This window comes from Argentina anserina, chromosome 5 (genome assembly GCF_933775445.1).
Source record: "Argentina anserina chromosome 5, drPotAnse1.1, whole genome shotgun sequence".
Taxonomy (NCBI): Eukaryota; Viridiplantae; Streptophyta; class Magnoliopsida; order Rosales; family Rosaceae; genus Argentina; species Argentina anserina.
In genome coordinates this window covers 17,242,177-17,314,265 of record NC_065876.1, presented here as the reverse complement: position 1 = coordinate 17,314,265, position 72,089 = coordinate 17,242,177, and the positions used below count along the sequence as shown (strand labels likewise).

At 38.0% G+C, this 72,089-nt stretch overlaps 4 protein-coding genes across 6 annotated transcripts; all 4 read left to right on the top strand.

Moving 5' to 3' along the window:
• Positions 1-15,530: 15,530 nt before the first annotated feature.
• Positions 15,531-19,925, top strand: LOC126794335 (uncharacterized). The gene is made up of 9 exons (XM_050521018.1): positions 15,531-15,676; positions 15,886-15,976; positions 16,096-16,156; positions 16,968-17,045; positions 17,462-17,535; positions 18,013-18,126; positions 18,224-18,331; positions 19,439-19,477; positions 19,588-19,925. Exons 1-9 carry the CDS (start codon positions 15,603-15,605, stop codon positions 19,672-19,674), a joined length of 726 nt encoding a protein of 241 aa, XP_050376975.1. The 5' UTR covers positions 15,531-15,602; the 3' UTR covers positions 19,675-19,925.
• Positions 19,926-20,883: 958 nt separating this feature from the next.
• On the top strand, positions 20,884-24,735 carry LOC126794381 (uncharacterized). 3 transcript variants are annotated; one of them, XR_007672142.1, is made up of 9 exons: positions 20,884-20,967; positions 21,346-21,464; positions 21,574-21,739; positions 21,827-21,885; positions 21,970-22,088; positions 22,740-22,980; positions 23,295-23,394; positions 24,034-24,513; positions 24,605-24,735. XR_007672142.1 is itself a non-coding variant. In XM_050521088.1 (8 exons), the coding sequence occupies exons 2-8, from the start codon at positions 21,405-21,407 to the stop codon at positions 24,111-24,113; spliced, it is 825 nt and encodes a 274-aa protein (XP_050377045.1). In that variant the 5' UTR covers positions 20,884-20,967; positions 21,346-21,404; the 3' UTR covers positions 24,114-24,691. The 3 variants fall into 3 exon arrangements, 2 of the variants coding, with proteins under 2 accessions (XP_050377045.1, XP_050377046.1); XM_050521088.1 differs by having other exon boundaries at positions 24,034-24,691; XM_050521089.1 differs by lacking the exon at positions 20,884-20,967 and adding an exon at positions 21,036-21,252 and having other exon boundaries at positions 24,034-24,691.
• A 466-nt stretch (positions 24,736-25,201) lies between these two features.
• On the top strand, positions 25,202-27,701 carry LOC126794544 (uncharacterized RNA-binding protein C1827.05c). Its single transcript, XM_050521293.1, has 9 exons — positions 25,202-25,280; positions 25,367-25,530; positions 25,619-25,730; positions 25,842-25,897; positions 26,358-26,405; positions 26,500-26,597; positions 26,932-27,001; positions 27,098-27,208; positions 27,323-27,701. The coding sequence occupies exons 2-9, from the start codon at positions 25,390-25,392 to the stop codon at positions 27,371-27,373; spliced, it is 687 nt and encodes a 228-aa protein (XP_050377250.1). The 5' UTR covers positions 25,202-25,280; positions 25,367-25,389; the 3' UTR covers positions 27,374-27,701.
• A 26,919-nt stretch (positions 27,702-54,620) lies between these two features.
• On the top strand, positions 54,621-55,070 carry LOC126795633 (uncharacterized). The gene has a single exon (XM_050522437.1). The coding sequence runs from the start codon at positions 54,621-54,623 to the stop codon at positions 55,068-55,070; it is 450 nt and encodes a 149-aa protein (XP_050378394.1).
• The last annotated feature ends 17,019 nt before the right edge of the window (positions 55,071-72,089 follow it).

The following is a 72,089-nucleotide window of genomic DNA, read 5'->3' as shown; positions in this document are numbered from 1 at the left end:
GTTCCTAACGAAGACAAGGTGAAGATGGTTGCAATCAAACTAACAAAACATGTCTCTGCGTGGTGGAAAACATTGAAGCTTCGGCGCGAACGCTTGGGAAAGTCAAAGATTAAGTCCTGGGAAAAGATGAAAAAGGCAATGAAGGAGAAATTCTTACCAGACAATTATGTACAAGATTCCTTTATGAAGTTACGTGGCTTGAGGCAATGTCTTCGATCTGTTGATGAATTTACTGAAGAGTTTGACCTCTTGAGTATGAGATGTGCTGTGATTGAAACAGAAGAGCAGACGATTACACGGTACCTTGCAGAGTTGAGGAAAGAAATCATGATGTTCTGGTGTTGCATCAATTTTGGTCCTCTAATGATGTGTACAAGTTGGCAATCCAGATAGAGAAACAACAAAAGCCTCGAAATAAGCGTGTTGGGGGTGAAGATTATGAGCAAAGAAAATTTGGGGATGCGAAGATGATAACAAATGCGGAGCATGGAAAACTTGTGGAAGTACAGAAAAATCTGCCTTAAGAGAGTCGTACTTTGAAATATGGAGATAGGAAGAATGTCAAGTGTTTTAGGTGCTCGGGACAAGGACATATTGCGTCCGAATGTCCTAATCGGAGAATCGTCAGTTTAGTAGAGGAATTGGGTGAGTCAAGCGATCGAATAGATGGACCACCTGTGTATGACGACTATAAAGAAGAAGTTGATGAAGAAATCACATGGAGTGACCGTGGCGACTCATTGGTAATCCGAAGGGTGATGAATACTGTAAAGGTGGAGGAGGATCCCAATTGGTTGAGGCACAACATCTTTTCATATGAAATGCACAGCTAATAGAAAGGTATGTCATGTTATTATTGATGGAGGGAGTTGTGAGAATACAGTGTCTGAGGAGATGGTCGATAAACTTAGTTTGAAGACAGAATGAAAGCCAGAATCATATAAGCTCTCATGGTTCAAGAAGCGGAATGATGTGATTGTTAACCAGCGATGCTTGGTGACGTTCTCTATTGGTATCAAATACAAAGATGCACAGTGGTGTGACGTTGCTCCGATGGATGCATGTCATTTGTTGTTGGGACGTCCTTGGCAGTTTGATGGTAGAGCAATACATGATGGATACAAAAATACTTAGAGTTTTGTCAAAGATGATGTGAAGGTAATCTTGGGGCCGTCTAAGTCTGAGAGCAGTCCAAAGCCAACCAAAAGGGAGAATAACAGTTTTTTGTCTATGGATAAATTCCTTGGAGAATCTGAAGACAATGGTGGCGAGTTATACTGACTCATTGTGAAAGACACATGTCCAGATCATCTCAATATTCCTACGAAGTTAACGCCCATTCTACAAGAATTTAGTGATGTCATTCCAAATGAGTTGCCTGCAGGGTTACCACCAATGAGGAATATCCAACACTGTATTGGCCTTGTCACGGGGTCTAGCCTACCTAATAGGCCTCCCTACCGTATGAGTCCGCAAGAATATGAGGAGCTCAACAGACAAGTGACATAATTTCTAGAAAAAGGGGTTATCTGGCAGAGCATGAGTCCGTGCGCGGTTCCAGCATTACTCACACCTAAGAAAGATGTGACATGGCGTATGTGTGTCGACAGAAGATCCATCAACAAAATTACAGTGAAGTATAGATTTCCCATTCCTTGCTTGGATGACATGCTAGATCATTTATCCGGGGCAAAGATATTCTCGAAAATTGATTTGAGGAGTGGCTATAATCAAATAGGGATGCGTCCTGGTGATGAGTGGAAAACAACATTCAAGACTCATTGTAATATCCCGAATTTTCGGGTTCGAATTGTATGAATTCTTGGAAATTATTAAACTTGAAAAATTTAATAAATCGCATTTTTTTTGCTTCACGGTGATTTCAAAACGAAACGAAACCGTTTTCGGAATTTATATTCCTTCGACTTATATTCCTTCGCTCGTTTCCGAAAACTTCCTTCATGAAAGTTGTAGAGCTCATCGATACGATTTCGTGAACTCGTCTAATCGGACGTCGTATGTCAAAGTTATTAGCGACGGAAGTTAGTTTCTGATTTTGGAAAAAGTATAAAAGGAATTTTTTGGAAACAAGGGTTTCCAAAAAGATAAACCCCATTCTCTCCTCCTCTCATCCCACAGCCATCCCTCTCTCTCTCCCCGACCCTTTTCCCTCTCAAATTGCCTCCGGTGATCTCCATGACTCCGGCCTCCGTGGCCCTCACCGCCTGCCTCAAAGGTACCGCACGGCTCTAGTTGCCACCCTCGGACGCATCACGTCACCGCTCGCCGCAACGAAGCTCAATCACTAACTGGAAGCTCCTGCGCTTCGCTGCAGTCCAAGCTCCGCCTCCGGCGACGCAAGCACTCGGCGATCATCCCACTCCACTGGTCGTCACTCTCTAACGCCTTTTGCGATTGATTTGGGACTCGAATCAAACCGCATCGCATCCTCCCCAAAAATCGACCCCGTCAGCATCTCGAGCTCCTCTGACGACTCTCGGCAGTTCTAGGGCTCCACATAGGTACGGAAAAGCTTTAAATTGAATGATATGAGTGATTGTGTGAAGTTTGGGAAGATTTGTGGAGATTTTGTGGAGAATCGGAGGAGGAGGGAGAGTGCGTACCGCGTACACCGACGCGTGAACAGTGATTTCCGAACAGTATATTTTTGTAAAAAATAATTTTTGTACATTAAAAATGTAACAGTAATTTCTGTACGGTTAATTGTAAAAGTGATTTCTAAGGAGTAAATGTAAAAGTAAATTACGTACAGTAATTGTAAAAGTAATTTTCAGAAATAGTAAATCAGTGATTAGTCTTTACTGGAATAGTAATACGTAAACAGTACGTACATGAACAATAATACGTTAAACATTACGTACATGAACAGTAATACGTAAATAATACGTACATGAACAGTGATATGTGAACCTTGTTAAGTGAACAGTAATTATGTAAACACCGTAAACTGCTGAGCAGGTAACAGTAGTACTGATTCGGCATTTGAGATTTTACGTAACGTTTCTAATCACTTCTTATCCAATCTAGGTGATCGACTAAACAAGTGAAGGAATTGATTTCGGTATTGTGGATATTACGCTCAGGAAAGTAAGGTGAGTAAATCTCACTATGACGAGTCTACCATTGGCGGTGATTCGTAATTACGCTATATTTAAAAGACCAAACTATGATATATATATATATATATATATTGTATAGTGGGTTGTGTATGTGTATAAATGGTAAATACGATACATATATATGAGTTTTTATACCACATACGGTCATATTCATATTTCCAAATGAGTTTATTTATAGCACCAATATTTATTTTATTTAAACATGAATTGCTTGACTTTTTGTATAACAACATGTGAGGAATGTATTGTACGTGGTTTTAACTTGAGTTATGTTAAACCGTTTTTATGTCTTTGGACGTGTTGGCATGTCGGAACCTAGCCTTGGCCAGGCGACAGTTACGATTCAGTTAGACCTCTAGTTTGTCTGCCGGTGTACTACATGAGGGGTAACAGATGGTTTACCTGCTTATGAGTATCCATATTTTTGTGATATTGGCTAACATATGGGTTGCCCAATGTCTGACGGCGTATTGCATGAGAGGTAACAGATGAGTACTTGGGTCTCATGAGTACCCGTATTATAAATGTATTTGGGTAAACAGATAGGTTGCCCGATTCCTCATGAGCACTTATATTTTCAGATATTATTGGACAACCAGATAGGCCGTCTTGTGACTCATGAGTACATTTATAATTAAATGTTTTCAGTATGTTTCTCTTGTATTACTATGCATGTTATACTGTTGTTTTACTCATACGAGCTGCAAAGCTTACCGAGTTTGTGTTTACAATCCTGGTGCACCTATTCGATGGTGTAGATGATAGTTCTGCAGATGTGGATTAGCAGAATTAGAGAGCTACTCTGAAGATTTCAAGTTTCTTTAGTTCTATTTTGTGGTGAGGATTGAGAGGATTTTACATTCCCATTTGATATAATGCTTGAATTATAAATTGGTTTTGTAATAATCGAATCGACTGAGATGTACTATGAACTCAGTTACGATACGCTGTGACTATAAGATGATTTCGATTTATTGAGATTGTTTTCGAGTTTTTCATGACTTCGATTTTTGAGTTTAACACTTGGAAATTTCGAGGTCGTGACACTCGTGATGGTTTATTTGAATGGATGGTTATGCCGTTTGGTTTGACAAATGCCCCAAACACATTTATGCGCTTGATGAATCAGGTATTTCGAACATATATTGGAAATTTGTTGTGGTGTATTTTGACGATATTCTTGTCTATAGCCCGGATGCATCTCAACATGTTGATCACTTGAAGAAGATTTTTGAAGTACGCAGGGAACAAAAGCTTTATGCCAATGTGAAGAAGTGTGTGTTCCTTACTTAAAGTTTAATATTTTTGGGCTATGTTATTTTCTGCTGATGGTATTAAAGTAGACAGCAAAAAGGTTAAAGCTATCCTCGAGTGGCCTACACCGCAGTCTATACATGATATTCGGAGTTTTCATGGGTTAGCCTCATTCTATCGTAGATTTATTAGAAATTCCAGTTCTATTGTCGCACCTATGATGGATTGTCTGAAGAGTAACATATTTAACTGGACTGAGGCAACAGAGAGGAGCTTCCAAGCTATCAAACAAGCCATCATTGACGCACATGTGTTGGTATTGTCGGATTTTCAGAAAGTATTTGAGGTTGATTGTGATGCTTTAAAGATTGGTGTTGGGGCAGTTCTATACCAAGAAGGAAAGCCGGTAGCATTCTTCAGCGAAAATCTCAATGAGACAAGGCAAAGGTACTCAACCTATGATATTGAATTTTATGCAATTATGCAAGCTCTTCGGCAGTGGAGACAATATTTGATCTATAAAGAGTTTATCATGTACTCTGACCATGAAGCATTGAAATTTATCAATGGTCAACACAAGGTGAATCGAAGGCATGCACAATGGGTAGAAGAACTCCAAGAGTATGACTTTGTGATCCGGCATAAATCTGGGGTTCAAAATAAAGTGGCAGATGCCTTGAGTTTCAAGTGCTTGGGTTTGAGCAATTAAAAGAGCTATATAAGGATGATTCTGATTTTGGGAGTACGTGGGAAGAATGTGTGGCATCAAAACCCACATCTGATTTTCATATGAAAGATGGATACTTGTTCAAGGGAAGTCGGCTCTGCATCCCTAACTGCTATATGCCTCTTTTGATCATCGAAGAGCAACAAGGTGGTGGTTTGGGAGGCCATTTTGGGCGTGAAAAAACACTAGCACTAGTTAATGACAAATTCTATTGGCCAAAGCTATCTAAAGAAATGTTGAGGTATGTGCAACGCTGCAGAACTTGTCATGTAGCTAAAAGTCGTAGCCAAAACACAGGACTCTACACACCCTTGCCTGAACCTCAAGCTCCCTGGATCGACGTGAGTATGGATTTCATTCTAGGCTTACCAAGAACAAAGCAAGGATATGATTCCATTTTGGTAGTGGTGGATCGTTTCTCAAAGACGGTTCATTTTCTACCTTGCAAGAAGATCATGGATGCTAGTCATATTGCTCATATTTATTTGCGAGAGATTGTAAGATTGCATGGCATCCCTAGCACCATTACTTCGGACATATATACTAAATTTTTCAGACATTTTTGGCGCAGCTTATGGCGGAAATTGGGTACAAAGCTACAGTTTAGTACCACTCACCACACCCAAACTGACGGACAAACATAGGTGGTGCACAAAAGCTTGGGAAACTTGTTGAGAGCCTTGGTAGGTAGTAAGAAAACAGGTTGGAGTGAGTCATTACCACAAGCAGATATAAAACAGTGAAGGCTATGCCTAAAGCGGATAATATCGTATTACGACGGAGCTGGTTCCGGGATGTGACAAAAACTCCTTCCCCTCTGTGGGTTTCTGTCACAGTTGAGTCCTAGGGCTCCGGGTGACCAGGAAATCAAGCCTTGTAGTCTTGGCTCAAGTCCCTTCAAGTTAGGGAGGTTGTTGTGAGCTGCATCACGAGCTTGCAGCAGCAGCATTTGGGAATGACACACAACTGCATCTCTGGCAGTTTTCAGCCAACTGGACAGTCACTAAGGTGAGAGGTCCTTTCCACAATCAATTAGTTAGTTAGACTTGTAGATTTTGGGATTCCTTTTGTTGAGATGTGGGTAGAAGTGTGGTGTGGCTGAGTTAGAGTTAGTTTGATGATGTTTTGGTGGCTGTGTTTTTAGTGGATGTGTAGGTAAAAATGTGAGTGTTTGGGATTTTGAGTGGTGAAGGGTGGTTAGTTTTAGTAAGGTCGGCGGCAAGGTTGGGGAGTGTTTGCGTTTAGAGTTTCAATTTGGTGTACTACGGGTCGTGAGGTTTCGCTTTGTTAAGATTGGTGAGTTAGGCTGAGTGGGTGGCCTTAGTAAATTAGGAGCTTCTCTTTTTGGTTATTTCGGAAAGGTTGAGATAGGAGGAAGTACCTAACTCTTTGGTTCATAAAAGGGTTGTTGGGTTGTCTTGGGTTACTTTCCTTACTAAGTAATTTTTGTTGTCACTTAGGTGTTTGAGGTGGAGACGAGTTTTCATACTCGGTGAACTAGAAGTTTGAGCAAGTTTAGAGATGAGTAAACTTCACGTTTGGTCTAGTTACCCTTGGTGGTAATTAGACGTGTGAACTTACATTATGTATATTTTTACTTGTTGTGTGATTGAAATATAAATGTGTATATACTTGGTGATTTATATACGTATATCTAAATGGTAATAGGATATGCATATATTTATCACTAAGTATATAAAGCTATTATGTTGTGAAATATATTGTGTTTTCAGTTGGTTTATATTGAATTGTGGAGGATGAGACCTATGGGGAATAAAATGTACCTCTCGGTAAACTGGAGGATTTTGGATAGAATATGTGTATAGTCAAAGTGTTTATATGTTGTTTGGCTGGGAGGGAAAAAATGTACCTTCCGGTATGATTGTTGCGTGTATGGCTTTGTGGGTTGTGGTGTTGTCTTTGTGGCGGCCCTTTTAAGGCTAAAGACTTTGTATGAGTTGTTTTTCCTTAGTGGTGGCCAGTTTGGCGAAAGAAAATGAATACATATGATTTAGCCTTAGCGGCGGCCCAAGTAGCAAAATGTATTTTAATGTTCTGTCTTTGTGGCGGCCTTAGTGGCATAAGCATATGTCATAACCACTCCTTGGCCGGTTGTGGGGATGATCATCTAGAGCTCTAGTATTACTGCCAATCTTCTGGGTGCGACTTGAGGGTCGCATTAACCCAGAATGTTTTACATGTGTTACGATGTGATTGTCAGTTGTGATTATGCATGTGTTCCGATATGTGCGTTGTTGTGGCATTAGTTGCGTGTTTGACGTTGTTAGTGTTGTGATGAATGTTGTTTTATACATATTTCTGAGTTTAGAAATATGTTACATTATCCTTAAGTATTTCTTTTAGTTTACTCATACCAGTTTTGTTGCTGACCAGGTTTGTATTTACAATCTTGGTGTATCATTATTGGTGCAGGGGATAATACTGCAGGTACTGTGAGACAATATAGGTGGATAGTTTTCCGTAGCGTGACAGCAGAGCGCTATTATTGCTTCTATCCATTTTAGTCTGATTTTGGTTAGGACTTGTGAGAGTGATTAATGTACAACTTACATTCGTGTAATTACGTTTTGTTACAGTTTGTAATCCAAGTATTTTGTTAAACTTAGTAATGATATTAAGCTGGTGTACCGTAATTTTATTTATTGAAATTATATCAGAGTGTTAGCATCCATAAATTTGAAATTTTAGTGTTATGAATTTAGAGATGTTACAAAACTCTTTTCCCCTTTCTTCCCTCTTCTTCAATTCTTTTAGAATATTTCTTCAATTATCTCACAAAGACATATGCAAGAAGTACTATGGACACTTACCTTCTTCCCTTACTTCGAAACAAGAATACAAATCTTTCTGAAGATTCTAATCAAAGTCTCTTTTCATCTTTTGAAAGAAAATATGAAACTTTGTTCAACATGGAATACTTCTATGAAGAGAATATATATATATATATAATCAAGTGATTAAAGAAAATATAAAACAAGAATGTAAAATTTATGAGATAAAGTTAAATTCAACTAAATTTTAGCTTACTTTTGAAATTCAAATTGGTGCTAGAGTTGACTTTTAATCCGTAGCTCATTTCAGAAAATTTCCTTCACAATAGTTATGGAGTTTTTGATTACGAGTTCGTGGATATGTGACACGATTTAATCGGAAGTCGTATGAGGGGGTTATGGGTAACGGAAGTGAGTTTCCAATATTGGAAGACATTATAAGGGGAAAGAGAGAGAAATAGAAACTCAATTCAAAAATATCATTTCATCACTATTAGTAATTTCTCTCTCCTCTCCCGATATTTCCCTCTCCCCGACACTGTTCATCTCCTCAATTTTCAGAAATTTTCCCAACTGATTTCTCAACCATTCGGCCACCATAGGCTGTGTCACCGGTCTCTTTCTCTTCATCGCTTCATTCTCTGTTGTTTGAGCCAAGAATCATGACGAGAGGAGGGTTGTACGTGACGTTGCCATTGCTGCAAGGTCACTATTCCGCTGCCACCTGGGATTTCGTCACCGGCGAGTTCCAAGCATGGAGACAACTTCAGTAGACTTTCCTCACGCCTTTGGTCACGGTTCCAGTAGCTTGGAGATAGTTTGAGCTTAAAACCTCAAATTCCTTATATCTGCTACAGTGACAAAAAAGTCATTGTTCACTCCGATTGTTCTCCAGCTGCTCCGACGATCTCGTGAGTAAAACCTCCATCCCTCCACTTGAATTTTTAATTTAGAAGTGTTGGGGCAGTGAATATGGTTCGGGACAGTTGGGTGTGTGGTTGCGACGTTTGGTTTTGGTGTTTTGAAGGGAGAGTTGAGGTGGTGGTGGATAGTTGTGGCAGTGCCACTGTGTTTGGGGTGGATTGGAGAGTAACTTAGTTGATTTTGTTAGTTCTTGTTGTTAGTGTGTGTTAGATGTGAGGGAGAGAAAGTTGTTGTTTGTTTAAGATTAAAGTGAGGGTTGGTGTTGGAGATTGGCCGGTTAGAAGTGTTTTGAGTGTCCTTAGTGTTTTTGTGTTTGTTTGTGGTTTGTTTTGGTTCCTTTTTAATAAGTGGAGCTTTGTTCAACTTAGGGGTTTGAGTTGGAAACAAGTTTTCGACTTGTTGAGTTATAAGTGGAAGCAAGCATTAAGGTGACTAAACCTCACGTATATGCTAGTTACATTTGGCGGTAACTTGATATATTTTATTATAATGTCATCAGTTATATTAATGTAAGATCGTTATGTACTCATATATATATATATATATATTTGGTGATTTAAATATGCATATCTAAATGGTAATGGGATATGCACATATTTATCATTGACTATATATTGTCCTTATTCATGTTAGTATGTGATTAGAATATTTGTAATATATTGTTACATTTTAATTGTGAAAGATAATGTGTATAATTTTGTTGGTTTATAAACTTTGGAAGATGGGACCGAGGGGAATAAAATGTATCTCTCGGTAAATTGGAGGTTGCGGATGAAATAACTGTATAGTTGAAGTGTATATATATCTTGTTTGGCCAGAAGGGAAGAAAATGTACCTTCCAGCATTATTGTGATTATTGATATTTGTGTTGAAGCCGGGAGGGAATAAAATGTACCTTCTGGTATGATTGTTGTTGCTTGGCCTTGTGTGATCTTGTTTTTCCTTTATGGCGGCTTTTTGGCAAAAGACTTTGTGTGCGTTGTTCTGCCTTTGTAGCGGCCAGATTGGTGAAAGAAAAATAATATATATTTTTTTGCCTTAGTGGCGGCCCAAGTGGCAAAATAGATTTAAATGTTCTGCCTTTGTGGCGTAGGCAGTGTCGGGACCACACCTTGCCCGAATGTGGGAACGATTAGCAATAGCTCTAGTCTTATTGCCAATCTTTTGGGTGAGATTTGAAGGTCGCATTAACCCAGAAATATTCTGCATGTGTTGTGATATTTTTGTGAGTGTATTGTGTTTGCATTGATTGCATTGTTATTGTGATTATGCATGTGTTGTGAGATATTGTGATAGTGGTGACATTAGTTGCGTGGTTGATGTTGGATTGAGTATTTATTTAAGTTTACTCATACCAACTGTTAAGCTGACCAGGTTTGTGTTTATAATCCTAGTGTACCATTATTGGTATATGGGGTAGCACTACAGGTATTTTTGCAGTAGTAGAGGTGGAATTCGTGAGCAGCGTAACAGTAGAGTGTTGTTTTTGCTTCTGTTCATTTTTTTATTTTGGTGAGGACTTGTGAGAGTTGACTATTGTACAACTTACACTCGTCAAATTACGTTTTGTTATAGTTTGTAATCTAAGTGTTTTGTTAAACTTGGAAAAGCTACTGTAACGTAATTTCATTTATTGAAGTTATATCAGAGTGTTAGCATCCACAAATTCGAAATTTTATTGTTTTGAATTTAGGGATGTTATATGATGGCTGGATGATATTCCGTTGATGTAACATAATTTCATTTATTGAAGTTATATCATAGTGTTAGTATCCATAAATTCGAAATTTTATTGTGAATTTAAGGATGTTACATGACGGTTGAATGAGGCTTACATGTTCCCAACCACATAATATTACTGGACGAGGGTGTGCGATCAAATCCATAAAAGGAATTTCTGACGGCACTGGTCAAAGGGTTTGAGTTTAGTAAAAACACGCATTTTTCTGTTGACTTGTGAATTTAACGGTCAAACGATATCTAAAATTGACGAATTTTTGACTGGATTTCATAATAAATATAAATGTCACATCAGTTGATACCGATCGACCATATTCGTTACTTAGATTGTCGATCACCGAAGTGGCCACAAATATAATATAACCTTTATACTACATTTGAGTTACACTTATACCATTAACACCACAAGATGTGATCGTTACATATACTTTGCATATGGGAGAAAATTTATCAAATTTTGGGCTTGTTTGACCGTCGGTTTATCTGGTCAACAGTAAACGTTATTAACATGCCTTATGGGTAGACCTATTACCGAGGGCGGACGGCCGAATAAGGCTTATATGTTCACAACCACGTAATATTACGGACTAGGGTGTGGGGTCGAATCCAAAAAATGAATTTCAGACAGCTCCGGTCAAAGGATAACTGACATTCTTCCGAGATGTTGAATATAAAGTTTAATATTTTTTATATTAAATTACACGTTTCCACGAGCGCGAGAGTATTCGCATAAGTATTTTTCGACGCTAAGTTGCTATGTTTGTATTGTATGTATTTTCAAAGTTGTTGTGTTTAAAATTGTTTTACAGTGTTGTTTTCAGAAATTTCTTTTTTTGCATTTTAAAATCTTGGCCGTCCAACTTTCATCTTGCATCTGGACCGTCGGCCCTTTTTCTTTTTAAAAGACCAACCCCCAGGCCATTTGGCCCAGGCCCGAGTAGAGAGAGAGAGAGAGAGTAGAAAATTCTTGAAATGTTGGGATGCCTTTTTGGTGTTGGGGTCTAAATCTAACGGAACCAAGTGCGGTGTAGGGCTGGGCATATGTCGGTTCGGGTCGGTTTTAGGTTCAAACCGAGGTCGAAACCGATTTAAATGGTTTCTCATTTATTCAATCCATAACCATTATCCAAAAGCCTTAACCGAAATATTTGGGGAAACCGAAAACAACTGAAAACAATTTCAGACCGGTTCGGTTTTGGTTAACAAATGGGCTTTCAGAAACGTATAGCCCAATGATGTATAACATGTATATTTTTGAAATTTAGCCTTGTATATGTTACCTTACTTAGTTAACATTTCAACATTCCAACAGAATCATAACAATACATGAATACCATAATACATTAAGTCCATAACAAATAAACAATTCAACATAACTAACAGTTCAAGTGTCCAACACAACAATTTAGAAATTAAGTTACAAACCATAAATCTATAATCATTGTGAAGTACTTAAGTTACAAACCAACAATTAAAGAAGCAAATGAAACATAAGTAGCAGTTCAAGTTTAACAAGAAAACCATATGTACATCACTTCTTACCTAGTCTACTTCAAACCTTCACTCCCAACCAATCAATGCACACAAGATGATGATGTGCTACCATCAGTTCCTAGTCCCAAAAAAAGTACACAAGCATTAGAAACTGATATTTTAGAGTGTATGGTGTAATATTAAGTTTTGGCACATAAGTTAAGAGAAATGTACCTATTTCAAGTTTCTCAAGCTCCGCATAAAGAGCAAACTCAGAGTCTGTGGGCTCCTTGTAAAGAGATGAATCACTATTAGCTCAGAGCCAATCACTACAACAGACAAGACATTCAACCATTCTTGGAGTTAGACTTGCTCTAAATGGATCTATCACCCTTTTCCCAAGAGAGAATGCAGATTCTGATGCCACTGTGGGGATAGGAACATCATACACATCCCTTGCAATCTGAGATAATATGGGATATCTAGGTGCATTCTCTTTCCACCATGCCAAAATATCAAATTTGGCATTTGTAGGATCCTTAGAAGCTTCCAAGAGGTACTTATCCACCTCTGATTTTATCTCCACCACATGTTGCTCTTTCCTTAACTTCAAGAATGCATTAATATTTGAAGCATGACTTATCTTACTCCAGGTTTGTATTATCAACTGCACTGTCCATCTGAGGCATTATGGCTTCAATTAAAGCTTGAGCAGCTTCTGGATCATCATCAACATACTCCAAGTACATCTTCCCAAAGATAAGCTTCACTTGTTCAACCATCAACTTTACTCTTGTCTTGTCCTTTTGTAGCTTTGGGAAGAAATACTCCAAATACAACTCCTTGTATCTTGGATCCATCAGAATAGCAATTATGCATATCTTGTTCATGTCTTTTAGCTACCCCCAGTATTTATCATACTTCTCCTTCATTGTTATCCCAATGCTCTTCATGAGAGGGTCATCACTGTTGATGCACTTCTCTAACTCCCCAATAATGGTGCACATCCACTGAACAAGCTGATTTGCAGTCACCACCTTGCTCCCACTGAACTGAATTGTTGCATCGTAAAATATCTTTAAAAATTTCACAAGTCTATGTGCCTTGTCCCAGTCAACAGAAGTAGGAGGCCCAATCCTTCAAAGAAAGAACATGTAACAACCATTAACTAACATACATATAATTTGCATAAACCAACATATAAGTGAAAATCAAACAGAAAAATAGTAAAGAGAAATAGTTACAGTGCTTTTTCTTCCCACCAACTTTCTCACTGAAACAACTATCAAATTGTTCATCTTCATCCTTCATCCTTGCAAAAGCCTTCTTATATTTCCAACCAACATCAAACATGAAGAAAGTGGAGTTCCACCTAGTGCATACATCCAAAAGGATAATTCCACCCTTATGGTCACATTTCTCTTGTGCAGCACACTTCCTAAATCTCTCAAGCCTTGAGGGAGAATATCTAATATACTTCACACAATTTCTAATTGCTTCAATTGAGTCACCTAGCTCTTCCAGGCCATCCTTAACAATAAGGTTAAGAATATAGCAGTAACACTTCATATGCAAAAATGATATATTCAATACAAGTTCATTCCAATTTTCTATCTTCTCCCTCATATAATCAAGTGCAACTTGATTTGAGCTAGCATTATCCACAACAACTGTAAAAACCTTCTCTATTCCCCATCCTATCAAACATGTCTCAACAAGCTGCCCTATAGTCTTATCCTTATGATTAGGGATGACAACAAAGTTAATAATACGCTTATACAACTTCCAATCATCATCAGCAAAGTGTGCAGTTAAAACTATATAGTTGATATTTTGGATTGAAGTCCAAATGTATGTGGTTAAACTAACTCTTTGACCATAGGCAACTAAAAAATTCTTCATCCTTGTTTTTTCACTTTGATACAAGTCCCAAATGTCTTTAGTTACTTGCCTACGGGAAGATGGAGTAAACTGTGGCTGCAATGATTTTATAAGATCCATAAACCCTTTTTTCTCCACAAAGCTAAAAGGAAGCTCATCCTAATAACCATCCTAGCTAAACACAGCCTAGTAACTTCAGGATCATACACATACGATTTCAAACCTTGCCCATTTTCAGGAGTATCAAAAGAGAGATACCTCTATTTCTTATTGGCAACATACAGAAGACACTTGGTGCACATGAGCATGTGATACCTCATGGTTGAAGTCCCATTCCCCTTTGAGTGCACAAGGTAAGTAGTAGGGCAGTACTTACACTTGGCCACCGACTTCTCCATCCTCGAGCCATCAGGATTGGTTAACTTGACAACATGATCCCAAACAACACTTGCATTCTTCCTCTTCTTTGTTTCAGTCCCTTGTCCTTGCGTCTCAGTACTAGCAGTGGCTTGTGCTTGGGTTGCTGAAGGTTGAGCAGCAGCAGGTGGAGGAAGAAGCCGAGGCACTTGGGTTGATGAAGGTGTGCTTGATGGTGTCCCAGTTCCAGGTGTGCTGCTCCCACAAGGAGTAGAATCAAATCCCTCAGAGTTGCTATCTATCCTACAAATGAGAATTAAACAGAAGCAATGTAGTGAGAAGAAATAAAAAGAGATCATAATATCATTATCATATCTATTATCATAAACAAGAGCATGTAATAAGTAAATAGATGCAGATGTTGCAGTGCTGCATTAACAAATAGAGACAAAACTTGAGAATTAGTATAGGCGTATAGCTGAACCAACTAGTATGCAATCTAGATTACCATATTGAACTGATGAAAGCATTATTAGACTCCATCATATAGTTTGAAATAAAGAAGCAATTATGATACAAACATCGAATTTTCATAGTTTGGGCACAAGCAGATGAATTCGTCAACACTATAACAGTTGGAATCAAATTTGAATCAAAACTATATATATAAACTGAGAACGCATAATTTATTAACCCAGAAGCAAACCCAAAATTCAATCAATTCATAAAACCCTATTCGAAACAAAACTATATAAACTCATAAGCAAAGCTCTTGGGATCTAACAGAAGCAAACCCAGAATTCATAAACTTTAACATAAAAATTCCCAAATCCAAACTAATACTCTCAACTTAAAGAGAACTAGTGAGAGAAATAGAATCAGAGATGAAGAATGATACCCTTAGGAAGTGGAATGGAGGCGGAGTAGAGGCAGAGTTTTTGGAAAGAGATTGAGTGGAGGCGGAGTTGGTCTCGCACAATGAGATGACTGAGATCGAGCGGCCGAGTTAGATTAAGAGATTGAGAATGAGTTAATGAAACCCCAATATTAAAATTATACTTTTTTTAGTAATTAAAAAAATTCGGTTATTCGGTTTTTTTAGTTGGGCTGAAGTCCAAAACCATTTTCAAACCTGTTATATTCGGTTTTGGTGCAATTTTAATAACTTTCCAGTCTGTTTAATACAATTCGGTTAACCGGCTCACTTTTTCGGTCCGATTCGGCCCGTTTATCCATTTCAAATCGGTTAATGCCTAGTCCTAGTGCGGTGTGGGGGTGGGTTGGGAGAAGAAATTGAAACACGCTGCCTCCTCCATGGACGACGATTTGCTTCTCAAGAGCTTCTACGCCGAAGTCAGCGAAGTCGAGAGGGACAACCAAGTCCTCAGGTCTCTCTCTCTCTCTCTCTCTCTCGTGTATTTCTATATCTATGTCCTACTGTTATTATTCAACCGGAAACTAGCTAGGGTTAAGGTTATCTTCATTTGTTTTGAATTGAATCGTGAGCAATATGATCCCCCGCGAATTGGAACTGTGGAATCAGTTTTCATTCGAATTTGATAATATGTACCGGATTGTCTCTGTGAACAATATGCAGGATCCTCAACTGCTTCAAGTTAAATCCTTTCGAGTATCTCAACTTACCGTTTGATGCAACCGAAGATGATGTTAAAAAACAGTATCGAAAGGTAAGTTTATAATATGTTGACAGTTGACACTAGCTGTGGCCGTTTATTTTTTATTTTTTTATTTTGCTTGCTTATGATCCAGTCATTTATTGAGGTATTTTTATGTGAATTGTTTGCAGTTGTCTTTGATGGTTCATCCTGATAAGTGCAAGCATCCGCAAGCTAAGGAGGCTTTTGGAGGTGCTAATTTCTGCTTCCATACTCTTTGTACTCGATTTAATACATCTGTTACGTTGCTTATTTTATTTCAGTTTTGTTTATAAGCCTATGTTTGAGATATGGCAGTTAATTTCTATTAAAATAAATGAAGTCCTTTGGTTTTAAGACACAGATAGCAGACTAGCTTATGCTTGCATCACTTTAATCCAGTAGTGGGAGGGTAATGGAGTGAGTGAAAAATTAACTGTCCCTAGTAAGTGTAGATAATTTGATTTTGATTTCAAGGCTCGTTATCAATCTCCGACTTTCCAGCAGGCAAAGGTAAGTGGGGTGGTGTGGTGTGGGGGATGGGGGTGTTTCTTGAGGCAATAAAAGGTAGTGGACTTACGTGATGGCATATTAGTTATTACTAATGTAATACCATCACATTAATCTTGTTTTGAGGACACATTTTGAATGAGATGGGAAACCTGTTATGATTTGATGCTTGATACTATCTGAAGGTATTGTAAGTTTATGCTGTATTGTAGAACTGAAAGCAGGGGTAACCTGTTTAATGAATCAGAATTTGAGTCTTGAAATCCATAGTACAGATGTTGATAATCAGCCTGTCAATTTTGGCCTCAAGCTGAGATCTAAGCTGAGTTTTGTATTCTGTGCTTTTGTACTTTGTATTCTTGAAGCAATAAAGTTGATATTTGGCTGTTTGAGCGTTGTTCATAGAGACTAAAATCAATTAAAATTCTCATCAATACATTTAGGATATATTAATGCCCATTTGTTTTTATTAATGTATGCTTTTATTAACATAGAACTGTCCATTTATTTTCAGCATTGGCGAAAGCCCACCAACTTTTACTCGATCAACAAGAAAGGGACTATATCATTAGCCAAGTCTCTGCGGCCAAAGGTCAGAAATTTTACTTTTATGTTCACCTTGGTGTCTGGAATTTTCTGTGTATAATGGACTCTTCATTCATATGAACACAAAAAATAATGGGCTTAACAATCGATTGATGTATTCGCTAATTGTTTGTCACTCATCTGGCCATCATCTATATACATGGACATTTTTACATGTTTTCATGAAAACTTGGTGTGCATAGAAGCATTGTGTTGTCCCAATATACTTTATTTGTCTTGTTTTTGTTTGTCGTTAAATTTCTACCTTGTGTATCTTCTTTTGGTCATAGAGCTCCAGTATCCTCTCTACAAAAAAAAAAGTTATTTTTCCTTATTATGTTATTTTTTAAAATTTCCTTGGTGGAGTGATTGCATTATTGATGGAGTTGAAAGGATTCTCATTGTTCTTAATATGGGATGCAGATGAACTCAGGGCAAAAAGGAAGAAGCAGTTGAAGAAAGATACAGCTTCTAAAATAAAGTCATTAGTCGATGAGGTACTTTCTGTTCCAATATATCTTCGATAATTGCATATGATGGTGTGTGTGTTTGTTCATCATCTTGACCAATCTGGAAGCGTGATTATGGACCTTACACTTGTTATCAGTATCCCAGATTTGGGATTTAAAGAATTAGTTATTACCAGAAAAAAAGGACAGAATTATACCCAGATGCTAATGGTGAAAGAAATCCATCCACACAAGACTTGCAGTATAAAGGATATGGTTAACCCTTTACTGGGCTGAGCTAATAATCCCTAACCTTTTGTGTTTGCTCCAAACTAAAACGGTAGACTTGTGAGTGTGCTTAGGTTATGCCGTTATGGTATCTTGTAAATGTATTAATTTTACATTACTTTTCTTCCCGTCTAATGGAAGTAACACCGGTCCCTAGTCATGCGATTTAATTTTATTGGGCTTTTCAATATCCTACTCAATATAATTGTAAACATTATGCTTTGATATATGATTCAGGGAAAATATGAGCAACAGTATGAGCAGTCAGAAGAGTTTCAGCAAGAACTAAAAAAGAAGGTTCGAGAAATATTAACAGAACAAGAATGGCGGAGGAGAAAAATGCAAATGAGGGTATGCTAGAAACTTGATTTTTTTTCTTTGCTTGAACCATTATTGCTGAAGGTTTAAGGTTTCATGGTAGTTTCCTTTGTCTTTTATTGCCTTGTAGATATCAGAAGAGGAAGGAAGATTGAAAAAAGATGAAGAAGAAGCCAAAGAGATGTGGAAAAGAAAACGAGATCATGAGGCAGCATGGGAAGATACAAGAGAAAACAGGGTATGTTTCTGTTCTTTTCTATTTTCTGTACGAATATGTGTGACATGGGCATCAGTTTGCTGTGAGGTAATTATAGTTGGTTCCCTAAAGGAGGATTTTGCGTGTTCTTTTATATGCCTAGAAGGATTATAGACACTGGCCAAAGCCCAATATGTTGGATGCCCTTGATTTATTTCACAGATTATACTACTTAGATCACAGAGTCAATGATTGATGTCAGTGTTAGTCCTAGATTAATCTAATCATAAGGTCTTGGAACTGAATTTTGTGTAGAGAGGTACATGATCTTCCTGCTTAAGGTAACTGGGAAACTGGTTCAATTGCTTGTATTGTACTTTTGAAAGTGTAAAAGAATGATGAGTTAAGTTACTGATGAGAAACGGGAATATAAGCAGTAATATACACAGTTACATGTATAAAATATTATAGATACGTGACCAGAAGAAGCACTAAAGGGGGCTATGTCAATCACATACATTGTTTGTCTCCTAGCAGACGTGTTATTCTAATTACTCTCCATCTTGCTGGGCACTTAGGGAGTTCAAACCACCTCACATTGTAGAAACTATTCTATGCCACAACCTACTATATGTCTTACATAATATATAGAATTTACATAGTTCAATTCAATGCTGCAAAACAACCTTCCTATTTATTTTTTATTTATTTTTGTAATTAGAATTTCTTATTTCCCGTTGTGTACGAGTAGTATGAATACATGGAGATATGTTGTGCATTTATGCTTTTTCAAAAGTCCATGCTATACCCTTGAGCCTAAGAAATGCAGAAATTCTTTCTTCTGAAACCTTAAAAGGTATTAATTGGATACAGTTTGTTATCATTCCCAACATCATATGTCCAATGTGAAAGATGCCTAAATGTTGACTTAACATTACTGTATAAACACTAATAGGAAAATTCTATTAACAGAGAAATTATAGTAGGTCCTGAATTTTATTTGTAGTTGGAATGCCTATCTGAGTTGTTAACCCTACAAGTTCCTATGCTTAGAGAGCAGATGATAGGTGTGTGGATCTCATATAGTAGTTTGTTCCTACCAATCTAACTCCTTCTTGGGACTTGCGTTTGATCCCTTCTATTGATCAGGTTTCAAGCTGGAGAGATTTTAAAAAGGGTGGAAAGAAGGTGAGTTGCAGTTTTACTTGGGTTTCATTAATTGCAAAATAAAGAATTGATAGTTTGAGTTGAAACAAAATAATAAAAGCGTTTATGTACTAACATCTGTGTGCATTCAGGCCAAGAAAGGAGAACTTCGTCCTCCCAAACTAAAAACTGAAGATCCTAACAAGTCTTATGTCCAAAGGCCCGTGAAACGCGGCTGACTGGTCTGCTTTTCATCTGGTAGGGTCTTGGTAGGTTGTCGTCGATGATTACCCAAGCTTTCTGGGGATCAGAAAGTTGGAGGATGTGTATGATTATGCGTCTTTGACTTGTTTGGAAACAGGATTTTCATTGTATCAAATCCGATGTATGATTAGTTTCATACTACCAAAGTTATTTAAATCTTTGTAACTAATTCTGGCCCTTGATTACATAAAAAAAAACATTATGAATGATTGATGCTATTAATTTATTTAGAACCTGTCATGTCGTACAGGATTATTACTAGATAAGAGAGTAAGGAGCAAACTGTTGCTATGAAAGTATGAATGGATTTAATGGATAGATTATGGATATCACCACCTACAAGTAGGCAGCTAACTGCTAGCAAATGTAAGATACTGAAAAGGGTAATATGCTTGTTCATTCATGCCAACACAGTAATGATAACAAAGCTTACGAAAAGCACGAACCACCAGAGATAGAGATGCTTTACAATCGGATATGAAGAATCATGTTAGTTTTTCTGTTTATTTCAATTTCAAAATGGTGGTCGAGTGAGCAACCATATCTGTTCCATTTAGGTATCTCTTGTGAGGGGTGTTAGACCTCCGATCACTTGGGAAGTTTTGCAACCTAGTATGCTTCCATTAGTGACTAGTCTTACAACATGTCTGTTTTCGGTACTAGGCTAAGGAAGTTATATATGAGAAAAAAGGGTTAGGCGGTGGAGTTCATGGATTGTTGTTTATTATTATTTTTTTTCAAAATTATTTTCAATCATATAAATAATTCCAATGCTGCATCTAGTCATTTGTGAATCGGACCCATAACATTCTATTGGCAAGAGTAACACTTTGTTCTAGAGGCAGATGGTGCTGGGCAGCAGATGGAATGTCATAAAATACATGCTATTGTAATTTTTTGGTCACTTACAAATTCTTTAATACTTTAATGTAGGGAGATGTCGTGTATTTACATGCAAAGTACCCAAGACTTTCTATGCAAGCTGGATCAGAACAAATTTTTTATTTATTTTTAACAAAGAGCTCTGTTGTGAGTCGAATTGATAGCCTCCTATTTACTGTGAGTAGATGAAATTTTTACTCGTTATTTTTTTGATGATAAAAAAAGAAAAGAAAACTAAAAAATCTTAATTATCCTTACTCTTCTAAAATTTGCATAAAAAAAGTCATTCCTTTCGGCCTAAAGCCTCCGTTTCTCCATTCATTCTTTCTCTCAGCAGCAAGAGCAATAGTGCGCCATAGAAACATTCCTGGCCAATCTTCACCGAGGTATTCTTCGATCTCTTCTTTCTAACTATTTGGTTTCTGTTTGATTGTTTTTGCATGGATTCATGTTCCATTCATCTATTGTTATCAAACTCAAACTGAAATTCCATATCACTCTGATTATAAGGACCAAGGAACCCAATTGCCTGGTCTGTAATCTGTGTGCTCATGACTAAGAAAACCCCATTGGTCAATAGATTAAGGTTCTTCTGAAACATACTGAATATTGAAAGCTGGGACTTAAATCTGCCAGACCATGTTAACTATCAACTTCTTCGGTTTTACATCGTAAACCCTCTTTTGTATTACTTAGTTTAAAGTTACCTTGAATTGTTGTTGTTGTTGATTTCACGACAAATTTTGTGTTGCTTATTTGTCTAGCAAGAAAAAAGTTCATCAACATCAGCAACCACAGGGTGGAACTTGACTTTCAGTTGAAAATGGAATTCATTCCTGAAGAAAGAAAACACTTCCGTGCGGAATCCTCCACTCTAATCCTGGTCTGTTCAATTTACTACCGCAGTTTCGTTGTTACTTTGTCTGTTGGATTGTTGAGTGCTTGAGAAGTTGGAAGTGCGAAATTTTAAAAGTTTGGTAATGTTATACCAGCCAGCGTTGTCGATTGGAAATGTGGGACAGCTAGCGGTGGATCTTTTAGTTGCGTCGACAAAGGCAGAGAGAGTCGGGTATTTGGACACTCCCTTTATCCTTCCATGTGTTGGCAACGATGCATATGGGCCTGTTCCTCAAGGAGAGCTTGCTCTCCCTCTTGAAGGTGCTCATTCCCTTTTGCTCTTTCTTACCTGTAATTTTTCTACTGTATCTTTTTTTTTTCTTAGTAGGTGAATTTCGTGTTTTGCAGCTTATGACTCCTCTTCTAATGCAATGTCTTTAATCCAACAAAGATCACCTGTTGTTAAGGTACAGTAGTAGGGTTTACCACAGTTACAGTGCTCTACTTTTGTATGTTTTAGGGGATAACATCAAAATGGTTATTCTACACAGGGGATGATGATTGAATTTGCTAAGAACTTGGCTGATTATGTTGCTGCCAGCGGAAAGAAGCATGTCATTGTGCTTTCAAGCTTAGACTTTGGGAGGTGGCAGAGAATTGATATGTCAAGGTACAGATAGCATCAGTCATTGCTTCTGCTTGCTTCTCTGAGTTGAAATTCTTCATGCACATTTGCTTTTGTATTTTAAAATATTTGAATTCAGCAACCATGGGAGAGTATTTATATGGACAATTGGACACTGATAGGTTGAGGCAAACATTATAGGTGAAGGTAAAATTGATGCGCTTAAAAGAAAACTTAATTCATAAGCATCCAATCATATGTTAAGCAGTTACCTTAGAAACATGATCCAATAATACTTAGAAATAAACTATTTCTACTTAGGTGATGATAATTGTCAGACTCAACCCTTCATTTTTCTGCCACCCTAAAAAGTTCAATGAATTTTTGGCTGACTTCCTTCTTGTGGCAGTAGTTTTATTATCTTATGATTGCTTTTACTTAATTTTCAGAGCTGAATTAGTGATATTAATAACATATTGGAACTTCTATGGGATATATAAGTTGTTATTACTACTTGATTTGTACCGTGTACTATGAAACTAATATAGAAGGAAGCATCTTCCATTTACTTTATTGTGCATCATGAAAACCGAGGGAAGCTCTGAACTCTGTTGCATGAGAATGGTCTTTGTGTAGCTGAATCATTTGTACTTTCGTGCACGTATTTGATTGGTTTTACGTTCTGTGATATTCCAGTGGTTCACAGATGCATTATCTGTCTAGCACCAATGCTGATGGAACAGATGATTACTGTGCACAACTTGGGTGGAAAAGACTTCAGGATTATAACCCAAATCAGAGGTCTTGGAAGTATCTTAGCACATTAGCTGAAGGCAATGCCATGCCAGAGGACAGCTTGCCCTTTGAAGGTGAATTTGAAGAAGAAGAATATTATTATCCAAGCTTGCCTTTCGCGGCACTGTTTTCTTGCTTCAAGGTACTCTTGTGAGTTATACCAAAATAGCAATAAGTGGACCTAGTCACACTTCTAGTAATTAAGGTGTTACACAAGTTCTTTTAATAGGGTGTTCAGCAAGGGGCTTCCAGAAAATATTACACAATATTTCTTATATTTATGTATCTTTTTTTTGAAGTTCCTCCACTCAATCAACCAATTCTTGCTTAGCCTCTATCCATAACCACAGCCATGTGACAGTGAAAAACATAAGAAAAAAGGACAATGGTTAGATTCACAAGCTATAGCATGAGACAAGAAATCACCTTAATCCAGGTTTGCTCTTATTTTATTAGGCTAAGGGATTGAAGGTCACCTGCTTACTATGCTACTGCTCTGAAGGAGATAACACACCTGATGCTTTCCATTTGGCCGAGGCAGCATGCAAACTTCAGGGTAAGAGTCCCACTAAATTCCATGGTCAGTTTCTGTTATAAAATAGATACAATTACTATATTAATTAGATGCTTCTGTCTCAGAGGAGTTTGGTGATACCCATCACTGTACTTTCTTGTATTTCTGTTGTTGGTCTCTCTCTCTTGCTTTTTTATTTTTGTCAAAGTAAAGGTAACAAAGAGAATAGAAGGCGAGGACTCCAGTCGTTGCCACAAGCATACTCACTTGTCATTGCTTGTTCTTTAGGTGTTTCTGTTGCTGTTTTCATAGATGCATTTTTGTTGTGAAATATAAGTGTGTTACAGCTGTAAAATTCTCCTGTCATGACAATTCTTCGAAGCAAACATGACAGTAAGTATAAAGCTTGTCATTTTATATTTCTTCACCAATTGCATGGATGACTGATCAACATTGTCACTTCCTATCAGACATGGGGTTTTTGTGTGTGTACTGGCATGCGTATGTCTTTAAGTTTCACAGTATTTTGCAGTTCAGACTTGCAGATTATAAAATGACGTGTCAATAACCCTAAATATTGTTTCCATGAGTTCTAGTCTTCTTCCAACAAGTTTTGAACTTTAACATGAACAATGATTTTGGTTAGTGGTGTACTCATCTGTTGCTAATGGCTTTGTGCAGGCAACAGTAATGATAAATGGCTTATTCCAATTTCTTGGAAGACTGTGTATGGACCTCCAGTAGATATGTCTTTATTTTAGGCGGAAAATAGGATTCCTTTGATCTGACAATCGGAGGCAAGAGACCTGCAAGGATTATTTGTACCTCCTTTTCACCGAGGCTGCTAACAAATGGTTATTCCAACAAATTATGAATGGCTCGATTTTTGATCTACCAGACCCTCTGGAAATCGCTTGTCAAACAAGATATACTGTCACGTTTTAATTAGTAGACATCAGCTTTGGTTTTTTCTTCCTCTCTTATGTTTTGTGTGGGTTTTGATGCCTTTGCGAGAAAATTTAACACAGGTCAGTTGTACCAAGTGTGATACGCCCTGCAGTCGGAAAAAAAAAGGCAATTTGCCTGACCAATCAATGTCATACAAGGAGTGTTTCGGGTATTTCCATTTGGAAAAAGTATGGATGTTTTGAAAGAGAAAACGTAAGTAAGGAACTTGACTGGTTATTGTGGTACTGTGTTGCCACCAAACACGCTTCTACTGCAATTTGTAACAAGATTTTTTGTATGACAGAGAAGAATACGAAGTTTAATGCCAGGACAAGTCATGTGATTGTAAGCAATGGCACACATTGCATTTTGGTTAAGTTCAAAAATTTCACGTAGTAGTCGTGATAAGATTTTATAATTTGCAATAGAAACCACATAAGTTGGAAACACGGAATTACTTTTGAAGTGATAATTCACATCAAGTGCATAATTGAATTTAAAATAGAATGTTGGAAGAAATTGAATCATAGATGTATCAATTATCATCGAGAATCCGTATGTAATACTTGATATTTACAAATAGGTTCATACGAAAAACTAATGTTTAACATCTTATGGATTTGTAAATCTCATGAAGATCATGCTTGTTAGTGGAAAAAAAAAAACTATCAATTTCTCAAATTGAGCGTAGCCGACAACTAGGGTGCAACTTTCTGTTGAATGTAATAAATTTCATATGGAATCATAAATTTATTATTTTCTTCAGATTCTTAATATTAGAGAGAAAGAACTATATTTTAAAAAGAAAAATTAAAAACAAACGGGGTTCACGGTCACATAAAACCGGGAGCCATGCAATAACACATAAAACCCGAAAGGCCCAATAACACACCTGAAGAATCAACTCTGAAAACCTAATACAAAACCCCGCCTCTTGTTCTCTCCCACCTCTTTGCTCACCAAAACCCCAACCTTCCCAGGTAAACCCTATTTCCGGCCTTTCTGCGATTCTCTGTGCTGTTGTTCATCAAGTCCCGATCTAGTTTTTTTTTGTTCTGGTGTTTAGATTTCTGGTTTTACTTGAGCGAGATGGGGGCGAAGGCGAAAAAGGCGATGAAGAAGCAACTGAGCAAAGCTGTCTCTGCTTCTGCTCAGAAAGCTCTGTCTGGTGCTTCTGCTCAAAACCCACTTCCTACTTCCACTACTCCTACTGCTGCTCCTGACTTCTTGGTAATCCCTCAACTTTGTTACTTCCGAATATCGCTCATTTATGTTGTGTGTTTGCTTACCCTGTTGTGCTGATTGTTGATGAGGGAAGCCGTTAGAAGGTCCTGCGCGTAAGCTCCCCGAAGAGAAGCCCAAGGAAGAGGTTGCCAGGGTTGTATACATTAGCCGGATACCCCACGGCTTCTACGAAACTGAAATGCAAGGTACAATGGGGTTCTGATGAAGTGAAGAATATTAGAGTAATGTTTGGTGAAGGTTCTGGATTGAGTCTCGGCTGAATTTGATATTTATATATATATAAATTTTTTTTGCAGGGTTTTTTGGGCAGTTTGGTGTAATCAACAGATTGAGAGTCGTACGCAACAAAAAGGTAAAATATTCTGGGCCTTGGATGTATATTTGAGTGATTGATTGATGATGTCCAGATTGTGTTTGTGGTAGTAATTGTCAACCGGTTGTCTATGGGTCCCTTATCTGATTTTCTTGAAGTGTTTAACTAGAGGCATATGACATGTTCGAGGCATTTTCTGAAAACTTGTAAATTGGGATTTATATTCTGTGTTTAGAAATCTATACCAAGTGTAAATTTAGTGTTTTAAGTGAGTTAATGATTGAGTTAACCCATGAGCATGAGCCTTTTCTTTCCTGCACTACACCCAGGCGAACGAAGCAGTGACAAGCTTGAGCTTTTAAAAACTAAAGATTGTTTTTATTATTTTTAAACTGAGAATGAATTACCTAAGCAGTTCATGCTTTTCTGTTCTTTTTTTATTGATCTTGTAGTAGATTTGTGTGTGTGACGTATTAACGTCTTTACTTCATATCAACAGACAGGAAAGTCAAAGCATTATGGCTTCATCGAGTTTGAGGACCCAGGGGTGGGCTATGCTTCACTATGATTTTATTTTTAGTTTCCAAAGCCTGTTCTTTGAAACCTTGCTTTTCCCTAACAATTTGATGCCTTGCATGCAGGTGGCCAAAATTGTTGCTGAAACCATGCATAATTATTTGTTGTTTGAATGCCTTCTGCAAACCCAACTTATTCCTCCACAGAAGGTTCACCCGAAGTTGTAAGTCTTCAATTATGAAATTGTTAGTAAGGTTGGGTTCAAATGTTGGTCAAGTTGTTTGGTTGCTTGAACTTTTTGGCTGAAGAATTTCATAATCATGCATTCAAATTGAACCGAATGATTTAGGATGGCCCTTGAAGTGGACAATGTACTCACTCTCTCCTATCTTGTTTATGCCAGCAAAAATTATTGTGGGCATTTAAATGACATGTATACCATATAATTTAGGCTAATGATCAATGTGAAATAGCCTCACCTTTCAAATTAATGCTCTAGTTGTGGTTCGCCATTTAGCCTGAAGCTGCTTAGTGTCTGTGTCTTGTTTGTTTCATAGGTGGAAAAATTGCAAAGTCCGAGCCAAACCCTTGAACTGGGTTCAAATTGAGCGCAAGAGGCATGACAAGGTATTGCATATATTGAAAAGTACATTGGCAACATTTACATTACCAAACAAGCATGCCACTTATTTAACCTTCCATTGTGGGGTTGTAAAATTTCAGGAAAGGACAGCTGAAGAGCACAAAAAGCTGGTGGAGAAAATTAAGAAGAGAGATCTGAAGCGTCAAAAGAGAATTGTGGCTGCTGGTATTGAGTACAAGTGCCCAGAGATTGTAAGAATTAAGCGTCTCTTGTGTGTTATATTGGATTGAAGCAATTGTACTTAATTTAACACCAGTCTGGTATTCTTTGTTCGGTTGCTCATCCTTCTTTTCGATTCTGTGCAGGTCACTAATGATCAGCCTGCTCCAAAGAAGAGGAAGTTGCGCCTGAAGTAGGTGGCAAATAATTTACATCCCTTCTATGTCACGTGGATTTGACTAGGATGGGATGAAGCACTCTATATATCATCCACCCTCAAAAGTGACTTTCTGGATACCTGAAGGTTTTGGTCTTGAACTATTATCATTACATGTACCCGTATGTAGCTTTATGATTTCTTTCATTTTCTACAATCTTCAAGTTTTAAAGGTACCCCATGTAGAGAAATATAGTTTTTGACCCATGATATGAATTAATGAAGGAGTGCCGCGTTGTAGTTCTTATATAGTTCGAGTTTCAATTCTGGGTAGCAATTTTGAATGAATATGAATCATAATTTTTCTATTGAGTTAAAAACGCTCTCTGCTGTAAAGTTTTGTGGTACTATTGCTTACAAACACTTCCTGTAATACTTCAATCGTATACATTACAATCTTAAGACACCAAAACGCCAGGTCAGATACATCGTACAATACAAGATTGATCAGCACAAATACATTTTACACCATCACCTTCAAGCGGTGGAAAAATCCATTTGAAAGGGCAGCCCATGAATCAAATAAAATAGGCAGTTAGCATCGATGCTGATGATCAATGTGATTGTCCTGTTCTCTTGACTGGATTTTCATCTCTTCTCAAGCAGTAGTATATGCTTAAAGGTGAATATTGGAAAATTGGACGGAGTGTTGTAGCAATTTGTTGTGCATTCATTCATGATTTTGGAGTCGTTAAATGGAACAATAGATGTGTTATAAATTATATTGTTTGAGAGTTATGTAGCAACATATCATCAGGGATCTAGGAGCTGCATTTTGTGCAGACCATGCGCATAGACTACATACTAGCAACAAATGAAGGTTATTAAATATTTCCGTATAAGTGATATCGGTTTCTATCCATGTGACACATCCTAATCACGGTCAATATGTAGACAGATCTTCAATCTGTTATGTTCATGCCTAAATGAAAAGAAATGAAGAAGTTATACGAATGAAGAAGGCAATAACACAACTGAAAATCTTCATGAATTAAAACAAAACGATACGCACCTCAGTAATGCAAAATCAAGCATTTCGAATTCATTCATATAACTTCTTCCTTTCTTTTCATTTTTATGAAAACAGGAACCAATTTTTACATTTAGAATTATGTTCACGATCAGCTTTTACCTTTGATAACCATCCAGTCATTGTGTAGATGCGTTACACATTCAGATTATCCTTTCATGTCTCATACTATGATTAGAAACTTGTTGACTATAAACTATAGTTTCTCTGCTTTTGTGTGATCTCTCTGATTTGTGTGTGAGAGAGTACATGTACATATTTTCTGTTCATAATTGTACACGTAACCTGGGTACGTAATTGTATTTGAAATTACATCTACTCTGTTATACAAACTTTCATTAATCTCTTGTTTTTTTTTTATCATGAACAGAACCAAATGCTCTGGATTCTTTGACTTCAAATGCCATATACAGTACATATGTACGAGTTGGATTCTGATGTTCGGTCTACTTTTGGCAATATTTCCAACAGGTACAGATATATTTTTCCAAAATTAGTGTATTCTTTAGAGCATGATTTTGGAGATGCAACGAAAACATAACATATTATATGTTGAGGTGCAGTCATTGTGCTCCTGTGGCTTTTACATCAGAAGGGACTTTTTGATCCTTTATATGACTGGTGGGAAGATCATTTCTGGGAGCATAGTCTGAATACCAAGAATACAAGACAAAGAATTAATGTAGATCACCGACATGTTCATGTCCATAAACATCACAGGCATGAAGCAAGGCACCACAACTATGATTCTCATCATAAAAGAAAAAGCAGTCACCATGATCACAAGCATGGCCACCTTGAAAGAGGCAGTGATTACCGTTACCATCTTCACCATGTCCACAAGGATAAGCTCAAGCATGGCCGAAGAAAGACTGGATACCATGGCCAGAAGAAAAAAAGGAGAACAACAAAAGATTATACACAGTGATTAGAGTCACCAGACATACAATTAATTGAAGCGAGCATGAATATGGTAAATATGGTGATTCTGTTGCATCCACTCCGTTTAGCTTCTATACAGATCGAGATAGTAATGGATGGTACTTGACATGATACCGCCTTCATATCAAACATGTTAACATTACAATAAACATATTGTATAAATGAAACTTTCTTATCTCTGCTCCAATTATATATATTAACCTGTTTCTTGTTGTAGGTTGTAGGATTGTAGGAAAGAAATGTAACAGTTTGGATTCCTGTCGTGTGGTACTGCAGTGATAGTAAGGTTGTATTTGTCCCAAAACTCAAATGGCTGTATGCATTTAAACTATTCTGTTTTTTCAGCTTCCATTCTCTACTCAGTTATCTAGGTAGATCCGTAGATGCACAAACCTTTGTGCCTGATCAATAATAGTTGGTTCTTTGTCGTTCTTCTGTTTACTGGATAGATCATATTACATAATACCTTCTTATGGATAAAAAAATACATAATACATTTGCCAACATACTAGTCTGGACTCTGAACCTTGATTATTAAGTCAACAATCTAAGGATTTAGAGTACTGTGCTCCAGAGGCAGCAATGCTTTCTGAACAGGATGTGGTGACTGTCACGGTGTATCCCATGTTGACATGTCCGGTTTAAGCACCTGGAGTTATATGCTGTTTTTTTGTATGTTTCTGCTGTATCCGGATGTGATATCCACCTGGAAAGTGCAAATAAGGAATTCGGACTATATTTCCTCCGATCACATCCCACCTGAAAGTTTTGAGTAAACATGTTAAATAGTCTCTACCTCCCATCGTTCTCTGTGAGTTTATTTGGAAGAAACACATACCTGTACTCAGTAACTAAGTTATGGACAAGTATAGCCAACAACAACCTGCCAATTTCTGCTCCTACACACGATCTCAAGCCACCACCAAAATCCATAAAATCATTGGACGCACCGCTCTCCTTACCCTGTATTCATTCCACTACTAGAAAACAGGCCTAAGGGGACAATTATTTTAGGAACATGTGTACAAATGTCTCTAATTTCATTGATTTAGGGACATATCTTAGCATTTGTGCCTATTGGAAGAGTAAAGGCTCATATAACTCCATAAGTTTCCCTATTTTGTAACTTTATACGAATAAGTTCTGTTTTTTTGTTTGAGGATTCTACGAATACGCGGAGTCATTTACCTATATACTCAACACGCTGAAGGTCGGTGGGTGGTGTTACACTGTTCGCAGCGACCTGGTGGAAGGGCCCCTGTTTTGCCCTATTATTTACCTTATTGCCATTGAGGGTTTAAAATGGCCAGATGTTTAGCCTTCAGAGCCACCACGTTGTTTGGCGAATACATCTCCATCTCCACTAGTATAATTAAAAGCTTGGCTTTGGTGTCAATAATTTCATTAAAAAATTGATCTCCCTATGTTGACCATGTAAAGATGTGATTTGTCAAAATAAAAGATATCAAGAAGGGTTAAAATTGTAAAAGGTAAAGAAAATATTAATCTCTTATAAATTCAGCAATCCACAAATACTCTCATATACTTTAAGAAAAAAGATTACAAATGACTTTGACATTTATCTTTTATTAACAAATAACTTGTGTGATGCAAGAATACAAAAAAAAAAGAGAAAAAGAATACAATTCACAAATAACACGTCGCACGAGAACGAGGCTAGTATCTGATAAACAGACGCTGCTCTCCTCATTCTCCAATTCTCTTTTTATGCTCTCCTCAAACTTGCCTCTTCACCCAAAACTAATATCTGCTACGGTTGCTTTGGGGTTGCCTCTTCACTTGCCTCTCTCTTTCCACGGTTGCTTCTATGTGTATGTTTCTGTATCTGTCCCGCCCGCTTCCCTATTTTTTCAATTCCCACAACAGATAAGAAATTGAGAGAAAGGGAGAACCAATACACTATCAATGGGCTTCGTAGGCAATCAAGGGAGAGAGAGATAGATTGAAGCCACGAAAGGATGTGATTCTGGGTTTGAGATTTAATCAGCTATCTCCACGTATGTTTGCTTATGCTAAGTTTATTGACTATGGATTTATATTTGAAAATTATTCCCTTTTTTTACTGTATGTTTTAACTCTATGTATTCATAGTACTAAGATTACAACAAGTTCATTTTTGCATACTATGGGTGGGTGCACACCAACTGTTTGATACAATGCCTAACTGAGAGTTGTAATGTGAATTCAAAGCTTTCAAAATGCTTTTGTTGCTCAGGTATTGCTCAATAATCATCATGAGTTTTAAATTACTTTCTTTTGCCTTTTTGTTTTTGGTTTTAAGGATCATTCACAATAACAAATTGATGATTGTTTTTTTTCTGATAGGAGCATAAAGTGTAACGTTTTAAATGTGATTGTACTCTATTCTTACTATTTGTTATATCTTATTTCATTATTTTAGATTCTTATTTGTGATTAGTGTGTTTAGGAAGTGCTTATATCGAATATGAGTGAATTAATGATGAAAATGTGCTAAATGTTGAGAATTCTTGTTGAGATATGATTCCTTATTTGAGTAGGATTCATCATTTCCTATTTCTTTTATTTCTAACTCACTTTTCTTATTAGGAAAACAATCCTAGTTGTGCAAGGAAAGATGAGAAACTGAAAATCAGATTCCTAGTAGGACAAGGAGAGGCCGTGCGACCTAATGGATTTCCTATTCGGAGTTGGATTTCAAAACCAAGTTAGAGATGGATTCCAAAGGTATATATAAAGATATTTTCGTGCATATAAATCAGAATTATCAAGGAGGAGAAGATATGCATTTAAAAGCCCAATCCATGCAAGAATAAAAAATCAGTCAGGATTCGTATTCTAGCCTCGACGGGCTCCTCTGTATAGCTCAGAACAAATTAGAAGACATGCCATATATGGATGGAAAACCCTATAAGTATAGTTTCCGTAGGACTTGGAATCACATCAATATTTTATGTTTACAAGAAGTTATGACCGAATCTTTACTTAGAGGTCCAGTGGGCTCGACAGAATTATTTCAGCCATTAATTTGCTTTTGATCTAAGAGCTGTGGGGAAAGTTTGAGCCTTGATTCTCCTATATATAGAGGCACGAATCTATATCAGAATCATCATCAACCTTGCGCCATATACTAGCCAAAGCTTTGCCGAATTCCATACTCACAAATTCAGAAAACCTAAAACCGATTTCCCCATACTTTCATCACCATATCCCTACGTGGTCATCCATTCCCTAGAAGACTTGTTTCTCCTTTGTGACACCGAGTAGGAAATCATAAAGTGTAACCACGATCCTTCTAGTTTTGATTTCGTGTTTTAGTTTATGTTCTTGGATGATTATGTATTTGGTTTTGTTAATTTATTTAGACTTTGTCTATGAAATTTTTTATTGATTTCGAGTTATATGAAGATGACGAATTTCTATTTTTGTTTTATGATCTTTTGGTTTCTGCCGATCTTGTTATTGAATGATTTCGATATCTAAGTGTTAGTAGCATGATATTTAGGTTGTTGGATTAAAGACTTGTGTTATGAACATGTTTATCTTTTCTATGTAGATTCAAAATTGCATGATTGTTTGGTTAAGTAGGTGACATGTTTAATAGATTCAATATTCGTGGCTTTGGAATTACATAGTAGAATATGTTAGATTTCAATGAGTGGCGAGTAGCAGTAGTTGAATGTGCTAAGTGTCTATGCATATAGGATGCCTAGTAGGAGCCTAGATCGCATGATCTAACCTTAGTTGTTCTTGACTTGTTTCGGCATGAACCTTAGGGAGAATGAAAGTTGATTTTCGTTGGCTTTGTGTAACTTTTTTTGGTGATGTATTGTGTGTTGGTTGGTTGATTACATGTATATATTAGCTTAGGTTTATTTTTTTGGTTTTATACTTAGTATTTGAAACTTATACCGTTTAAACTCTTTGTGAATTCGTTGTTATTTGATTGTGATTCAGTCCCTGGTTGGATCATCGGTTTGTAACGATACCCTCTTACTTTATACTACTAACGATGCTTATATGGTTAATATTGATGTTGAGTAATCGAAATGATCATTTTCCTAGGCTACATTTCAATCATTTGGGGTTGATTTCTGTATTAAAAAGTGTTGCTGAACTAAAAGGTGATTCTCAGTTTAAAATTGGTATTTTTTTTTTAATTTTCAACATGTATTAGAACCTTGGATTTTTATGTTTATCTTTTTATAAATTAGCTTGCCATGATGAGCCTATTGATGCATAGTCCAGATTATTCCAAATGATAAAATCCATTTTGAATTTTTTTTAGATTGTATAGGCATAAGGGAGAATCAAAAAAATTCAAGCTTTGGTCTACGTCTACAGTGGACTAGTAGAAACTCTGTCAAGATAGCTTGAGGTATTTTTGTTCTCCTATCATTTTCAATTGTTGGTTTCTTTATGATGCAGGAGCATCCAAAGGAATAAAACTGCTAAAATAAATTAGGAGTTATTATCTTTCATCGATGTATTGGGACTTTATGTTTTCATGCAATTTTAGGTCTTTATTATCATTTATTTATGTTTTCATTAGGATTACAGTTACATTTCTTAACTAGTATATTAGGCTGTTTTCAGAGTCTTTGTAAGGAGCTTGCTTTTGATTATTTCATATAGAAAATAGAGTTTCTTTAGGATACTTAGCCTAGAAACCAAATAGATCGTTCCTATCCTAGTTTTGCAGCCTACATCTTAAATTTTTGATTGTTTCTTGCTGATTCTTAATTTGCTTCCTAGTGTTCCTGTCCTAGTCTAGCCAATAGGGCATAACCTATCAGCTTATGTCTTTTGCATTAGCTGGTATCAAAGCAGTGCTCTAGGCCTGCAAAATGGTGGGTCATGGGAGGTGGAAGAGGAGCCTCAAGGGATTTACAAACAGAAATGGCTAAGATGCGCCATATGATTGAGAATCTGACAAGAGCTGTGGAAGCTCTTCAAGGTCAGGAATGTAGGGGAGCTGATATGGAGAATCCAAACGGTGATCCTAACCCCTTTGGAATGAACTGGAAAGTTATTCCGAGGATGAATAGTTTGTTGACAAATGATGGAAGGCATACATGTAGCAACAATTTGGAAGAGTGGTTGTTCATGAACTAGATGTGAGTGGTGGAGGAACTAATATTGAAGTTAATGATTTTACGAACCACATGCATACAGAAGACTATTTGGATTGGAAGGTCAGTTTGGAGAATTATTTTGAGTGAAAGTCTGTGGCAGAAGATAGAAAAGTGTTGTTGTTGAAGCTTAAATTAAAGAGTACCGCACTTCAATGGTGGAAGAGAGTTGAAGAGCAGCGCATCAGGCAACGAAAGCAGAAAGTTAACACATGGGCACAATTGAAATCAAAGCTGCGAAAGCAATTTTTGTCAGCCGATTATGCAATGGAGTTGTAGAAAAGTTTCATTCTTTAAAGAAGTTGAATTCATTCGTTGAAGAGTTTTCTTCAATGTTTGATAATCTCTGAATTCAGGTTGGATTAAATGAGACCAATGAGCAATTGACATCTTGTTTTCAAAGTGGATTGTATTCGTCCATTACAGATGAGATGTGGGTTTGCAGCTGTACAACTTAGAAGATGCTCGGAAATATGCCTTGATGGCAGAAAAGAGGCTACAATGTCGTGGAGCAAGAAGATCCACTATTGGGTGTTTTGATGGCGCTTGACCAAGGAATTCTGCTACAATTCGTGGATTTAGCAAAGATCAAGTGGCTACTACTCAGCCATGTGGTAAGAATGTCGTTGGTTTTGATAAGAATGAAAAGGGAAAAGAAGTGGCAAGACTTAGATTTTAGAATACTGGTGCAGGAACTTCAAAAGTTGGAAATTATGCTCAAAGTCGTTGTTTTGCTTGTGGAGAAAGGGGTCATACTTCTTATGCATGCCCATAAAGAAGGGTGAACTTCGCAGAATTTGGGGGTGGAGGTTCAAATTGTCTTGAACCAGTTTATGATGAGTACGATGGTGAAGAGGAAAACATTGATCTTTTTCTTGTAGAAGGAGTCTTTGGTTCTAAGGCAAGTGATGACAACACCAAGGGTGGAAGAAGAAGATTTGAGGCGGCATAACTTATTTCGCACACGTGTTCTTTGTGGAAAGGCCTGCAACTTGATTCTTGATGGGGGTAGTAGTGAGAATATTATCTTAAAAGAGGTGGTAGAAAAGCTAAAGCAGCCGGTGGAGAAACATCCTAGCCCTTACAAGTTTTTGTGGTTTCAAAGAGGTGGTGAAGTACCAATCACTTTGCGTTGTTTAGTTAAATTCACTATGTGAAAGCTACTCATGAAGAAACTTGGTGTGATGTTGCTCTTATAGATGTTTGCCATATATTACTTGGAAGACCATGGTTGTATGACAGAGACATAGTCCATTATACAAAAGCTAACACCTATTCATTCTACAAAGAGTTGCCCAGCACCATGAATGCAAGTAGAATCAACAATTTCTTAACTAGCCAGGGGGGGGGGGGCTCAAGGATTGCCACCACTGAGGAGCATCCAACATGCCATTGATCTTGTACCAGGAGGAATCTTACCAAATCTGCCTGCATATAGAATGCCGCTCACATAGCAAGCAGAAATAGAAAGGCATGTGGAAGACCTAATTGTAAAAGGATTTGTGCAAGAAAGCAAGAGCCCTTGTAGTGTTCCAGCATTATTAACACCAAAAAAAGATGGATCTTGGAGGATGTGTGTGGATAGTCGTGTTATCAACAAGATTATTATAAAATACAAGTTCCCAATTCCTTGGCTTGAAGATATGTTTGATAATCTGGTGGGCTCGAAGGTGTTTTCTAAAATAGACCTGAGGAGTGGATATCATTAGATTCAAATTAGGAGTGGTGATGAATGGAAAACAGCTTTTAAGACACCAAATGGGCTTTATTAGTGGCTGGTGATGCCATTTGGATTCTCTAATGCTCCTACCACCTTCATCTGATCTATGACAGAGGTACTCAAACGGTTCTTGGATTCTTGTGTTATTGTCTATTCACTACTACAAGTTATTACATCAACGACGTTTGAAAAATGTCATAGAACAGATTTTACGGCGTTTTTAAACGCCATAACCAGACGCCGTAATAACCGACGCCGTCCATTATCTGACATTTCTGTGGCGTTTGCAAAACGCCATTGAAATTGTTTTTTTACGGCATTTGACAAACGCCATCCTTTTTTATTCAATGGCGTTTCGAAACGCCATCAACATGTACCACGATAGCATTGAACTCAAATCGATGACACTTCGTAAACGCCATTGGCATTTTTCGATGGCTTTTTCCAAACGCCATGAATCTCTTAGATGAATGTGTACATGAACTTTTCATGGCGTTTCTCAACGTTGTTAAAAATATTTACAATGGCGCTTGTCAAATGTCATCTACGTTTATATGGAATTAAAAAAAATATAATAAATCTGGGCATAAATTTTGGGTAAAAAGATCTTGCCATAATAACTAACTCACTCCACAAGAAAGTGTAGAACCTACCATTGTCTTCATAATCAAGCTTAGCATAACCATATCCGTACATATCACCAATCTTTAGCATAAGAACATACCAAGTAGAGTACTTGTCATATATTAAAACTTTAAAACTAATACACAGCAAAAATCCCAGTAGCTAATACTACTCTTAAACAAAAAGGTCAATCTACCAACATCAACATATTTCCAGCAAGGGAAATGATCAACATGCTGCATCCAAACCTTGCAAGTCTCCATGCCAGCATACACAAATTGTAATATAGAAAATAATATGATCACTAGGAAATATAGCAGGGGATAATGTGACTAAAAGATTTGTAAAGTCTCCAAAACCAAATTAAAGCTCAAACCTTTTCACAACTCTGTGGAATTAAACCAGTAAAGTTTTCAATTTACAGAAAGCAATCACACCAATATAAGTACCATACCTCATTACTCATAATCAAAGACAATGTATTTAATTGGCCAAGCTATAGTGCTTCCAAGGGCATCATCAAGGTTAGAAAATTCAGGCTCAGTCCTATAGAATTCTGCTCTTTCCACAAGAACTTCATCAATGAAAACCCTATAACAATCAGGTCCTAGAGTGAAGCCATGCACCTTTGATTTTGGATCTGTTGCTGAAACAGAAGCTATCGCCACAACTTCACCATTGCCAGTCCAATTCAACAACTTACACTTGTCATTAAGTGATGGCAGATGAGTGCTTCCTTGTCCAGACTACAAATTTAAATACAATCAACTTCCAGTAATTTCCAGTACATAAATTTAGTAAACAACATATATTTAAGTGAGATAGATATAAAAACAGATTTAGGCAAACACAAGAGGTCATACCCTTGGGGTAACAACATCCTCTGGAGTTGCAGTCGCACGGACTTGATTCTAAGTTATAATTGAAAATGCATAAGTATTCTCATTTGATATTACAACATAAAGGATCAAAGACAAATAAATACATGAACAAATACCTTGGAAAGTACTGGTGCATGTTCCTTAGATGTATATTTCCCACTTTCATCAAGGTCATCATTATCAGATTCAAGTAAATCCTACACAAAAATGTAGTTATTCATTATGCTATTTAATAAATCAAATTCCCTTGATTAACGAGTTTGTGATAAAGCATTACCAAGCTTATTCCTAGTTTGGCAGCTATAAGACTCTCCAATTTTCTTGTTCGCTTAGCTTGTTTGTTCAATTCAGCCTTTAAACATCCAAGGTTAGAGTCACTTTGGCGTTGAGCACGTAGCTTTGTTTTTGTAACTCCTGCTCCAAGACCTCTAACACGACCGGGGTAGTCCTTACCAAGGACTTGCGTCAAAATTTCCTCTTGGTCTGGATCTTGTTCAGTTGGTGGAGACTCATCCATTTTGCTTTGCACCTCAGCCTACAAAAAACCAGTATGCAAACCAACAAATGCAATTATTGATGAGAAAATTAGTACATTTAATCATAGTTTCATTTATGATAATAATGAAAGTATGGACTACATACAATTTTAGCAGCGACAACTAGATTTTTGCACTTCTTAGGCTCATGTCCTTTGATCCATAATGCTGGCTTTGTCAAAGGCTTTTCAGGGTGTTTCTTGTTCTAAATAGAAAAATCAGCAGCAAATTAATTCAGTACATATTTAAATTTCACAATATATATTTAAGCACAGGTTGAAAACCAAAGAGAAACTTACATGTTTATCCTCTAACCGCGCATACCCTTCCCGGCTCATGGTGTGAGTTATAGTTTGTTTTGCCCTTATAGCTCTCATTTTCTTTGATTTTTCCTATACCCCATAGCACATTGATTACAATGAAGCTCTCACTTAAAATTTATAAATGCTTCATACTACTGAAGTTACCTGCCACTCATCTGTCATCCTTGATTGCACGAAAATGTCCCACTCCCCAACCGACACATCTTTAGGTCTAAGTTTGGCAAGAAGATTTATTCTCTCTGCCTTAGTGGACTTGGACTCTTCAATTTCTCTAATGTCAACAGAGAGGTCAGATTTCCAAGATCTCCATAACTTTCCCATTTGTTGCAAGATGAATGGCTTGTAACAAATATCAACTATGTACTTTTGCTGCAAGATGAAAACAAGAATATAATGCAAATATAAACATAATACAACATTGAGGCAATGATGAAAACAAAACCTATTATCAAGTAATCGGAAAAAAAATATATATTACCATTAAAAGTTTCCAGAGATTGTCCCTAGTTAGATCTATAACTGCATGCCAAGTTTGAAGGGTAATTGGTACTTGTTCTCGTACAATCACCCCCATAGTGCTTGAGAATTTGATGGAGACATCCCCAATTGGCTGCCCCCTTGCATTCCATTCCACTAACTTGCGTTCTTTTTCCCCTGTTGCCATCACTTGTAAACATGTCTTTAGCTTTTATCCATGGTGGCAGAGAATAGCACAAGGACATATAACCATTTCTGGATTTCTAGCATACCGCTTGGAAGTTAAAACAAATTGTCTTACTCCTTCTCGGTACTCATCACTACTTGGATCCAAAGCTATCCAGCTTTTATCCATGGTGGCAGAGAATAAATTTTCCCTACCTAAAAGAATATAAAAATTCAACTATGAAACATTTGACAATTAATTCTAACATATATGCAAACAAAATGTCAATTTAAACAATCCACAAAATCAACATCAACTCCAACAGACTATCAACAACAGCAACCATAGTGGCTACCCCTACACATACCAACAAGTACTTTATTAAGTTATAGTTATGTATACTAATTAATCGTGTTATGTTTATTCAGTTATGTTTGGACCTTGGAATGATACCATATGTACCAAGGACATTCCTGAATATGTATCTCTTGTTTTACAAACACATTCAAGTAATTAAATGAACAATGATTACAAGAATGAAATCAATGTCTAGTCTTAGAGGCAACCTTTGACTCCATCACAAGTTGAATTTATTAAAAAAGAAGCTCATAAACTTAATAGACAATCATACAAACCAAAACCCAATCAATTTATCTATCACTCTTTGATTAAGATTAGTCTCCAAGAAAGAAAATCATTCAAATCACAATTGGTAAGACATGGTAGACGTCATGAGAACTCTTAGAAGCCCCATAGTCCCACAGAACTTCAATGAACTTATTCAACAAACAAGCATAATACATATTGAAAGCCCCATATTCCCTCAAAACTTCAAACATCACTACTCCAGCAGATCTTAATTAATTATCAACAAACAAACTAAGACATATTGAAAGCAATTGATTAATAATGCTAACCTGGATATTGAAAGCAATTTATAGTGACTTCAGCCAAATCAAATCCTCACAGAGCCCATCACAAACCTGAATAATCGCATTTGAAACAATTAGAAATTAAACTCTGAAAATGACAATAACCATTAACCAACAAGTAAAGTGCTAAAACCGTCCCCTTTAATTATCAAAAAGTTCCATTTTTTTACGTGTCTTTTAGATCATAATCAAAAGACATTAGGTCCATCTCCTTTCACCTGTCAACTATATGTTTCCTCCTCAATTGCAAAACGTGTGTTTTCTAATCCATAATTAACTTCCTAATCAATAGGTGTTCATGCTAGTACCTAATTAATTCACCAAACCCACTACTTTTGTGGATTAATCTAATAAAAAGCAACACTAACGATTCCTTTCAATTGAGTCATCTTCACTAGAAAAGAGCGATTGACTTCATCTATTCAGACAAACGTATTTACAAATTTACAAACCAAGATTGAATTTAGAGTGTTTTACCTGAGTAAACTAAGATTGACAAGAGCCCAGAAATCTGAGAGATGAGTACTGATAAAGAGCACGTCAGAGAGATGAAGCCCCAAGTGGGATTACCCAGAAAAAAACCCCAAGTCTATTCCGGGTTGCGAGGGTTTTGGGGAAAGTCTATTCCGGGTTGCGAGGGTTTTGGGGAAAGAAGGTTTTCTGAGTTTTGAGGAAAAAATGTCATTTGGGGACTTTCATTTGGAGCCAAAATGAAAAATAAATTCCCTCACCGCGCGCTTTGGGTACTTAGCGCCAAAGAGAAAAAGACCCGCTTCACCGCGCGCTTAATTTTGTAGAAAGTATGAGATCTTTCAATGACGTTTTTGAATGCCATGGAATTTATGGCGCTTAAAAACGCCATGAAAATAGCCATATCGAACTACTATGGCGTTTGAAAACGTCTTCATCATTTCATGGCGTTTTGAAAACGCCGTCATTTTTTCTTATGTATTTAGACTACAATCATCAGTGGCGTTTTTTTATAAAAATGTCGTTAAATGGTAGTTTCATTGACGTTATTTGAAAAACGTCATCCCTAAAATGCCATAGAAGGCTATATGTGTAGTAGTGATTTGATAATATATTAATATATAGTCAAACTGAGGAGGAGCACTTGGTCCACCTAAGGCAAGTCATGGAGACTCTTCACAGGGAGAAACTATACATAAAACTTTGAAGTACATGGTTCATCTTGAAGATGAAACACAGGTGGACAATCTCCGAGGCCTGCTGAAGATAAACTGCGGGGGGGACAATCTCTAAGGCCTACTGCAGGTGGAAAAATCTGAAGCCTACTACATGGGACAAACTCCGAGGCCTGTTACCAGGGCCGGCCTTGAGGGAGGGCAGCCGGTGCTACCGCACTGGGTCTAGGGCCCAAAATTCCAATTTTTTTTTCTGTTTGTTTGTTTATTGATAATAAATTTAATATAATTAATGAAGTAAAACCACACACCACACAATCGTGTTCTCCAACTGACCCTTGCCAATCAGTCTTCTTCTCCTTTTTTTTTCTACAGCCTTCAATTCACAATCTCTGTTCCAAATCCCGATTTTTTTTTTATTTTTTTGTGTAAGGGCCTATTTTTTTTCTTCGCACTGGGTCTCAAATCCCTCAGGACCGGCCCTGCCTGTTACAGGTGGACAAACTCCAAAGCCTACTGTAGATGAACCGCAAGGGGACAAACTCCGGAAATGGACCAAGATAAATATAGTATCCCATTTCTAAGTAACGGGTGACATGGTTTTCTATCTAGGTACCAGAAAACTCATAAATAAATATTAACTCAATATCTATATTATCCAGTCTCGAGTGAAGGCTCAAGACGAAAACTGAAATTATTGTTTATAAAGTATCTAGATAGATTTACTATCTAACTGGAATGAATTGCTCGAGGCATCAATTAGAGAAGTACATAAATAACGATAATATGATGATAAGGAACAAATGAAGTAAAATTGAGCCTTCGATAATTAAAAACATCATTAACCCGGAAAGATAACGGCTCACCCCTCACCTAGTATATCGAAGATATAGTCCACGTGCTCTTATCTCGATCATCGCTCCGGGCGTAGGCATAATCCTCAACCCTGTCACGAAAAGGTGTCAACAACCAAATGATAGGAAAGTCAGAAAAAAGTGTAATAATTATCTTCGTCAAATGATCATTCGCTAGTTTGATTAAGAAATGCCAAGGGTTGACCACAAATTGACCAAGTCCAACAAGTTGACCAAAGTGGGCCAAGACTTGACAACTAAATAATCATCGATTTAGGTTACCGAATAATACTAAGGGGGGTGTATTGTATATGAATTTGTGTTGACTTATTTAATTGACAGACTTTTGAAAAGTTCACAGACTATTTAAAAAGTACACATATTTTCATAGAATTGTTAAAATCACTGATTTCAACCACATACTTTTGACTGATTTCTACAGACTTTTATTGATTCATGAAATCCACATAATTCATATTGATCGACTTTTATAGATTTTTCAATATTCATAATGTATGTGCATACCATGTCTCTTAACTACAAGCCCATGGTTCCGTGATAATTTGTTTCACTCCCGGCCGTGCCTTCAACATTTAGGGTTGGCCTTATGAGTTATCTGACGCCTCGTGGATATTATTGGACGAGGATTTAATGTATGCTAAGAAAATTTTTTTATGGAACAATTTTTTGTTCTAAGCAAATTTATTGGTTGTATAACTTATATATATTACAAAGACATTAAAAAATCTCGATTATTTATAAGAAAATAAATTATGCCTTTTAAATTTAATATATCGACCAATAGGTACTAAAGAAATGAAAGTAAATAAATTTTTCCGAAACTTTTAAGCTAAAAAAGTCGGTGTTCATGAAAACATTGATATGATTATTATTCTCATTTCTTCTTATGTACTTTTTTTCAATGTCATTGTTTTTATTGTTAGCATTGGACATGTGTCCACATATGAGAATGAGATTTTAATAAATATAAAGATACAATGTAAGAACATAACATAAAGAAGAAGAAAACAATCATGAGATCATATGTTGTAAACATGTTGGATTGTAAGAAAAATAATTGGTAAAGAAAAGACAAAAAGAAAATAAAGAAAAATGGTGGAGAAAACAAAATACAATGAGAAAGTCCGTGGAAAAGTCTATGATAATCTTTTGTCTAGACTCTAGAGGCTAGACAATTTTTGGATCGTGGTGTGTATAATTAACACTACAAAGTCTATGAGATTGCATGAGTTCATAATTCCATATGTATGATTGATATTTTGAATATCCACAAACTTCTATTCATTTTAAAAAATCTTGATTGAATAACCTCAGATTTTCATGTATTTATAATGACTTTTTAAAATCCTAAATGAATACACCTAGACTTGTATGGATAATTAAAAATCTGTATTGAATACACCTAGACTTTTGAATTCCATAGATTTCTTTAAAACTCCCACAAAATCCATATACAATACAGCCCCATAAGTGCTTTTGGGGGCTAAAATTACTCAATAACATAATGGTGATTTACTTATTTACTTTCGATAATTTTAAGTTAAGTGCATCGTCGGTTCTACATTAGGTTTTAAAAACTAAAACCACAATTCAATTTATAAATTCATAAAGGTAATTTTCTAAAACCAAAGGTAAATGATAAAACAGTAAATTAGCTCTGTAAAAGTAAATAGCAGAATAGTAAACTTCCAATGTAGTAATCATAAGGGGTAGAAACGTAATTTCAATAGTCTGCAAATGGTAAAAGGATTAATCTGCAATAGTAAGAACCAGGGGAATTCACCCCATTTTCTCCGATCTGAAATCCGGCATAAATCAGTATCCAAACTCTCCCTAATTCACCAAACAACAATCTAGAAACCTAACGATCACAGAAATACCAAATACAGAGGGAATATAGATCGATTTATACCTCCACGAAGAACAATGGAGGGATCAGCCGTCAGGGTGCTCCTCCCCTGCAATCCCGAGCTGTTGCAGCTCACTGACGTCGTCCGCCGCTGAAAATCTAAGTTCAACTCCAATAGTTGGCGTCTCTACATACAATGTTACACCCATGAAAGCCGCAGTTTACTTCAATAAAATACAGTGCTTTTGCTTCGAGGAGCTGCGCCTTGTTCCTGGGGAGCAGATTGATATGCCTGTGTTCTTTTATATCGACCCCGAGTTTGAAACAGATCCACGAATGGATGGTATCAATAACATAATTTTGTCCTATACCTTCTTCAAGGTTTCGGAGGGATAAAACTTCTTAACCTCCTTCATACTATTGTGAAGATGATTCTCATAAGAATGTTGTTAGTGACTGGACATATAGCCAAAGCAATATGATTCTCTCCTGGGCTCAGTCCAAGACCACCAAGGCTCCTAGGTTCGTGAAATCGAGGTCGCTAGTGTCGGAAGCTCAAGGGAGGAGCAAAACAAGGAAAAGGGGTTTGAATTAAAACTTGGGTTCGGCAAATCGGAGGAGAATAAAGTTTAGAAATGAAATGGAGGCCTAGAGATTACCAGAAAATGGGGAGAGAAGCCGCGTCGGAGCATAGAATCCAGTCGGGAAGCTCCGATGCCGATGGCCTGCCCCTATTTCGATCCGGTAGAGAACATGCTCGAATCCCACATGCAAGATAGGAGTTTTGTAGAGAAATGTGAGAGGAACAATTTAGTGGTGGCGCGCCGGCTAGAGATGGCCGGACGGCGGCGGCACTGCCTGAGGAAGGTGGCCGGTTTTCTGGGTTCGCAGAGGGAGAGAGAAAACGACAAACCCAGAGAGAAAAAAAGAGAGAAAAGAAAATGGGCTTGGCCCTAAGAAATAACGGGCCAAGATTAATCGATTTAAAATCAGTCTTAAATAAAAAAATAGAAAATATGACTTCTTTTAAAATTAACTTAAAACATTATTAAAGTACGAAAACTTCTAAAACTCGTAAGCTATAAACCGAGCATTAGAAAAATTTACGCGAATACACCGCGTTCGTGTCGACGTGTAGTTTAATATAAATATATTAAACTAGTTACTCGACGTTTCGAAAAAAATATCGGTTGACGTAATCTATTTGTTAGAAAGTTGAAAAATAATTCAGGCGCTCACACTACCAAATGATAAGATATATATATATATATATATATATGACTTATTGCGGCAGTGGTTGCCACAAATCTGGTAGTACGCGCGGGATTGTTGCATGTGGATGTTGTTGATCAAGGAATGAGGCGAAGAAGTTGGGACCGAGATCCTCTCCTAATGGAAATCTTCCTAATGTTGCCTAATAAGTGAATCTCAACCATTCGTTCTATATCAATGGCTAAGAGACCGTTCTTGTTTTTTCTCCCTCAACTAAACATTGATAGAACCACTCTCTCTCATCTCATCTCCATTCCCGAACACTTCCACAGCTCCATCCCGAGTCCCTCCGTCCCTCTTTGTTCTGAGTTTCTGGATTACTTTTTTCTTTTAAGTTTTAACTTGATTGTCTTGGTGCCAAATTCCAGACTTCTTACGCTTCTTTTCTTCTTCAACGACAAAATAACACAAATAGATAGAATAAAAGGCATAAATAGAGGCAAAATTTGGTTGTTAATGAGGATCCATCACTCTGAAAAACTTTCAAGTGGTTTTGATTGTTGTAATCAAGTCCTGAAACAAAGCAATGTTTTGGGTCGCCGCAGAGAACGTCAGAGTGAGAGCTCTACATCCCAATGTTGTGTTTTCTCTGAATAGTCCTCGACGGGAATTTGGGATATGATAGAGCGAGAGAGAGAGAGAGAGAGAGAGATAGAGAGAGAGAGAGAGAGAGAGGGAGAGAGTCTGAATAGAGAAGAGAGAGTCTGAATAGTTGGGTCCTCCCTGGCGGTGTATAGGCGTCGGATACTCGAGGACGGAAGAGTTGGGGAGAGAGGAGAGAGAGTTGGGGACTGAATGTTGATTATACCAGAGGAGATTTGAGGATGAGAGGAGAGAGAGAGAGAGAGAGAGAGAGAGAGAGAGAGAGAGATAATAAAGGGAAAACAAATAAGAGAAAGAGAAGTGATATGTGCCATTGATATAGAACGAACGGCTTGGATACACTTATTAGGCAATATTAGGAAGATTTCTATTAGGAGAGGATCTCGGTCCAAGAAATTGAGGACTGGAGGCTCATGACCAGCAACAATTCGATCGTCGTAGGTAGCATAGCTACTGAGTAGAGTTGATGGCCACTCGTTTCTCTACAGCTCTAGCTCTTTTGAGTTTTGATTCATGTTAATTCTGTGGGAAAATTAGCTAAATAATCTCCCAACTATTTATCATTCTAAACTTTCGTACCTCAATTTTGAAAATTATCACATTAGTACCTTAAGGACACGTTTGTTACCCCGAATTATCTAATTTCGGACTAAGTATTTACTTACTCCCGGACTGTGCTGACTCGGATTAGGGTACAGTAATTCATGACCCATGTTTGGTGCAATCTCGAACTAACGAACAGAACTAGCAAAATAATCCATTCTCATGTTTGATGAACCACCAGACTAAATAACTTTTGTTACTGAAATAATTTTTGGATTATAACAAGTTATTCAATAATAACAAAATATTTCATTATAACACATGTTCATATAAGCAATCTTCTTGATTTGCATATTTCCTGTAACAATTGGCTTACAATTGGAACAACCTTCTCACATTAGTTAACAAAACTACCAACTCTTCTCACCAAATAATACAACAACCACATGAGAGAGTACAAACATTAAGGAATTCCTGGCGTTAAATGAATACTACTGCCAGGGACAATGCGATATATTTACCAGAAATAAAGGTCTCACTTTGTTTGACATTATGCCAGATCATCTATCAAACTTCTAGGACTTTTCCTTTTGAGCCTCATCAGAAACGGTTTCCTTGGTAGAACCTAGTGCCTCATGATGAGTCGTATGCGATTGTGAGTTCTTAAGGCCCTCCAACTGCAATACAACGCATATTCTGAGCTCATTTATATATAACCAAAGGGAAGTTTTGGGCACATACAATTCAAATAAAAATCAATATCAGATGCAGCCTATTAAGTCACCGGAGAACAGCCAGGAGGCAAACTTTTAAGCTTACAAACACACTCATATTAACCCAGCGGATAACTTATTCCACTTATCTCAAATACACTACCACAGTGAGAATCATCCTAAAAAACCCTTATAGACAAACAACATCTTCATAGGTATCTTATAAGCTGTGTAGATATGTCTTTAGCACACATCAAAACACATAAGTATCTAACATTTTTGTAACAATATAGACTATAGACAGCTTACAAAGCAAATCGAGAAGGATTTATGCACTAGAGCTCATGCTCTTCCTCTGTGGCCAATGTTAATGGATTACCGTCCATTCTCTGGTGTTTCCAACTCAGATTTATATCTACAAGATACTTCGTTACTCGATCTAGATTTAATTATTAAGATAACACAAATTGTGAGTTAGTGCATCGTAGAAGTTAGATCTATGGATAATACGTTAGGACATATCAATATATGTGTGAACTCTTGCCTTTCTCCTATTTAAGTGTGCAAGTGTAATATGCATACAAAACCCAATCATATCATTAGTTGCCTTACATATGAAATCTAACAAATTTTCTTTTTTCATTGCTATTGATACTTAGTTATAGTATTAATCTTATAAGACTTCACAGTTCCATCCACAACACTCTTGGCCATTGACCACTGCCTATACCAAATTCAAAGTACAAGAAGAAAAAAAGTACCTATGCACTTGTCTCTTGGTAAGCTGCGAAAAGTTGGTTATACTTCATCTGCAAATCTGAAAGTTCAGCCTGTTTTACAGGAAATTAGACAGATTGAATGAGAATGCATATTGACTAATTACAAAAATCCAATCTTTCCACACAAAACAGATAAACGAAAAGGACTTGATTAAGGTTCACATTGATAAAAAGACATGAGAGAGCAACAGACCTTTGGTCAGTGCATCAAGGACTCCACTGGATTCTAAGTACTTCATGAAAGCTTCTTTCTTTGCCTCATTTTCCTGCCAAATATATTCATCACCAGAAGCCCATTTTCAGTTCTTCTTTCTTGTTTTCTTTGTGTTGCTGCTAATCCCTAGAAAACACTAGAACAAACCAGTCTTTTTCACAAATCATTAATAAACACTAGAGTGGTTGAAGTGGTTGATTGGTTGGAGCTTTAGTTAACCAAATGGCAGGAGCTTCTTCACGAACACAGTAGATAAGGATCGACCAAATCGAAGACCGGTGATGAACTCAACCCAATAAACCTTCTAATACTGCAACAAGTTCTACACAAAGCTCTCTAGAAGACCAGAATTGTCGGAACAACCTCCAATCTTGGAGAACGACGAAGAACAATGAAGAACATGAAGAAACCAGAAAACACAATAATGAATCAGTACATAAAACTCAACTAAATTGAAAATTAATTACATGGATTTGTAGAACTCGAGGAGGAGATCGATATTCGTACCGGAAGTTGTTGAATTGATAGCCAAAAATGCAGAACTTGTTTAGAGGCCCAACACTCATCACTGTGATTCCTCATTCTACAATTGCCGATCAGAGAACCCGAAGGTTGAGAGTGTGTGTTGTCGTCGCCGAGGTGGTTTGGACGGAGGCGCGAGGTCGCTGGGTTCGTGGGTCGGCGAAGCTGCAGTCGACTCAATGACGAAAGTCGAAGTCTCAAAAGGAAGCAAGAGGAGGCAAGGGCTTCTGCAGTCCCCCCAAAATCGGCACCTCTCCATAGTCCCGGGAATTAGAAAAACGGGGACTAGCTAGTCTCATTTAACCTAATCCCGTGTTTTCCCAAACATGGGGTTCAGACTAACTTTTTAGACTATGGAGTCCAATCCCAGCTAATCCCCCGTAACAAACGGGCCCTAAGTCTCTACCTTAACCCAATTTTAGTTCATTCCGTCAATTAACACCGTTGTGTTTTCATTTCTCACCAATTTTTAAGGGTAGTTTCGTCCCTTCATTTCCCTCTGATTTTGTGAGTTTTGGCACACAAAAAATTGGTGACCTCCAAAATTAGGTTTGTCTCCAAGAATTGCCTACAAGTTAAATTACCACATATAAATTCATAAAAAAATTGAAAACGGGTTGATTAATACATTTCATTTCATAGCAAAATAGAGAAACTTGCTTTGCATCTATGCATATTAATTAAGTTAAAAAAGGTTGATTAATTCTTAGAGATATAAGTTTTAAATGAAACAAGATGTATTAAATTTTAAGAAGGGTACACCAAGTATTGCTCACTGAGAATTAAGGTTACTATATTTTCTCAAAAATCATAATGGTACATGAGGTTACAAACTCAACCCAATATAATTACTTTCTGTTATCTTTTCCATTAGTATATATGTTTTCCGTCATATTTCAGGGGCAAACTCATCTCTTTAATGATCAAAAGAAATCTTGTCTCTATGTTCTCTGTGGCAATACAAGGAGAGTAGGAACAGACTGGGGGATTTAATAGATGAGCATCAAATATGAGTCCCATGCCGAGCGTCTAGTACCACGTACTTGCTGCAATCCAGTCCACCACCACCATATATTACTCAATCAACTTGCTGCAATCTAGTTCACCTCTATCACTACCGCAATCTATTACCCAATCCACATACGACTTCATCACAATTCAGAAAAATAAAAATTGAAAAATTGAAGTGATACTAAAGCTTCAGCAAAACTTCCTCATCCATCTGGAAGTGTACTCTTTATTCCTACCAATGAGTATCTTACTCAGTAATCCAATTCGTAAATAATTACATATACCATCCTTATTTAAATTTATACCTCGTGGGCGGTGGGGTAGCTGCTACTATCAGTGCAATAGGTGTTGAGGAGGTGAACATAATCGCAATTGATGATTGTTCTCTCTTCCTCTCCAACTCCACATCGACGAGGATATGGAGGAGGATGAAGCATAGGCGGGAGGGGTTGGCTTCGACAACGACCTTGGATGTGACAGCCGGAGAAAGAGATGCCGCAAATGGTGACGTGGCCGATGTAGGTGAAGCCAAATCTCTTTATGGGTATCCTGGGTTGGGTGTCGGAGGAGATCTTCGGGGACTTGCGCTCTAGTAGCTCTCGATATGTAGATCGTCATATTCGAATTGACAATCTGAGAGAGAGCACAAAGAAACGGTGAAGGAGAAAGATAGATCACTTAGGTATTGAAAAATATGTGTTTATCCTTCATGTGTTTAATAATGGCACACTCCGGCATGAATGCGTTAACTGCATGTATCGATCTTGAGTTGGTTTCGTTAACTCATGTACTTATGTGACGATTTCGAAATTTGAGTAAGCTTAATTCTCAGTCAGCCATACTTCATATATATATATATATATATATTTATGAACTTGTTTGTGGTAATCTACCATGGAAGCTATTTTTGGAGACAAACCTGATTTCAGAGGTCACCAGTTTTCGGTTCCAAAACTCACAAAATCGGAAGAAAATGAAGGGATGAAACTACTCTTGAAAATTGGTGAGAAATGAAAACACTAACAATGTTAATTGACGGAATAAACTAAAATTAGGCTGAGGAAGAAACTAGAAACTTGAGATACTAATGCGATAATTTACAAATTTCTAAAGTTGAAGTACGAAAGTTTAGAATTATCAATAATTGGAGGATTATTTAGCTAAATCTCCCTAATTCTGTTCTCTTTATAATTTGGCTACCTGTGGTGGTACTGGTGTTCCTGATGTGCTTCGATCAGCATTATCTACCCACTTAACTTACTCGCCACTTATTGAAGAATCACGACTGGCAAGGGACCAAGGCTCCTAGTGCTGGCCGGAGTACCCTTACCTAGATATTACCTAGTTGCCTACACATGAGGTAATTAACTAATTAAAATAATTAATACATATATCAGCTTGTTTTTTTTGCTAGGTAACTCTTTGCAGGGATCAGTTAATCCATTTTACTCTCTATCATTATAATTTATTTTCTTAATTTGATTTAGTTCATGGGGTTTGTACGTGTAATATTTTATGATTGAGTAAATCATGTCTGATTTTTTTAAAATTATTACAATAGATTATAGATGTACTCTCAATGTAGAAACAAACTATTTGTGTACAAAGAATGAAATGAAAAAGAAAAACCGCGCGCCATTGTTGAAAACTTGAAAAGAACAAAACAGGACCTTCGACTATTCTATTACAAAGTCATAATGAAATTATATATTTGGGAGCAAGTAGTTCTTTACTGATCGGAAGTTAGTCTCTCACTATCATCCTCAAATTAATGATCGAGTTTTATGACCTAGCTCACCGCTGATGAGTTTAAGTGTACTGGTGGCAAAGGCGGTTGTACGTGGCCTTGGCACAGTCTACTCCTGGGGGGTTCGCATTTTTCTGATCGGCATGGCATTGAGGATTATTGCTTCGATCACACGACGACGCCTTTGAAGGATCCAATACATTTTTAGTGCCGGAATTTCCCGCCAGGATTCTTCTGCTGATTTCAGAATCCATCATGAACTCATCTGAGTCCAAGTCAGTCCCTCCGATGAGACACGAGGGGTCATCTGTGCGGCCGCCTTCGCACCAAGATGATACTGATCTAGAGGTGATGGTGTTGTTGATGCTGTTAGTTGTGGTGAAAAGAGTGATCAGAATCATCACCGCTGCTACCGACTGGGGACTCATCTCTGCAAAAAAGACGAAAACCAACTCCTCATATATCTTATCCTTCTTGTCTTCTGTGATCCTTCACTTGCTCATTAGGTGTTATATAGCTGGCCGGCCTGGCCCAGGTCACGAGTGATCCTACATTAATCTGTCAACATATCATCGATCACCAACGAATTCACCATTATCTGCCAAATTCCAGAGCAGACTGGGGTTGATGTTGGCGTTCTATATATATTTTTGGCTGAAGGCGTCCTATATATATATATATATATATATATATATATATATATATTACTAAATGAATTTATTTATATGCTACGAAAGATGCAACCATTTGATGTATAGATGGGAGGCTAAAATCAATATAGATGGGGCCCTTGATGTGTCGAATGGGAGTGGAGGAGTTGGTGCATGTGGTGGTGCGTGATGAATTGATGATATGGGTGGACGAGTTGCGGCTTTAGCTAGATCGTTAGTACATGGTTGTTCAACTATGAATATCGAAGGTGTTGACACATGTAGGGAGGATCTTTTACTTGCAATTCGATCACTAAAATTGGCCGGAAGTTGATACTAAGAGCGACTATATCCAATTGTCGCCTTAAATAGGAAGGATGAGGTTATGTTTAAGGTATGTGTTACGAAGGTTAAATCCGGGGACCTAACATCATGTAGCCTCGTATCTTGATATGTCAGCTCAGTGAGACCTGCACACAACACAAGTCAAAGGTTCAATAGTGTACCGGCTTTTGACCCTCCGAAGCTTAAGTTATAATCCGGTACAAAATAAGTTCGAGAGTTAAGATCCGGAGTGTGGCTGTGATCTCAATGTTAGACGAGGGTTAACTAACATCGGAGCATCCTTGGATTTGAAGAGTGACATCTCAGTGCTAGGCTCGTGGGTTAACTAACACACACGAAGCATCCATTGATCTGGAGAGTGGCTCGGGTCGGCGATTTACTTTAATCTAGAGTAACATGGCGAGTCCCCAGTTAAGGAATGTTCCCCCCTGTAATGATCGAAACCACCTGGAGCGAGTGGCCAACCCGCCCTGGAGATCAGGACAATTAATGTAGAGAACAAGCGTGGGGCCATGGAGGAAGCGAAGCGACAATGAGGTCAGCGTCAATGATGGCGTATGGGGGAAGGCGAGGGAGCGGGTTTTTACGGATTTATGCGTGCGCGTGGGGCGCATAGGATTGGTAACCGAGGTGGTATTTATGGTTAATGGGGCACGTAGCGTCGATCCGACGGTTGGGGGCTGTTTGGATTGACGGCCCGGATCAACCTGAGCGGCTATATATAGTGGGAGAGTGAACGGTGTTCTTGTTTTACATTTGCTGAAGATTTGGTAGAGAGAGCAGAAGAAATTTGAGAGAATGATAAGAATTCCCAAGCGACTGTGATCAGAAGAGAGTAGAGTTGCCAGCGTTTGCAACCACGGGAATCACGACATCAGTTCAACCATAACCACCAGAGGTATTTTCTCGTTTTCTTTGGCCTTTTGGTTTAGGTTGGGATTAATGGGCGTGGGCTAATCTGTGTTGATGTGGGAGTTGTAGTGAATGAGAAAATCGGTCGAGGTTGTTGGGAGTTGTGGATTTGAGGACTCGTACTCGGATCCACAGGCTGCCAACGTGCCGGAGCGAACTGTGAGGTCGGGAGAGGGCAATTCTGGGGGTTCATCCCATATGAGTGACACGAGGTCGTCAAATAACCCGTTCGGTCTTTTGTTGCAGGGTATCGAGATGGTTGAGCGAAGAGGAGACAAGGGTTGAGATGGTTGAGAGAAGCGGCGACCAGAGATGGTGGAAGAACTGGCGAACATCCGGAAGGTATATCATATCCTGACAGTCATCATGCTGAGGTCGTTAGCCGAAAGGGAATTGTTCCATATGCCACCGGAGGGAGTATGTTGTATTATGGAGCAAGTGTTGTCATGTAGGCTCACACTCCTGATGGCCTTCAACATCCAGTAACTTATGTCCTGCTTGAACCCCGCCCCGGGGTAGGTCACACCCAACATGTGGATGCAGACATTCGGCATCATAGCGGTGTTTCGGGCGCTGAGGCAAGAGAAACCATGCTGGCGATAGTTTCTAGCCTGCTGGTTGTTGCAGGACTCTCTAAAATGGGGGAGCAGGGGGGGTGCAACAAGATGGCATCCCGGGGGAAGAAGTTCGCCCTATTGGTGTTCGAGCCCCCAAGCTGAACCTCGACTAACATGTGAGATTATGTGTTCGTAGTAGAAGGGTCGTGGCAGAAGGAGACGTCGATTTTCCAGGTCCCGAGGATTTTTCAGGCTCTCAGTAAGTTATTTGTGGAGTATGTTGCCCAGTCTTAATTATCATACTCGTAATTTAACAAAGTTTTGGCTTGGAGTGACAATCCATACCGAGTTGTCACCGTTCATGGAGAAGCGACTGATGAGGTGCATGCTCGCGTTTAAGGAGCAGTAGAATAGGTAAGTCTATCATTGGTACCAGATGAGCGTGTATCAAGCGTACAACGTTGTCAAATCGGCCGGTAAGTGAATGGCCCGATCCGTTGTTGAGTTTTAGTGTCGCATAAGTTTAACAAGTGTTTATTGCAGCGACTCTGGAGATCAAGTTGTCGGAGAGGAAAGAGCCCAGGCCGTATGACAAGATGGCAAGCGAGGAGGTGATCTACAGGATCGAGGTCGTCGTCCAGGAGAGTGGGGCTTGAAGGACGCGGATGTGGGGGCGAGGAAAGGCTTTCTAACGGTGTCAGAGAAGTTATAGAAATGCATCTATCCCATGTCACTAACACTGAAGCAGTACACACTACTTTCGGCCGAGGTGGCGGCGTACTGGGACATGGCACTGGATGGAAAACTGATAGATGGGCCGGAGGAGGCAGTGGCGATTAATAATCCCTCGGAAGATGGTGGTGTTGACCGAGTCAGAGGAAGGGCGGGGGGAGAATCTGGAGGCGGAGATGGAGCAGCCCGACGAGCGGCTGGTAATTCAAAGGGTCGTGCCGGAAGATGTGGCCGGGAGGTCGGGAGAAATGCCGAGGGTGCTGGACATTCCGGAGCCATAAGCCGAGACATTGGCCATGTCAACCGCTGCGGCAGAGGTGTGCGTCCGACCGAGGGTGGATGGCTTGCAGGTGCGGGAGCGGGTGGCCAAAGGGAGCCAGCGGCACAAGAGGACTCGAAGCAAGGGGAACCCAGAGCGGAGAACCAAGAATGTGAGGTCCTCTAATGGCGAGACTTGGGCCGGGGTCATGGCCGAGCTGGCTGAGGTCAGAGAGTTGGTGCCTCATCTGAAGAGGATGGCCAGGCATATGAGACACAGGTGCCATGGGCCAACTATCCGACATAGCGAAGACGCCTGGCTGAACTTCCACGAGGTGGAGAAGAGATTCACTAGGGTAAGCATGTTTTAAGATTCCAGACTTGATGGAATCATGTTACTAAGCTATTTCATACTCAAGTCTAACCGGTGCCCTTGCAGGTGATGGTCGAGGTTCATGATGCCTGAGACATCATGCAGGCCCAATATTAAATGAAGGCGCCCGTAGACGAACGGAAAATTCAGGAGTATGTCACAGCAAATGAGTCGCTCTTGGTGGCGGTGAAAGAGCTTAAGTACTGGCAGGTGGTCGATGCTGCCTGGGTAGTTGAGGCCAACTAGGCGGTTGGGGAGCGGCAAGAGGAACTCCAGAAAAGCAAAGACTCGTTCATTAAGAACGACGCTAGAGTTATGGAGCTAGATGGGCAATTGGCGGAGCGAGAGAAGGAGATGGCGGGGCTAACGGAGAAGGAAAACACGTGGAACTAGGCAGCAACGATGCTAGAGACCCGAAAGAAATAGTGGAAAGACAAGTTGGATGCAGAGTGGGCCGAGAAGCTGAAGGAGAAATAGGCGGACCTCTTTGCGGCGACAAGCTGCGGAGAAGAAGCATGTGGAGGAGCTGAAGAGAGAGAGGGCGGCGGCGTTGCAGCGGTCAAAGGAGGCTTATTTAGATGGGTGTAACGACGGGTGGCGTAATAGGTTCAATGACGAGCGCCAAGACTTTTTTGAGTTTGGAGTGGAGCGGGGTTTCATCAACCTTGGAGAAGCACAAAGGCATCTTCAAATTTCGGCCCCGGTGTTGGGGAAGCATTCCCAAGTTGTGATGCCTCATGCGGGGACTGTTCCTAATCCCCCAGTGCCCTTTCCCAAAAACGCCCCAGTGCTCTCTTTGCAGAGCCGAAGCCCTGGAGTCGGCCGCGAGGATGGGTAAACTTTGACCAAGTCTCTGACGCTTCTTCAGCGTGCCCAGCTGGATAACTCCGTGTCAGACTCTAGGGCCGTGACACTGGCGAATCCTCCGCCAGCGTCCTCGGTACTAAAAATGTCGTATGGTCGAGGCCGCAGTCAAGGGAAGAGGTGACGTTTCCGGGCGATAGGGTAGCCATAGCTTGTTTTGTCTTTTTTTTTATAAATGTACTCCCGGCCGGTTCAGCCGAGCTATTTAATGAATATGAAGCTTCCAACACGAGTAATTGTCGATCTTAACTTGGAGTTTTCATATATGTATCCTTCTATAAACTCTAGCCCTCTGGGATTAGTATCAGACTATTGTGTACCTGTCCCCATACCTGAAATAAGCCTCGGTGTCGGTTTCCACTCATTTGCTAGAAACATTCAACTACCTAATCAATGGTGATTGCAGAGTCAAACTTAGGCAAAGTCGTCAGGGACAAATTCATTCAATATTCTCATCCGTTTTATCCGATTTACAATAATTAGACGTAATTGTCAATTTTGATCCCTATACTTCGTCGAAGAATCCTGGCCGTTGGGTCATGATGTCTATCATGATGTCTATCCTGGCCGTTGGGTCATGATGTCTATCACTATAAAAGGACATTGCCTCAAGGGTGAAACACAACAAGTGTCCATGGCCTTTCTAGGTTCTGAAGCCTCTCAGATGCCCTAAATATTTCCCTCCAGACGTGTTTTACTTATTTCCATAGATTGATTTAGGTGTAAAAACTCATCCTCATGCGTGAGATAAGCATAAAACATATCCTCATGCTAAGGATGATTGCAATTCTATTTTACCTAATTGATGACTATCTCGTCTTGTATCTCAGTAAGAATTTTAATATAGGAATTCCTCTTGCTTTGTTTGGTTCTTTTTGGGTTGAATTCGTGCTTTCTTATAGGTTTATTATATGAATGTTCCTTTGCTTTCATTGACTGAATTAAAGAGGGGGGTTTTTGGAGGAATATGGGGATTGATTTCATTTACGGGAAAGAATGTTGATGGTGCTTATTAATTATGTGTAAACCAGATGTGTTGATAAAGAACTAGCCAATAGCACTATGGCTGCTAAGAACTTGCATGAAAGACTACCGAAAAGATTGTGGAGGAGGCTGCTTCTGCACTTTATGGGATTCTTCCCAGCTCTGTTACCTTATGTTTTTACTGCACCAATGCCAGAGATGAAGGAACCTGGTAACACTTCCATAAATCTATAATAAATACGATATCAAGATATGATCCTATAATACAGCTAATCACATTAATTTATATTAGTATTGAAAGTTAAAACTGATGCAAGAATTTATAGCTTGGAGGTTTTAACATACTTTTATTCTTGTTCTTTAATATTTATGATAATTATAAATATGTACTCTCTCCATTTTTTAATATAAATCGTTTTAGGTTTTGATTTTCGTTTCAATATTTAAGTCGTTTTAACTTTTACTCCATAATATTTTCTAATTTATCCCTGAGCCACAATAATGACAAGAATTTCATTGTCGGAATTTGTATCAATTATCATTAATTTATGACAATGTATATCAATGAAGCCTTAAATATGAGTTAAATTGTCATTAGTATTATTTCTCAATCTGTGTGAAAACTCATAAAATGACTTATATTAAAAAACGGAGGGAGTACAATCTATCTGCCAACATACCTAAATGTGGTTGGTTTGTTACTCATTGCATGAGTTAGGAGTCCCTTATGATAAAGATAACCTATTGGATTATGAGATATGATAACTATGCATGGTAGACTACGGTCTATAGGTAAATAGGAATACAAACCCTGCAACTCTTTGTATTAGATATATAATATATGTGTGTTGTGTATGTCTCAAATTGAGTGGTCTGTGGATTTGTTTTTATAAAAGTCGATGTGGTAAAGCACATAAAGGAGATAACAATTGCTATGAAAACTATTCACAGTAGGATTTGGAAGCTGAAGAAGTTTTTTTTCGACGGAAATAGAAGTTTTATCAAGTACTACGACAAGCATCGTAGGTGAGGCATCCAGGATATATTCTGGAGTATTATCAAACAATTCTACATGAGATTGAAACTCAAAACTTAAGGAAGCTAGACTATGGGCTACAGAACTAGACTTAGGGCCGGGCGCAGGCTCAGCCCGGGCTTTTTTCTTCAGGGCCCGGGCCCGGGCCGGTTGTAGTATGACCGGCCGAGCCCGCCCAGCTTTCCGGACCTAACTCTATTTTTGGTTGCTTGGCGGCGAATCGTCAGTGCGAGGCGACGACAATGGGAATCATGGGATTGGAATTAGTTAAGTTTAGGGTTATTTGGTTATGTTCCAGTGTCATTGTATCTATTTTATAAGTTTAGGATCACTTACGAAAGCCAATTACATAATAACATCTAATTTCCCGGGTTTCCGGGGTTTTTTTGTTTAAAAATATGTTTCTCTTCCGAAATTATTTATTTATTTATTATTAAATTACATAAAAATAAATATAATTATTAATTTTATCTAGTACCAGAAAAAGACTCTAGGTGTTTAAAAAAACGCACGTTGGTCAACAAAACCACAATACTCTGCCCAAGATATACGAGGCATATAGTACGAATTGTAATAGTTAATATGATAGTCATATATATTTTTCGAGCTGCCGACAATTTCTTTGAGAAATGAATAGTAAAGATGAACTCAACTCGATAATTGATCATAAACGTCTCCAAACTTACCATAATTGTAAATAGGATGACCAAATTGATAGTTAGCTTCATGTGATTCGTTTGACATCCCTCTGTGCCTAAATTGATAGAATCAAAACTTAAGACAACTGAACTAACATCAGATGAAATACTTTGGTCTTGTCCTCCTCCCGCACCTATTTTGTTGTTGCGCACCATGACCGCCTGCTCTAAATCCATGATTCTCATCTTGGGTAGCATGATCAAAATTACTTTCACAAGTAAAGTGCTTAAATCCTCCACCTACATAAGATTGTCCATATTCAAACCTTGTATCTCCACCACCTTGTCGACTTCCACCACTACTATCACCATTACCACCATCACCACCACCATCACTATCTAAACTATTTGGAGTTGCTACACCGCCCCACACACTAGCATTATCATAATCATCTCCTTGGTCTCCAACTTCATCAGATAATACATTGTTTACATCAATTTCAAAATCAGTTACCTTTTCTACGACATGTGGAGGAGGGTTGTCATTTTCATCATCGAGGTGTGCAAACATAATCCAATCATGGAAATGATCAATGCCATTCTGAAGTGGTTCACTAGCAGCATGAAGTAGATGAATATAGTTGTTTTCATTGATCATATTATCTTTTGCTTGTTTATCACGTAGTCGTAACTTCATGTTGTAGTAGCAGTATACGAGTTTTTCCAACTTCTGATATACAAGACGGTTCCTTTGCTTTGTATTAATAAGAGAAAAAGTACTCCAATTTCTTTCACAAGCAGAAGAGGAAGCCGTTTGTGCTAAAATACGCATGGCAATTATTGATACGTTTGGTGCAAAATACCCCCATTGTGCCCACCAATCAGTTGTAAATGAACTATATTCCTCGAGGAGAACACTTGTTATTGAAATTACTCGAAAACTCACTCTTCATCTGGAATTCTGGATATTCTCTTATGACCTTCATGAGAGTGTGAGACTACGTTGTGACCATATATTTTGGATTCCCTCAAGGTCAAGGAGAACACTAGTCACTGATATGGCTTGACTTTTAAGACTTAAGATTTTAAATTTTCACTACTCATCTCGATATCTTTTACGAAAAATTAAAATTAGCCTATTCAATGACTACTCTTCTAGTCTTATTTTTTATATCCCTCGAGGCTCGAGGTGATTAATTAATTAAAAACTCCAGGTCAAGAAAGTCTGAGACAGCCTCAAGTTGAGTTAAATTTTTTTAAGTAAAAATTTTCATATATTTCTCTAATATCGAAGATATATTGGATATATCGTAAATATCAGAGATATTTTATGTTATCAGAGAAATATCGCAGATACGGGAAAAAATAAGATATTTACCCTTAAAATATATCGTTTTTTAAAGTAGATATCGGAGAATATATCGGAAATATCGGAGAGATTTTGTACCTTGTGACTGCATTAATATATGCAATCACTCTCCACACTCAAATCGGTAACTTGAAGGGCTTGCACAAAAGCTAGATCTTCCTTCTCTTAGAAGCTGAAGGATAATCAAGGTAAGTTTTTCTTTGTTAACACAAAATATATCCTACAAGTTATATGATGTGTAAGTTTTAAAGTTACAAATTTTAGTATTGATAGTAATTATTTTCGGGATGTGGCGAGTTGCATGAGCATGTTGAATCTATTGACATGCCTAATGGTGAAATTGTTAGCTTTTTCATAGATTCATGAATTTGGTCTGTATGCATTTTATGGCATATATATAGATGCAAATTGGTCAATGTGGCGTTAATTTATGTGCCGTAGATCTTCACTCAGTAGTTTGGTTGCTCTACTTAGAACCAACTGTTAATGTAAGCAAACGGCCTGAATTTGTTTCCTTTAATTACTTCACTCATTTTTGCACTAGGTGCTGGAAAGTAGATCTTGATGGTATTATGATTGACCTGCAGAATCTCTTGTATCATTTTACAAGGAGACCATTGTTAGAGGTACCAAACAGTACAGGGCAAATACTGTAAGTCAATGTAGAAGTATGATGGTGAACGATGTTTATTGTGATTATGGCTCAAGTGTTAGAAATGACATTTCCTCAACGTCCTTTTACTTTTAGATTATGATTTGTTATATTTCAGTTGTGCATTTTTTTCTCCAGAGAAGCAAAACTTTATGTATGATATGTAATTTAGTGTAATAACTTGTATTTGGTGTAGGTGTTGTGAAGAAAACAGTTAAACCTTGAGGCAACATTCTAAATGATACGCCCCGAACCCCTTTTTACCCATTCCTTACGATTATAAAAGTTGACTTTTAGATGCATAAGATTTTTGGGAAAGTTTCATTAACGAAAATTGTTGAGCTCGTCGATACGAGTTCGTAGACACCCGGCTTGCCTAAATCAGAGTTCTTATGAAGAAGTTACAAATCAAAAAGGGTATTTGGGCATTTTTAGAAAATAGTATAAATATGGGAATTAAAGAGAAAAAAAGGAAGAAAATTAGAAAAAAACCGCGTCGGGTACTGTTCACCCAAGAGCCTAGTTTCCATCGCTGGCGCCGATCTCCGTAATCCGGCTAATGGTCCCGTTTGCTTCGTCTCGTCCTTCTCCTTCAATCTGCATTGGACCCATGCCTCGCCAACCACCATGCGAGAAACTGCGACAGTTGGAAGATACGACAAGCGTCGACACCACCGTCTCCGACCTACTTTCTCTCTCTGATTTCAATTTCATTCACCTAGAGGTTCTAATCGAGCTACAAGATCGGGTTCCACAATTTAGGACCCCATCGGCATCTCAGTCGATTTTTGGCCACTTCCCGGCCAAACTAAGCTTCGACGCAGGTATGAAAGTTTCTTATCTCTTTTTGATCTACAACTTTGATGTTGGAGTTGAGTCATTTTAGAGTGGTTGGAGGTGGCGCGTGAGACCCACGTGCAGCCACTATGACAGCGCGTGCGGCGGCACATGAGGTAATAATTGAAGCAATGAGTGGCTTTGTTAGGTCGTAGTCATTGATACGAACCCAACGAAATATAATTTGCCGAATTTGGTTATCGTAAGAGCCGTGTGGAGATTTTTAAGTTTAAAGTTATGAATTTGTAATCATTTATGAATAATTACGGATAATTGATTTTGGGATGATATTGAGTTATTATTATTTTTGGTTAAATATATTGATATTTAGATATTTGATTTGGATTAAAGTATGGGGATTATACAATGTTTATTTGAGATTTTGGCGTTGTTGATGATATATTCGGGAATGAGATTCCTCGAAGTTGAACTAGAAATGGTTTGTCCCTTTCAAAATGGTACGTAGTTAGCCTGACCAAGGTTTGGGTGCAGTCACCTTTATTTAAGAATATATATCATTTCTTTACTGATCTATCTTGGGTTTCAAAACGTAAACTTAAGTTTGGTTGTTACAATGTTGTCAACAGCATACTAGAGGAATAGTGTGTTTGAACATTTAGTTAGTTGTTTATGAACATGATGGTACTTTTGTGATGTTTTGATATTATGTTCGGGACGGTGATTGTATATCGGTTTACGAGTGATACTCGGGGTTATGTTATGGAGCTTGCGTCGGATTCTGTGAGGTAAGGGTATAGAACCGGAAGAGAGGGGGTGAACCGACAGATTATTGAGACACTAGGAGAGAGGGGATGAACTAGTGGTCTCTGCAGATTGCAGAACCGAGAGAAGGGGGATGAACCGGCAATGCAATGAGAGTACAAAATCGGAATAGAGGGGATGAACCGGCAGAGTGTAAAGGATCGGAAGAAAGGTGATGAACTGGCAGTAGTATCGATGTTACTGAGTTGCTAGAAAAGAGGAGATTTACTAGTAGTCTCCCAATAGTGATTTAGAAAAGAGAGGAATGGTGACTCGTTGAGTGTTGTGTTGTCTCGTGTTTGCTTTCCGAGTAGAAGGTGTTTAAAATACAAATTTACACGGTTCAATGTTTATAGAATGTTGTACGATTGTTATTGACCCCGTCATTTTAGTGGGTTGGGCAATTGCGGTTTAAGACGAGCTACGAGCTATAGGGGTCCAATGATATTAAGTAACGAATATTGCGTACTCCGTAATGTACCTTGTGTTGTATTTTTGAATTATATTTATGGGATGTGGTTGTGGAGTTTAGAAATTTTGGAGAGCATGGTGGCTCCAGGCGTTGAGGTTGGATTTGAGATATTGGGAGTGTTGTTTTGTGCAGATAGGGTTGGATACTTTCAGGGGAGACTATGCCGAAATTTTTGTTATATCTCATTTGATAGTGGTCCCCTCACGATCTGCCTCAAGATCAAGGTAAATTTTGGGGCGGGTTATGTGATGGTCTGGATGGTTTCTAGGCGGGTTCTGTGCAGGTCTGGGTGGTTTCTAATGCGGGTTCTAGGCAGGTTATGTGCAGTTTTATCTATATTTTGATTATTTTTAGTATTTTTTATTTAAAAACCATTCAAATACCTATTTTAATATTATTTTAATTTTTTTTATGCTATATAAAAATTTTAAAAAAGGCAAAAATGACGATTTGCACCCCAAACGTAGTCATAATTGTCAATTTGCACCACAAACTTGCATTTTGAGTCAATTTACCTTCTAAACTTAGTAAAAATGCCGATTTGCACCCTATCCGTTAAATTTAATGTTTTATATCCAATTTTAAGTCTCATGTCATGCATTTAAAGGGAAATATTATCATTATATATTTATTCATATTTAATAATGAAATAAATTAATAAAATTACTTAAGATGAACACTTGTTACAATATTTTTTTTCGAAACATGTTATTAATTTATATATTTATTATTTTACGTGATATGATATGTTAAAAGATATTAGAAAAATATAAATAAATACATTGAAAATTAAAAATAAATGTGTGTTCTGTGAGAATTAATATTCTACCATTGTGTGTGTCTTAGTCTTATTAGGTTTCCTGTTAGAGATAGATTCGCATCTCTATAATAGATTAGGACTCCGAATCCTACGGGATTGTGGTTATGTAATGCCTATATATAGACCTCATTATCAATAATTAAACGGTTACGTTTTGTTCAATTACATCACTATTATTCTCGTTTCGTTCCTCCTCCAACAATGTATATATATATATACACAACACACTATATTTGAATGAGTGGGTATGTTGAATATATAATTCGAAGTAGGGTTAAGTATGTAGAAAAAAGATGTAGATAAATAATTTGATTAAAAAATAATCCTCCTTTTAAAGAATATTTTTATTTGTTTTTAAGAAAAATATAATAGAAAATGACAACATTACCCCTCATGTGCATGATATTTGACGCAAAATTGGATAGAAACAGTTAAATTTAAGGGATGAGATGCAAATCGGAAATTTTTACCGAGGTAAATTGACTCAAATACAAGTTCGGGGTGCAAATTGACAATTTTAACCAAGTTTGGGGTGTATTTTGGCAATTTTGCCTATTAAAAAATACAAACCGCCTAGGCCCCGACTAGTCCTCTAGGCGCTAGTCTCCGGTAATCCGCCCGACTAGCGCTTATCGGTTTTTAGAACCTTACGTTGAGGTATAGTAATGTCGATGCATTTGTGTTTGGCCTTCGATCATTCTTGTGCATTAATTAGTTTTATGTAATTAAGTGCTTCTTTTATTGTTCTGTAGGTTTAATTCATCTATGGCATGGTGTAATCAAGCATGACCATGTCGCTCTGCAAAAGAAGTTGAACCCCCATTGGAGAAGTACTTTTAAATTACTTGGATTTTCATGTTCGAAATTTTGTGGAATTAGTTTACCTGATATAGAGGGATTTTACTACAATGCATTACTTGATTTTAGTAGTTTCTTTATTTCCAGAGAGAATGTAATCCTCAGTTTGGATTTGTTTATGTATTGTTGGATATTTGAACCTTAGAGTTCTTCTAAATCATATAATAACACTGTGATTGGCCCAAGAGGATTCCTATTTATTTTAATTTATATTTCAGTGAAAAATATTAGTATTAGTATTGATATAAATTCTAATATTAGAGATCTGGGCACATATGTTTTTAATTGTCCTTATTGAATTATGGTATTTGTACAATTGTATGTGTATTTATGGTGTATTGTAGTTTGAGAAATTATAGGCCCCACTATTTGGGGACACTTAAGTTATATGTCTCATTTAGCAATATGAACACTAGCAAATGGAACACATAGCACACTTGTCTCAAAGGGCACATATAAATGTCCCTATAGGTATCAAAGGGTCCTTTAGGCTATATTTCTAGTAGTGTTCAATCATCATGCATTCAGTTCTAAGAATGATATTGGTAATTAAGGTTAGCGTTTCTATTGCAATCTAAGTTGGGTTTTCTGCTCCTCCCATCTCCATGGGTTGAAGGCCAGAGGATCTTCATATATATCTGGGTTTTAAGTGTGGGGCTTCGATACAAACCACAATTGACCGTCCCTTTTGGACTTGTGTATCCTGCATTTTTTTCCCATACCATTTGCTAATATAACTTTTGAAATCACTTGGACAATTAAGTTTCAATAATTGGAAGACGATACTTACCCTTGAACTGTACTTCTTTTATTCCCTTGCGAAAAATGCCTGTCAATTATTTGCTAGTCTAACCATTTCATTGATGACCTGTGAGTTCAAACTTCAAACTGTTGAGTATAAGAAAAAAAGTATATTCAAGAGCAAACACTTCTAATTAAGTAAGGCTCAAGCCCATATATTATAAAAAACAATTACTGCACCATTGTCTACTTTTTCGTTAGCTGCTTCCAGGCCTTATTCCCTAACTACTTTTGTGGAGGGTCGTTCTTATACACCTTGTGCTCATTTTTTTTTAGGGAAACACCTTGTGCCCATTGCTCTTTAAAGATTCTTCTTATTATGTTTTTTATTATTATTCTTGTTGCTCTTATTCTCCTCTCGACTCCTGCCTCCCCATCCATGATCAAGTAGATGAGGCGGCCTTCCATATGCATTTTCAATAGGCATAAAAGCTGATTTGCACTCCAAGCTTGGCTGAAATTGTCAATTTGCACCCCGAACTTGCATTTGAGTCAATTTACTTCCTAAACTTGGTAGAAATTGCCGATTTACACCCCGAACTTGTATTTGAGTCAATTTACCTCCTAAACTTGGTAAAAATTGTCAATTTGCACCTCATCCCTTAAATTTAACTGTTTCTATCCAATTTTGCGTCAAATATCATGCACATGAGGGGTAATGTTGTTGATGATTGCTCGATTACTCGACATCAATATTTAACCCTGAGCACATCATTAGTAGTATAAAGCAAGAGGGTATCGTTCACAAACCGGGGATCCAGCCAGGGCTTAGGATCACATCAATTAACACGAATTCATAAAGATATAAAAAGTTTGATATAGCTTTCAGATTGAATCATAAAAACAGTAAATAAAACCTAAACTAATATATACATGTGATCAACCAACCAACACATAAACAATCACCAAACAAATCATGTAAGAACAAAGCCATCGAATTCCCTTCTCAATCATGTTCATGCCGTAGGTATCAAGATTCCACACTAAGTTCGATCATGCATCAAGTTCCTACTTGGTTCCTAATACATGGATACATTCGAGCTCAACTACTTGTCTTGCTACGAAATCTAACATACCAATTCATCATGCAATTACATATCACATAGAGAAATCAACATGTTTTAAGTACCCATCCAATGCCAAACTTAGAATCAAAAATCGGTGAAAAACCAAAGAACAATTAATCCACTACTTGTATCATAATCGTTACTAACTTTGAATGATTAACATATGCAACATCAACTACTTGTCTTAATCACACATGTAATATAAGAACACATCGAAATTTAATCAAGAACATGGAACAATAACTCACGGCATCAAAACAGAAATCATTGAAATAGAAATCGAAATCTTTAATTCTTACACAATTCGAAAGAACAATTATCTCATAGACAAGATTGAATTGAACTTTAACAAAACAAAAACAAAAATCATCCAAGAACAAGAAAACATAAAACCGAAATAAAACATGAAGATCATAGAGTTACACTTTAAAATATTCCTACGGGGTTTATTCCAAGCAAACAAAGATCCTAGGCTACTTGCTTCGAATCCAAAGGGTGGAAAAGGATGAATTTCGGTTTTAGGATTTCTTGGAGGGTGGAAGAGTATTTCGGCAGAGCTATGGCTTGTGCTTTGTGTGCAAGGTTGATGATCTGAATGGAGAGGCCGAGCCTCTATATATAGGAGTCTAGGAAGCCTCTTGCCGTCCCATTTAGGAGATAGAAACCAATTGAGAAACTGAAATCCTCTTTGTTATGGATTTTGATTCATGTACTCCATATCCAACTTGATGTAGGAAACCAAGTCCAATAGGGAGATCACTTAAGGGTTGCACGGCATCATCTCTTGGTCCAACTAGGAGTAGCTAGGCCGGCCTCCTCTTCTCCTTCTTCAACTCGAACATGATTTCCTTGTCTCACTAGGAATGCATCTTGGCAACTCTACTTCCTTTCCAAATATGATTTGTCTTTCCTGAAAAGAAATCGTCGATTAAGGAATAGGAAAGAATGAAAATAGGAAAGTAGAATCATAGTCGAGTAAGGAATCCTAGCTCAATAAGGAGTTCTAACACTTGGCACAATTTCATCATCAATTTATTCAAAATTCGAAATAGCTCTCCTTAGAATATAGAAATGACAAATATGAAACTAAAACAACTAAATAAGAAGTAACAAAGCATAAGAATATGGTATATAAACATTAAGAATGTCACACTATGTGCTCCTATCAGTTGTCATTTTCTATTTATATTTTTCTTAAAAACAAATAAAAATATTCTTTAAAAGGAGGATTATTTTTTAATCAAATTATTTATTTACATCTTTTTTCTACATACTTAACCCTACTTCGAATTATATATTTAACATACCCACTCATTCAAATATAGTGTGTTGTGTATATATATACATTGTTGGAGGAGGAACGAAATGAGAATAATAGTGATGTAATTGAACAAAACGCAACCGTTTAATTATTGATAATTGGGCCTATATATAGGCATTACATAACCACAATCTCATAGGATTCAGAGTCCTAATCTATTACAGAGATGTGAATCTATCTCTAACAGGAAACCTAATAAGACTAAGACACACACAATGGTAGAATATTAATTCTCACATAACACACATTTATTTTTAATTTTCAATGTATTTACTTATATTTTTCTAATATCTTTTAACATATCATATCACGTAAAATAATAAATATATAAATTAATAACATGTTTCGAAAAAAAAACATTGTAGCAAGTGTTCCTCTTAAGTAATTTTATTAATTTATTTCATTATTCAATATGAATAAATATATAATGACAATACTACCCCTTAAATGCATGACATGTGACTTAAAATTGGATGGAAAACATTAAATTTAACGGATAGGGTGCAAATCAGCAATTTTTACCAAGTTTAGGAGGTAAATTGACTCGAATGCAAGTTCAGAGTGAAAATCAGCAATTTTTACCAAGTTTATGAGATAAATTGACTCAAATGGAAGTTCGGGGTGCAAATTGACAATTTCAGCCAAGTTTGGGGTGCAAATCGGCATTTATGCCTTTTCATTATCTTCACTTTTTCATAGCTTTCTCCAAGTACGAATACATTCGGTGGATAATTTTTATACATGGTAGAAGCTCTTTTTCCGCAAATACTGGCTTAAACCGCCAGAAAAATGTAACATTTGTATAAGCACCCACACTAATCAAGTATTGAAGACGACTGTGACCACTTCGAGGTTTATAAGCACATCAGCCACTCTAAAAAGGTTTTCAATCATGCATATATAGTTCATATATCAACTAGTATTCACGTAATATTGAGCCTAAAGAACAATGAAGGTTCCAGCCTTGAACACAGAGGGAAGCCAAGTAAAGGTAGAAGGCTAGGTGACAAAGAGGAATAAGGTGGTGAAGAGTCTGGAAATTAATGGTGGTGAAGTTTTTGGGAGTGAGGAGAGAAGAGAGTTCATATATTGTTTTGAAGGGAAAATCTAATTGTCGACGAGTCGGCGTGAATCACGGATTAATTTATGGGTAGATTAGGCTATATATAGGATTGATCTTTGTATGAATGTATAACAAGCAAAAATCAATAGAATTCAAGTTGGTATCAGAGCCTTCTTGCTCTGTTTTCTGTTTTTTTTTTCGGCCGGTCGCCTTCTCGTGCTCACCGCTGCCCTCTGGCGCCTCTCGACATCGCCGTCGACCTTCCGCTGCTCCTCACCGGCGATCATCGACCCGCAGTCGCCGCCCTCTCCACACGCTTACCCGAAGTCGCTGCCCTCCGTGCTCCGTTCTTCCTGCTCCGTCACTGCTGCTCCCCCCCCCCCCCGACACCGCTGCTCCTCACCAGCGCTCATCGACCCGCAGTCGACCCGACGTCGCTGTCCCTCCGCCACTCCTGCTCGGACCCAACGTCGCCGTCCTCTACCTCCGTAGTCGCCGCTCGGACCCAAAGTCGTTGTCCGTTCTTTTTCTTGACCCAGTTTTATTTCACCCCGACCCGGCCCAGCCCAGATTCGGCGCGACCCGACCAGGTCAACTCGACCCGATACGACCTGGTCAACTAGACCCGAAACGACCTAGTCCACTCAACCTGACCCGGTCCACTCGATCCAACCCGGTTCGGCCAAATTCAGTCAGTGCATACTCACCGTCAGTGCAAGTGCACCAGAGACAGATTGTTCTCCATTTTTTGTGCTTTTTGCTGTCTAATCCCTGATTTTTTACATTGTTTTTTTTTTCAATGGGTTATGGACAGGAAACGGAGGATTCTCAGCTCCCTGATGTTCCGACCTTCAAAGTATCTATCAAAGGTTCTGACAGTGGTTCATTTGAGGGCGCCAAACTCAACGGAACCAATTTTCGTAAATGGAAACGACTTATGGCTGCTCATCTTTGAGGTATGCACAAGATGAGACATGTCACCAGCGTCACTAAGGCTCCTAGTCCTGAGGATATTGTTGCCTATAATAAATGGAACGACGACGATGGTCTTGTCATGTCCGTCTTGTGGAAAGCTATGAATGATGAGATAGTTGATCTGGTGGAGGCATGTGCTACTGCGCAGGACATATGGGAGATATTGTCTAGCTTATATACTAATGACTCTGATTTCATACAGGTGCATGAGTTAATGTGCACAGTTTTGGCAATACACCAGGATGGGCAACCGATGGCGCACTATTTCACCAAACTAAAGAATATTTGGGCTGAGATTGATGTGAAACGTCCTTGCATGATAAAAAATCAAGAGGATATTGTTTGGTACCAAAAGGAGAAGGAGGTTGAACGAGTTCACCATTTCCTGAAAGGTCTTGATGCAAAGCATACTAGTGCGAAAGGCGAATTGCTCAGAATGATCGAACCACCTAGCCTACTCACCGCTTTCACCTATATCCGAAAGGATGAGTCTCAGCATGAGAGTATTCTTCAGGCACCGGCTTTCGTTTCTAGTCTTACTGTTCATGCTCGATCTCCGGCACCACCCCTTCCGCAAACAACTTCTGGTCCCCTTCATCGACAAGGACCACCACCAGGATTCGGGAATCAGCCCCGTCCTCCTTGCTCTTATTGCCATGGTACTAACTATGCTCGTGCGACCTATTGGAAATTGTATCCACACCTTAGGCCTAAGAGGCCTACTTATCGTCCCCAGGCAAAAGCATCTATTCAATTAGTTCCGGAACCAGATATCTATGGTGTGGTTGGGCATGATCATCATACCGCTGGAGGAGCACCTACAGCCTCCATCGTTGGCCGTGGTCAAATTGGTATGGCTTTCAATATTTCTCACTTTGTTAATTTTGATACATGGATTATTGATTCTGTGCATCTGATCATATCACTTATGACAAATCTTATTTTGCCGTATTGTCCCCTCCACCCATACCCTATGTTACTAATGCTAATGGTGAGGTTTTCCCCGTGTTAGGGACATGGTATGTTCGTATTACTCCCACTATAGAGCTTCACAATGTACTCTATGTACCTGCTTTATCTCATCATTTGATATTTGTTCCCTAATTGAACGCTGACGCTTAGTGTTCTGTGACCTTTTTTCCTATGTATGTGATATTTCAGGATCTTATCACCGACAGGGTAATTGGTCGGGGGTCTCTGAGGGGCAGGTTGTTTCATCTAGATCTGACATACGCCGGGGAAAACAAGGGGGACAGTCTCAGACCGCTTTACTCTCCACTTCTAACAAGCTAAGTGATGTTTGGTTATGGCATCGTCGCTTAGGACATCCATCTTTTAGTGTTATGAAAAAATCCATGTCTACTTTGTTTATTAGTGTGGACCAGTCTTTTTTTATGTTGTGAGACATGTGTTTTGGGCAAGAGTCATCGATCTACTTATTCCCCTAGTACTTCTACTAAAAGTTTTCTTCCTTTCGAATTAATTCATTCTGATGTTTGCGGACCCTCTAAAGAGTCTACTGTGTCCGGAATGCGTATTTTGTGTCATTTATTGATGATTGCACACATCTTTCATGGATTGTTCTTCTTAAAAATAAAGATGAGGTTTTTCTAGCTTTTCGTGCTATCCATACTTCTGCCCAACCACAATATAATGCCACCATTCGAGTTCTTCGTTCTGATAATGGGGGGGAATATATGAATCATGTCTTTCAAGAGTTCTTTAACACACACAGAATTGTTCATCAAACAACGTGTCCATACACACCTGAGCAAAATAGGGTTTCTGAAAGAAAAAATCGTCATTTACTTGATATGGCTCGGTGTATTCTTTTTAGTGCCCATACGCCTAAATACCTTTGGGATGATGCTGTCATTACTTCTGCCCACCTCATTAATCATCTTCCATCTCGTGTCCTTCAGGGGAAAGTTCCCTATGAGGTGCTTGCATCTCATGTCTCATTACCCTCTTTTCATAATCTTCCTGCCCGTGTTTTCGGTTGTGTTGCTTTTGTTCATCTTCCACAACATCAGTGTTCTAAGTTGGATGCCCGGGCAGTAAAATGTGTGTTTGTTGGGTACGGAGGACATCAGAAAGGGTACCGGTGCTATAATCCCCCTACCTTGAAGTACTATGTCACTATGCATGTTACCTTTTTTTAGGACATGAGTTATTTTCCCTCTTATGATATAGCTCTTCAGGGGGAGAATTCATATTTTGGAGAGTTGTATCATGGAGAGGGGAAAACAAGTGAGCCAGCCGATATGGTAACAGGTTCCGTTGAGATTACCAATGTGTTAGCTACACAGGCACT

Bases quoted from the DNA above. Each gene is read 5' to 3' on its own strand.
- LOC126794544 (XM_050521293.1), top strand. From the start codon at position 25,390: ATGGGGGCGAAGGCGAAAAAGGCGATGAAGAAGCAACTGAGCAAAGCT. The intron at 25,898-26,357 runs GTAAAATATTCT...TCATATCAACAG, and splicing joins GAGTCGTACGCAACAAAAAG to ACAGGAAAGTCAAAGCATTA. The intron at 27,209-27,322 runs GTAAGAATTAAG...GATTCTGTGCAG, and splicing joins AGTACAAGTGCCCAGAGATT to GTCACTAATGATCAGCCTGC.
- LOC126794381 (XM_050521088.1), top strand. From the start codon at position 21,405: ATGGAATTCATTCCTGAAGAAAGAAAACACTTCCGTGCGGAATCCTCC. The intron at 21,740-21,826 runs GTGCTCATTCCC...CGTGTTTTGCAG, and splicing joins GCTTGCTCTCCCTCTTGAAG to CTTATGACTCCTCTTCTAAT. The intron at 22,089-22,739 runs GTACAGATAGCA...GTGATATTCCAG, and splicing joins CAGAGAATTGATATGTCAAG to TGGTTCACAGATGCATTATC.
- LOC126795633 (XM_050522437.1), top strand. From the start codon at position 54,621: ATGTCACTAACACTGAAGCAGTACACACTACTTTCGGCCGAGGTGGCG.
- LOC126794335 (XM_050521018.1), top strand. From the start codon at position 15,603: ATGGACGACGATTTGCTTCTCAAGAGCTTCTACGCCGAAGTCAGCGAA. The intron at 15,677-15,885 runs GTCTCTCTCTCT...AACAATATGCAG, and splicing joins AGGGACAACCAAGTCCTCAG to GATCCTCAACTGCTTCAAGT. The intron at 18,127-18,223 runs GTATGCTAGAAA...ATTGCCTTGTAG, and splicing joins GGAGAAAAATGCAAATGAGG to ATATCAGAAGAGGAAGGAAG.